General features: G+C 30.2%; 1 pseudogene; it reads left to right on the plus strand.

The window, feature by feature from the left end:
* Positions 1-35802: 35802 nt before the first annotated feature.
* Positions 35803-37649, plus strand: LOC122510561 (annotated as a pseudogene).
* Positions 37650-60948: the final 23299 nt, after the last annotated feature.

The following is a 60948-nucleotide window of genomic DNA, read 5'->3' on the forward strand; positions in this document are numbered from 1 at the left end:
TTTCTACCCAAAAAAAGTTTTCTTATTTTATCAAAGTATAAAAGGATAAAATTACTAGATTATCACTAGACCGCCATTTCAATACCTGCGCATATTCTATAAAGCAAATCAAAGTTTAATTTTTTGCATTTTTTATTTATTTATTTGTAATATTCATTGGCGTTTAATGCTATGCATGACAGTAATTTGCTTTCAAAAGTGAATAAGCAGAACTGGGACATTTGAGGTTCTTTTATTTTAAAGCACTTGTTTCTGAACAGCATTAAATATTAATCACTTATTATTTTTAACGGTTTTAACATAATTTTCTAAATCAACAGTTTTATATGTACATTATTACTGCACATGGTCTGGCGCAAAGCCTTCAATTTCTCTCAACCAACGTAACTGAACGAATGAATCTCAAAATGTCGGACGCTATGATCAGCTGACAACGTTGACGTCAGTGATGCCAACTTTCATGCGCTTTATAATTCTGCTTTTAATATAGCATTTCAAATTTTTAAGATATTTTATTCAGATATGTAATAAAATAAATATAAATAATATTATTAGGAAATGGAATATATGCATATAATATATTTTTTTTAAAGGACAATAACAAATTATTTCTTAAATATTTGTTGTAATAATTTAGGTGAATTGAGTTGTCAAATACCGTTGAGTATTGTTATATAATGTAATTCAACCACATGGTTGAATTAATTGACTTATATAGAAATTAATTCACAGTTCAGAAAATTTTTCAATATTTTTATATAACTGATATAAATTTTAGTTTGCAAGTTATCTATGTTATTCGATTCATACCCCAGTAGCACATAATATTGGGAACATACCTGTAACATTGAGGCAACATTGGTTATGTTTAGGCAGTGTTCTCACTATTGCTGTAATATTACGTGCTACACGGAAAAAAAAGTTCCCAGATATTTCAGGAATTATTTCCTAACTCTTGGATACGTGGTAACAGCTCTGAACTAGCGTCGAACATTCAATGGTAATCAATGAATGTTTGAAAGAAATTCGGGAACTGTATTAGAAAACGCTGTAAATAGTCCAATAGTCTTTTTTTCATTTCTTTCTCATGTAAAGTCCATGGCACTGGCCGCAACTGTTTCTGAAATTTTCGGGAACTCGTCAAGGAATCTTGGTGCGCAGAAACTGTGCGTTTTATGCTGAGGTATTTAACGCTCCTGTTTAGCTCACGTGGATAAGACGCCGGACTTCTATTCCTCGGGTACGCGAGTTCTGTTCCAGCCGCCGTCGATTTTTCTCTCATATGGTTTTTTCTATTTCAGAAACTTAATAAAAAATAAAAATTGTATGTGATCTTCAAGGATAAATGTGTGTGTGTGTGTGTGCGGACGTGTCAAGGAGGGGAAGTGGGAGGGGGGAAGCAGAATCCATTTTTTCTTGCATTCGCCTAACTTTTCGATTTTCTTGAACAGTTCCCGACTTTTTCAAGAACAGTTTGCCGAGAAGTGGTGAAATAGTTATAATTTGTAGAGAAATAGTAAATGACATATTTAAACGAGGCAACCTTTAGTTCTCTGTGAACTACCCGCCGTATCCAAAAGTTAAGAACGAAGTTCCCGAATAATCTTCGAACTTTTTTTTTCCGTGTACTAGGGTAGTAAAATAAACCATTAGAAACAATCATAATAGATAGATTTAGATACCATAATGTTTGAAAGTCAAAGATATATTTAGTTCCACACTACTATAATTAAATAAAATTAGCCTATTTACAATAAGAAAATTGAAAATAAAAATTGAAATAAATTAACGTATAAAAAATAAGAAAGCATGAAAAAAATAGTTTGAGATTTATAATTCCAGAGATTTATATAGATATATAAAACTCTAATTAGATCATGAGATAGAAAATATTGAAGATTATTTAAAATAGATTATGTTTGATAAAAAATATGATTAAGAAAGATTGGTTTCCTCTTCGATTGAAACAGGTAAAGAAATTATAGATTAAGATAAAATTTAAGTGATTCGTGTGGATGTGAAATATAATGGATGGATGTAGGGTTTACAAGATATTAACAAAGAAAAACCAGAATAAATTTGGATAGAAAAGTTAAGATAAATAGTGATTGATTAAATTTTGAATTAAGAATGTATTAGATAGTGTTATGATTGGTTTGGATAACATTCTTGAGATTTATTTGTATACAAATTTATGTGGATGAAAAAAAGGATACATATGGATTGTCATGGATAACTATGGAATGAAACGAATAAAATAAGATAGAAATAATCTATCTTTATTAATCTTTTGGATTAAAAAATATTAAATCGGATAGAATTTGAATCCATAAACTTCCAACAGGGAAGGTATTAGTCGCGCAGCTGGCTCTGGCCAAAAGTTTACTGGGCCGCTTACTAGAGTGGGGCAGTGAGAGTGAGAGAAATAGTTTAACTCCCCACTCTATTCGTTCGTATGAAAATTCATATAATTTAGTTATTTTTTTAACTTTCTGTCAATATATTTATAGTTTGGCGCGGTCAAAAAATGTCATGTTTTTTTATTAATTTGTTTCATCTAATTGAATACTTTGGTAGTTTTATTTCAAAATCTGACGATTAGTTATCATATAAATAATTATTAAACAAAATCAATACATGCATTGGATGCTCCCTCCATGCAAAATGTATGAACTTTGAATTCATTTTTTAAAGCTTTGAAATGGTTAAAATTAATTAAATTTGTCTCATTCTGTTGATAAATACTTTAGGAATAAGTATGCAAAATTTGAAAAAATCTGACGAAAACCATTTTACGCGACTAATACCATAAAATTTTAGAAAGTTCGTTAAAATTCTATTGGAAAGAGTATTGTATAAAGATTCAATACCCGTTTCCAAATTTTGTGTGTATCAATTAGCAAAGAAGTAGTTGCACTTTTTCTAGCGGGCTAATAACAATTATTAGTATTTAAGTCTTTATTACATCAAAAATATTTATTGGAATCTGGTTTCGAATTTAAATACACAAGCGCTACTCATTTAACATAAGAATTAGTGAAGTCAGTACATTAGATTCCTGTTTTTCCATTGAAACTTTATGTTTTTTATTTATTCATATGGTAAATGCAGTCACGTCTGTCAAATTTTTCTCTTCACACTTTAATAATTTTTTACTGTTTCGTTTCGAAATCGGCATTTCTATATTCCAGGACAATTGTGCTTTCAATTTATTATGTGTAATCTGTTGATATGATTTTAATTTTAATGCTAAAAGAGAACCGTATTCGGAGAACGAAAGAAATATTGTTAGGTTACACATTGTGGTGCTTACCAGGTCTGTCAAATCTTTTGACGTAACTTACAAGGTTCAGGGTAATCCATATATGGGTAGTTCTACAAACGAGGGAATATATGATGTCCAAAGTTGTTTTATACATTAATTTTAGAAAAAATAAAATTATTTTCAATTGGAACTGAAGTGCTTAATGATTACTATTATGCCACAAAACGTTACCCGATTTCAAAAAATATTTTTTGCAAAAAATAAGCATTCAAGTGCTAAATTCTTAGTTTCCTGGCATGTCCCAATGTGAAAATGAAAGTTAATAAATTATATAAATATTATTTTTAAGCGATTAAATACAAATTTACACTTGGATAATAATTTCAAATAGTTGTACTTTACAAAGATTAAAATAATTGTTACATTACTTGATATTTTATTTAAAAAATATTATCTTGAATTTTGTCCATCGAATTAATTCTCAGTTTCCTGGCATCATAAAAAACGTTAAAAATATTAAGAATTTTCATTCCGATTAATTCACCATTTTTCACGGTGCTTAGTAAAGGTTAACTAAATATGATATCGCTTGCATCTTATTTAACTTGCAGTTCAATTAACTAAAATTGTGTACTTTGTGACCGAAATGGCCATTTGGTCAGACAAATTCTCAGTTTCCTGGCACGCATTTTTAAAAAAAATATTTTATGTTTTTATACTTTTGTTGCTCGAGGTGTCGTAGAACCTTATTCCCTGTTGACCAGTATGCTTTATTTTTTTATTAAGCATTATTTTTAAATTTTTTAGATGAAAAATGACCCAATTCTCAGTTTTCTGGTTCTCAGTTTCCTGGCACTTTCTGACAGAATACACATGTGCTTAAGATGTAAAATTTACAATTTTTATTTTTTTGACTGGCCACTTTTAGGTAACTTTGATAATACTTTTAACTTAAATTTAACCTACTTTTTAAAACCTGAACGTAAAAAAAATATTGTTCCAAAATTATTTTCATTTTCGTCTTTCGTTTGTAGAACTACCCATATATATCTTTCTTAAGCACATTTTATGGACGTTGCCAGGTTTGTTTCAATCATTTAACGTAACTTACAAGGTTCCCAACTAAAGTTATTATGTCATCCAGTTATTAAAAGTTTTATTATTTAAGAATATACATTTCAGATGAAAGTGAATTACTTAATTGATGAGAAAATCTTATAAAGACAACGAAAAGTTCATTTGTAGGTATTAAGTGCGTAATTGACTGTGTTATAAAGAAAATTTGTATAGTTTTCCAATTTTTATTCGTTATCTTGATATAAATAGCGACATAATTAAAGAGAACCTTTATATATCAAGATAAATGTAAATGTATAATGTATAATGTATAATGTAAATGTCTGTCTTAATTAACATTGGTCTTAACCCGCACTGAAAGAAATTTAGTTGTAGAAAATGCTAAATCTTGTGTCACATTTTAATATACTATTTTCTAATTTAGGAAAAAGTATCTTTTTTTTAAAATGCGGTAAAGGCTTTACTAATTTTTGTAATGTATAGCTTTCTGGTTTTTGATATATTTATAATAAAAATTCGAAATGACACAAAAAAAATTTCAGGGCCCTTCGTGCGTTTCCGTTAATTATCCAATATTGGGAAGGTATACTAAAGAATCTGAGGGGGAATAGAAGAACTGATATATTATATTATATATATATATATATATATATATATATATATATATATATATTTATATTACACATATAAACACTCATACACATATTGAATATACATTGACAAACACGCTCAACCTGACTTATACATACACTCTCGCTATAACTAATACTACGCAACTGTATACGCATATCAACCAACATCGCTGAAAGTATACACTGAAAAAAATTCTGTGTCGCTACCTTATCTACGAATGTCGCTACCACACAGATCAGATGGTAAGTACTATCCCGATTTCGGAAGGGAGATTAGCTCTCAAGGGAACACTACCTCACCGCGAGAGAATACCGCGTGCTCAATACAAGGTTGCACCAATCTCGAGATATCGGTATGACAGCCTCCCGTCTATTCGGGAAGGCTGCCTGCTCTCGAGATTCGTGACGCACCCGAAAACCGAAGGGCAGAGCACTCGAGGCAAGAGAATGTAGCACCATCACCACACATGTGGCAGCCACACCAAATTTTTTTCAGTGTACCTCTCCATTTCTTTATTTATGAACTATCGAAATTGTACACCACTTGTGGAAAGCGATTTACTTCAAATATCTTTATAACCAAAATCTCCTGAGATATGAATACCTATATATAAATAGTATAATTTCATATGGGTCAATTACTGAGTATGTAGAAATTTTGTTGTCAAAAGGTGTCCTTGAGGTGTCCAAATAATATACGTAAATGGAATATTACACTTTTCACAGCTCGCGCGAAGCATGAAGGTTACGCAAGGCAACTTCGGTTCAACTCGGAAGTGATCGGGGAAGTCCGCCATATTTTCGTATAAAGCTAACGAATATTCAGAAAAATACAACTCTTAGTCATTTCTATATGAGAATATGAAAATAACTGTAACAATTTATTGTATTCTGTATTTTCATATTGAAATACTCAATTTTTAAAATAAATATACTAATTTTTATTCCTTTAAATATTGTAGAATGATATATTCATAATATATTTTTTTAAATACTGAAATAATAATTAAGAAACTGACACATTTTCCTTAAATTGATATATTTTATTTTAAAAGTTCATATGAAGATATCAAATAACACTATAGATTTTCTTTGAGTGCGGTAAGAAGCAGTCAATTGAGAAGAATAAACGTTTAAGGTTTACGCGTCGATTATTCTATTCTTTTGAATTGACTTCCTAAAATCGTTAGCAGTCAAATCAAAAGAATAGAACTCAATATTTTTTTCAACAACTTTTAATACCATAATACTTTGCGTATTTAGAAAAAGCGTGGAAACCTAAATAAATCACGAAAAATGAGCACATTTTTAGGAATTTTTTTTGGCCCAATGAAATGTGTAATCAAAAATCTGTAAAACACGTTTTATTGTTATTACTATTCGCATTCACCCCTTTGCCAAGACCCTTCGTCGTCAAGACTAAAATCTCATAAGTGGGCTCAAAATGTCGACAATGTTTTAAAAGACTAAAATTTGCGCAAACGAGCATACTATTGTATTTGAATTCGCTGATTACGAATCCGATATCAGATTTTGAAAATTCAAAATGGCGGATCCAATATGGCGGACATGAAAATTAAAAAGCGACTGAATTCACTTGAAACTTGTTGCTCAGGGGTTTTCGGGGTCGCTGATTACAAATCTGATATCAGATTTTGAGAATTCAAAATAGCAGACCCAATATGACGAATGAAATTTTCTAAAATTTATCAGATTCATTTGAAACTCGTTACTAGAGGGTTTTCCCTAATTACAAAAAACTTTTGAAACGATAATAAATACAAAAATTTCCCCCGCAGTCAGCTGTTAAGTATACTACGTTACTTATGACCCAGAGTTTACCACGTGGAGGTATGCGGTCGGATTTTACATTCCTTTATTTATTTTGTTTTTTTATATTTTTTTTGTTTGTTCTTATATTGGATCCGCCATTTTCAAAACCGATATTACATTTTTAATCTACGACATCAATAAATCCCAAATCGATTCAAATTGAAAAGAAATTGATTCGAGTTGTGCAATTCGAAAGTCGAAACTTCGAATTGTACGATTCGAATCGAATTATCTCCGATTCGAATTTTCTGTTATCATCTGCCCAGTGAGAAATTTCTCACCGGTCCAATATCGGTCCAATATTGGGAGCCAAGAGACCGATCATCGGTCCAATAAAGGCTCCCAATATTGGACCAATATGGGCTGATGCTTGGGATGTAACGGCATCGCCAATCATCGGTTGTCAATATTAGTCCAATATTGGCCGAATATTGGCAACCAAGAGAAAAAAATTTTTTTAAATAAATTTTTTTTAATTAAATAATAATAATAAAAAATTAATGTTTATAATTTTTGTTTAATATATTTATTTGTTTAATTATTTATTTTTAATAATTCATGTAAATAATAAATAATTTATTATTTATAAATTATAATTATTTAAAAATGCAGCAGCTATTAGAAAATAGCATTCTGCAAAAAAATTCTATCATTGAAAAATCAATGATAGGCGAGAGAAATCCGCGTCTTTAAATAGATTCGCAGATGATAGACAAGAGATATCCGCGTCATTAAACGGATTCGCAGATATACTCTGGTCTCGCGACGAATCTCTCGATACTTATATACACTGGAGTCGCCGTGTCAGTTGCGAGAACGGTTACAGCGTCCCTCTTTCGGCGGAGATAAGAATTGTCACGTAAACTGCTAAATCGCTTTACCGACGGCCTTATTATACCCGCAGTTTACGTGACAATTCTTATCTCCGCCGAAAGAGGGACGCTGTAACCGTTCTCGCAACTGACACGGCGACTCCAGTGTATATAAGTATCGAGAAATTCGTCGCGAGACCAGAGTATATCTGCGAATCCGTTTAATGACGCGGATATCTCTTGCCTATCATCTGCGAATCTATTTAATGACGCAGATATCTGTCGCCTATCATTGATTTTTCAATGATAGAATTTTTTTGCAGAATGCTATTTTCTAATAGCTGCTGCATTTTTAAATTATTATAATTTATAAATAATAAATTATTTATTATTTACATGAATTATTAAAAATAAATAATTAAACAAATAAATATATTAAACAAAAATTATAAACATTAATTTTTTATTATTATTATTTAATTAAAAAAAATTTATTTAAAAAAATTTTTTTCTCTTGGTTGCCAATATTCGGCCAATATTGGACTAATATTGACAACCGATGATTGGCGATGCCGTTACATCCCAAGCATCATCCCATATTGGTCCAATATTGGGAGTCAATCGGCGCCCAGCACGGCAACCAATATTGGACCGATATTGAACCGATTAAAGTCTATTGGCAATTTCTCACTGGGTGTATGTTTGGCTCAACCTCTAGCACGAGAAGTTGGACCGACTTTGTACAAGTTGGCCCAACTATGGGCCAATTATTAATTTTATGCTTTTTTAAGAAACAGATGGCCTTTGTACGCTTATATTACGAAAGAATGATTCCCAAAGCTAGTTATTAAATAAAATAATAAACTATATATATTCGATAATTTTTGTTTTTTTGGCGCTTTAAACCTTAAGTATCTCGTCTTGCCTCGCACTCTCCCCTAATTAAAAAGTTCATATCTCGTGATAAAATCAATGGATTTTAAAGAACTTTGTATTTTTGTAAACCTAAAATGTTATAGATTTATTTTAAAACATAAAAAAATTTATAGTTAAAAATGATTAATTGCTATTGCAAAATTAATTGTTTAATTACAAAGTAAACAATGTTAATATTTCAGAAAGTTCATTAAAATTCTTTTGGAAAGAGAATTGTATAAAGATTCAATACCTGTTTCCAAATTTTATGTATCTCAATTAGAATTAGTGAAGTAGGTACATTAGATTCCAGTTTTTCCATTTAAACTTTATGTTTTTTATTTATTCATATGGTAAATGCAGTCGCGTCTGTCAAATTTTGCTCTTTACTTTAATACTTTTTTACTGTTTCGTTTCGAAATCGGCATTTTAATATTCCAGGACAATTGTGCTTTCAATTTATTATGTGTAATCTGTTGATATGATTTTAATTTTAATGCTGAAAGAGGACCGTATTCGGAGAACGAAAAAAGATTGAGTCAATCGTCTCAAAAAAGTAGAATTAATTGAAAAAACTAGTAGTAGAATCATTATTATTAATTAAAAAGAATCTTTTAATCAACATATATGTATCACAAACATAAGCTATGATTCGGTGCTTGTTAGGTTACATATTGTGGAGCATACCAGGTCTGTTAAATCTTTTGTCGTAACTTACAAGGTTCAGGGTAATACACATATATCTTTCTTAAGCACATTTTATGGATATTACCAGGTTTGTTTGAATCATTTAACGTAACTTACAAGGTTCCCAACTAAAGTTATTATTTCATCCAGTTATTAAAAGGTTTATTATTTAAGAATGTACATTTTAGATGAAAGTGAATTACTTAATTGATAAGAAAATCTTCATAAATACAACAAAAAGTTCATTTTTAGGTATAAAGCGCGTAATTGACTGTGTTACAAAAAAATCTTTATAGTTTTCCAATTTTTATTCGTTATCTTGATATAAATAGCGTTATTATTTCTATTAGTTTTAAATTTATTTATTTATTTGCTAAATTATATAAAAAGTTGCCTAAGAAGCAGACAATTGTAGGTTATGTTTACAATTTATTAATTAAAAATACAGAAAGTGTTCAATTATAATAATTGCTATTTATTGATTTTTAAGTCCTTATTACATCTAAAATATTTAATAGAAACTGGTTTTAAATTCACATAATTAAAGAGAACCTTTATATGAAGAGTGGCATGACAAAAAGGGTCAAGCCACAATTTTTCGAAATTGAGATTTTTTTATAAAAAAATCAAGTAAATTTATTTACGCAGTTCTGTAAAAAGATTTTCTTGTAAATTTTCATAAAGCACAAAAATTAAAGCAATAAACAGATTTTGCAAAAAATCAATTTAAAAAAAATTCAAATTTGTTGTGTAAATTCGCTCAGGAAATAAGTCTACAAAAAAGATGTTTGGGCCTGGATATTTTAAGTATGTTAATTACTTGAATTTATAATTCAATTTTTTTAAATAATAGTACTCTAATAACTGAAAATTAAACGATTTAAAACGGTTTAAGCACTAAACTACTGTCAAACTTAACCTTGTTTTTTATGGTTATGAGTACGTTTGATTGAATGATTGAATCTAATTACTTATTGATAAAACAATATTAAATATTTATTCCAATAACTTTTAATATTGTTCTTAATTTTTTTCTTTATTGATTCTAAAGAATATTTAGTTTCATTTTTGCAGATTATAATATATTTTGCCAGAATAATAATGGTGAGCAAATTTACTCATCATTTAAAGGTAAAGTCGCTCACAAAAAAACGGCTTATAAATAATTTTCTGCAACATATTTCAATTTCTTTATGCAGTAATAGAAAAGATAAAGGGTTAAAGATTATATATTTTCAGTGCCAATGTTTATTTTCATCGTTTCCCGAAGTTATTTAAAAAAGAATTGAAAAATTGAGCGAATTTAGCCTCACTTACGGTATACGGTTTGTGAAAAAAAATTCAATAATGAGTTAAAACAAGTTGTTCATTTCATGATCATTAAGCTTCCTCAATATAATATATATACCAATCGTTTAATTTTTTATTTTAGAATAATTATTTTAAAGTGTTAAGATAAAATTTCAAAAAATACAAAATTTCAATTTTTTGTGAAAAATTAAAATATTTATTAATTCTACAAATTTGGATAAAAAATATACTTTATATACATAAATCGATTCGTTTTTATGTCAGGTATGCAATTTTGCCAAGAATTAATAAAAATTTTAATATAGAAAAAAGTTATTTCAAAAAATCCAAAAATTAATTTTTTCAAAAATTAAAAAATTGTTGAAAAAAATTTTTTTTTAGATATTTTTGAAAATCCTTCTGTCTGATTTTTGGTATTCGTGACCGTAATACACCTACAAAATTTTATCAAAATCCGTCAAGACGTGTAAGAGAAAATTTGTCCACAAGAATCGGTGACATACACACACACACACATACATACACACACAAATACACACATACATCCGGACACTTGTTCCTCTCGACGAATTATATATACTACACTTGAAAATTTGTAAAAATAATTGATTCTAAAAAATTCGGAAATCGACATCACTATAAGGCTTCCTTTAAGAGGAAGCAATAAATTGATCAACTTGGAAAAGCCATTTTCGACATTTTTTTAGAATCAGCCATTTTCACATTCACTAAAAAAACTTTCACTTCGAATTTCATGCAAAATATTTTCACTTTTACTTTCTATGAAAAAATTTCCCTTACAATTTCAACAAAAATTTTTTATTATTAAAATGTTTATCAAATTGGATTTAACAAACTGCCTTGGTTCTCCACATTTAGTGTATAGTTTTTTAATAAAGTGATTTATTGTAGAAAATGTACCTGTTGTGCAGTTGTTACAAGTGATGGTGAGAACGGATAATTTTTAAAAAATTCGAAACAATATTAGAGCTGCCATCTCTATGACACTGTCACGCACTATTACGTTGAGTCAAAAATTATGAATAATTAATAAAAGTTGTTATAAGAAATTATTTGTCTTCAATTTAGAAATGTTGTAGATGATTCTTGGTATTGTAACAACCGACATTCACTTTGTGCAGTTGTTACAATTTACACGCTGTCACTCAAATGCTTCTAGTTAATTAAATAATAGTTATAGAGCTAAATAAATTATGGCCTTTTAAAACTAGATAATATACCTTTGATTTAATCGTTTGATTAAACAAATTGGAGTTAAACCCTAATCACTGCAACTGATTTTATCAAAATTGTAACAACTGCACCTACTCTCCCCTACGGAAAAATTTATAAACATATACACTGCTTGAATCTTTAATAGATTTTCTATTAGGCTGCGTCTACAACAGAAGAAACAATGTGTAGAAAATTGTGTAATGTATAGTGTAATTGACCCTGACAGTTGGCAGTGCTAAAAACAATACACATATTACACTACAAATTACACATTTTTCTACACATTATTTTTTTCTATTGTAGACGCAGCCTTAAAAATGTCAAAAAGTCTATCATACTCAATATTTTGTTTTATTGAATCATTTTCTACGCGCACACAAGTAATTAAATAGAAAATTGAATTAAATTTTTAATAAGTTTATCAAACTGCTAAGGTAAATATTTCTACATATTATTTCAATCAAATTTTCAAAAATACTTTTAGATAAAATTTTGTTAGTTCAACAAAATCAACACAACAATATAGTAATATTATCAATACAATAAATCTACATTAATCTACATCTACACTCATGTTTTATGTTGTTTATACTCGCTATATATATTTATTAAGAGAACTTTCTGGTACACAACTGGTAAAAAAAACTTTTTGGGTAAATGATGAAATAACAAATTTTTCGAGTTAAATATTATTTTATTAAATTTTTAAATTAAATTAAATTTTTTATTTAATTTTTTTGCACTAAACTTCGTATTAACAAATTTTTACCGTCATTATTTCACTTGTACAAACTATTATTAGTCATTTGATAAAATAGAAAAAATAAAACAATCAAAAATAGCATAAATAAAACATAAAACGCCTGCCAAACTATCGAAATACCATTTACTGCAAGAGAGAGAACCTCGGAGAGAACCCTTAAGACTAAATACGTTTTCGTTCTGAAACCAAGATGATACTCAAATTCAAAGAAGTGACAACATTGGAAAAAAGAAAAATATTTGACAACATTGCTTTTTCAATTTTTCGAGGTTTAAAAAAATTCATTGATTCAAAGAACCCTTGCAAAAAAAATTTCTTATATTTCATCTTCGACGAGCCAGGTAGTCCCAAGCGAGTCCAGGTCTGCGTTAAATTACTTCCATATAATATCGGCCCAATGTCAACCATTGTAATTGTAAAGAGCCATAAAACTTTCTAACTTATTTACTTAGAAGGATAGTGATGCTAACCGATAGAAAAAGATTGTTTGTATAAAAATATAAATTTAATTTCTAAAACATTTTGTTGCTATTGATACAAAGTCATTCATTCACCAGTAAATAAACGTTAGTTAGAATAAATGGTTATCTCTTATAGGTGGAAAATCAGTTGTTTACGAGGATTGAAATTTAGAAATTATTGTTAACTTTTTATATTATTTAAAAAATATTACTTTTTAATAATATCACTCAGTAATAATTATTTCTCAAAATTTGAAATAGCAGTATTTTTACTAATAAAATAACTAGAATTTTTATTGAACAGACTATCATTTTCAAAAATTTTTAATATGCATAAAAAACATTGAAAAGAATTCTTTATTTCTTTCTTAACCGAATTTTGATATCTTCGAAATATTATTTAAGAGAAATTTCATTAGAGCAATTTTTTAAATTACATAAATTCCACTTTACTAGAATTTAATTTAACAGGATTTCTGTTTAATACAATTTCTATTTGTTAGAATGTTTATATGCTAGAGATTTTAATTAGTACAACTTTTATTTGACCAAATTTTCATATAAGCAAATTTACACTTTCCTAACATTTGAAACTTAAATAAATATATTTAATAAATTTCTATCAAATTTTTAAACAATATAAAAATTGTATAAAATAGAAATTTTGTTCAATTAATTTTTGGCCAAGTGAAATTTATATAATATATACAAATTTCTTAAATAGAATTTCTTTTAAATAACACAGGCACCCAACAAAATAAAAATTCCGTGACCCAGAGGACAGACCTTCATATTCCTACGTTTTTGGTGTCTGAAAACTAATAAAAATAACAAAACTAATAACAAAATTGCAGTATAGAATAAATCTTTTGATAGGAATACATAATACTTTTTGAAGGATAGGATTTGATAGAATGTTAATAAAATCAACATGGAAGAACAGCATAAGAATCTTTAGTGAATATGTTTTGATTAATACTCTATACAAATTTGTTGATAGGATTGTATAAGAATTTTTAAAAGATAGGATTTGATAGAATATTAATAAACTCATTATCATAGAAAAGTATAAGAATTTCGAGTGAATAGCATTTGATTGACAATTTTTACAAATTTTTTGATAGGAATGAATAGGACTTTTTGATGGTTGAAATTTGATACAAAATTAATGAAACCAATATCATAGAAAAGTATAAGAATTTCGAAAGGATAGGATTTGACTAACATTCTATACTAATCTTCTGATAGGAATGTATAAAATTTTTTAAAGGATAAAATTGGATAGGATGATAATAAATTCAATACGAAAGAATAGTATAAGAATTTCAAGTGGATAGGATTTTATTGAACTTCTATCTATTTATTTGATTAAAATTTATTAGAATTCTAGTTTGATAGATTTTTATTGAATTTCAATCGGACGTTCTTGATAATAAAGTACAGTGAGTTCTCGCGAGTCGTTCAACTCACGAGTCGTTCAAACTCGCCAGTCGTTCAACAGCTTATCAGTGACCGATTCACGAGTCGTTCAATTTCTAGCATGCGCGCGCCGGTGCTCAGTGCTGTGTAATTTAAACGGACCAAAGTCATTAAATATTGTGTCTTTCGGGGCGATAAATATGTTTCACACATCCCTGAAATCGCCTTGGAGGCGTGGGTTATGCGTTGAACGACTCGTGAGTTTTATGATCTTGAAAATTTTCGAGAATTGAACGACTCGCGAGAACTCACTGTATTTAAATTTCATATAGTATTGTATTTGATTCTAATTTTATCCAAATGTTTGATTTAGTTTGATTAAAATTCGCACATAGTATTCAAAAAGATTGGAATTTTTGTATTTGATTAATTTTGATTAAAATTTCAATTCCTGTATTATAGAAATGTTATCAAATCCTATACATTTTAATAATTTTTTTAAGCAGGGAATACACGGCTTCTCTAAGACTCTTATACGTAGTGCCACCTATCTAAAGAATATAATACTAATTTAAATTGCTCTTTCAACAAAGATGTATACTTTCAGTGAAATTCGTTGTCGTGCGTGCAGTTGTGTATTAGTGTATTAATTAGCCGCGTCTATACATATGAGTTAAATAAACATGTGTGTGTCTTAAATATTTATCCTACAAATATATAAGTGTGTGTGTGTCTACGTATGTAAAAATCCTTCCAGTTTATCTCCATTAGTCAAGAACTGACGGGAAACCGGCGATAAAAATCCGTATTTTTTCTTTCACTCTTTCTTTCTGCATTTACAAACGACAATAGTAATTTTACGTACACAATACTTCTGAGTTTACTACAGTTGTTTGGAACTATTGGACGAAATATATAAATAAAACGAAATAGTATAATAGACGAAATGTATAATATAATACAATATTTCTGAGTTTACTACAGTTGTTTGGAACTATTGGACGAAATAGTAAGAAACTTTACTAATTTGGTGAACATTTGTCGGATTAGTGACTTAGTGTAGAAAATAGTGAAAAATACAAAAAGTCCCCTTACACGGAGAGACCGAGATTATTAATTTTTGTATAAAATCGCACTAGAATTTACTATTTTTACATTGCAACCACCGGAAATAAGGGGACTTTTTGTATTTTTTTTACTATATTTCTACACTAAGTCATTAATCCGACAAATTTTCACCAAATTAGTAAAGTTTCTTACTATTTCGTCCAATAGTTCCAAACAACTGTAGTAAATTCAGAAATATTGTGTACGTAAAATTACTATAGTCGTTTGTAAATGGAGAAAGAAAGAGTGAAAGAAGAAATACGGATTGTTATCGCCGGTTTTCCGTCAATTCTTGACTAATGGAGATAAACTGGAAGGATTTTTACATACGCACACGGAAAAGTTCTTGGGCGAGTCGCTGTACCTGTTGTGGTGGCGCTGAGTGACCAGTACCTATGGTAAAGTGACAGCCCCATTTTGGTAGCTCATTTCACCCACAGAGACTGCTGCTTTCCTACTGTGGGGCGTCAGAGCTCTCTTGTGGGGCATCAGAGCTCTCTTTAGAGAGAAAGCAGAAAACCTTTTCTGTGGGAAGCGAGTGAGAGACGTCTGCTCGCCCAAAAACTTTTCCGTGCACACACTTATATATTTGTTGGATAAATATTTTAAGACGCACACATGTTTATTTCACTTCTATATATAGACTAAAATGTATACTAAAAGTATACATCTTTGTTTCCTTATATATTGAATGATGAAAATTTACAGCACTTACGAGAAAGCAGTTTACTTTTAACAACTTATTATAAGACATTATTCTTGGGACAGGAATAAATGCAAAATTTATTAATTTATAATGGTCAATTTCTGAGATAACGAACGACCTACGTTTCACTTTATATTTATTTATTATAGATAATTTCCGAAATTTACTTTACATACGCGAAACATAGTCACTGTCAATGATCGGATGGCATCGGCTCATTTACGGAGATTGACGAAGTTAGCAACCAATAGAAATGCAGGCGCCATATGACTGCACTCGCTGGCTACACTTGCTTACCAAAAATTACTACAGTGGGTAGTAGGTTTTAGTGGAAAATGTTTTCATTTGTCAGATTTTGTCTAATGAAATTAGATAAAACTATAATCAATTTTCGCTACATTTACAACTCTTACACAAAATATTAAAACTTGCTATTTAAATGTAGCAAATTTATCTATTTATGTAGTAAATTATGATAAAAGTCCCCTTATTTCCGGTCATTGCAACCATTTTTAGTAATTTTTACAGATGTGGGTCTCTCCGTGTATTTACGGTGGTTGCAATGTGAAAATAGTAAATTCTAGTGTGATTTTATACAACAATTACACATCTCGGTCTCTCCGTGTAATATTTTATTTCAAATCATTTATCAATTTTAAAGTACTACGTGTTAAATGAAATTTGACATCAAGAGAATGACGCAGGTACACGGAAAAAAATAGTGTGCTAAAAACACATGAGCGAAACTGTTTGCATGATACTTTTATTTTTTTTCTGTTTGCACTTGCACGCACGTCGGGTATATTCACGCACACTACCATGCGTGATTTGCTTGGAATCCATCCTACTTTCGCATGGTGCCTTAGCGAAAGCCACATGAGCCATGGCTTTTACTACAACACCATGCACGGAGAAAAATGGTGCTGAGTTTCTAGTAAAAGTTCCTATGGAATAGTAATAATTCTACTTTTATATTAAAAATTACTATTCATAGTAAAATATACTTCGCATGAAGTAAAAATTACTATTTCTGGTAGTAAAAATTACAAATAGTAATTATTACAGTAGTCACGTTTAAAAATTGCTTTAAGAATTTTAATTTTTACATCGTCATTATAAATTGTATTAAATTTTGTATTACTTTTTACATTCGATATGTTGTAAATATTACTGGTAGAAATTCTAATAATTAATACTGCGGAAAATAAAGATTGCTTCTGCAAGAAGCAACTTTTACTATTGCAGAACAAACTTTTTACTCGTAAAAGTAGTAATCCGTACCACTACTGTTACACACCTATGTGTGTAATCACGTCACTACTGTCATGCGCAGCGACCGTAACCTGACGTCAAAGTGATCCAACATTTCTAGGTTACAAGAAGCACGTGAGCAATTCCACGCCAAGTGATCATAAGAATTTTCGATGATTTTAGCAATATTAAAAATACTTTCAGAATTTGTTCCTTCTTATACATGGAATAAAAGTGTATAAAAGTTTTTTTTAAAGAAAAAGCGTTTTGGTAAAGAATTGTGACCTATTAGAGTGATTTGAAACGAAACTTTCGCCGCCATAAGCACAAGTCCCGGCACGCCGCGCTGCACACTTTATTTTTTTTCGCGTAAAGTTATTTTTGTCCCATAATTAAATTTACAGGAAGTATTCTTTACTTAATTGACAATATTTACCAAAAAAAAATTTTCAAATCAAAGATATATTTTTTTCAAAATTTGAATTCAAAAAATTTTTTTAAATTTTTTTCGGGCAAAAAAAAAATTTTTATTAAATTTTATTTTTTTTCTTTAAAGTACTTCTTATTATGAGTATTTTCCAAAAAAAATTATCTTAATCGGTTAACAAGAAAAAAAGTTATGTGCATTTTTTGAAAAACCGACCAAAATTTTGAGTAAGAGGTAACTCAAAAAATTTTGAAAATTTTAAAAAAACTTTTATACACTTTTATTCCATGTATAAAAAGGAAGAAATTCTGAAAGTATTTTTAATATTGCTAAAATCATCGAAAATTCTTATGATCACTTGGCGTGGAATTGCTCTTTGGACAATTTTGTTTATATCAGTGGTGCGATCATTAATTCCTATATGCATTTTAATTATTTATCAATTTCCAAAGTATGCAATTCATGTATAATCACTTAATAATTAGTTAATTAATTTTTAATGAATTACTAATTAATTAATAAAAAATATATAAATAAATAAAATCATTAACATTATAATCTAATAATTTAATAATTAAAATAAGTAATTTTAAATTAATAATACTGTTTATTATTATTATTATTATTATTATTATTATTATTATTATTATTATAAATGTTTATATTTTAATGCAGTAACTTATCTAAATAAATATAATTTATGATTCACTTTATCGAAAAGAGATATATGCGGGTAACATGAAATTTTCTCCACAGCGATTGCGTAGCCGAGAGGCTTAGTATAAATGCGTGCGATTTTAGGTTGCGTTAGATATAAGTTAGGTAGGGTTCGAAACTGTATAGATGTTAAGATTTTCCGATATGTTAAGTTGTTAATTGTAAGTAAGAATGTGAAAAGAAAGTAAAACTTATGAATAATGAATAATAATACACATGCAGAGTGTTAATTACTTGAAAAAATATTTTTTGAACGCACTGATTATTTTATTTTAATTTATTAAAATAAAACGAGACAATATAGCTCTCTACACCAGCATTTTTTTTCGTCACGGCGTGGACAGACGCGCAGGCGCGCCGGCATTCGTTTCGCCCGTCGTTGTGAGGCGCGTCATTGTGTGGGTACGGATTACTACTTTTACGAGTAAAAATCTTTACCGAAATAGTAATAATTGCTCTGATTCGTAATAAAAGTCGCTTCGCTCAGAGTATTAATTGCTCGGGACATTTTAAATATTACTCGGCTTTTAATAAAATTTAGATTCCTTGAAGTAAATTATACTTTTTCAAAAAAGTAAAAATCGTTTGAATGCGAAGCAAAAGTTGCTATTTTTCGAGCAGTTTCAAAATTACTACTTAAAAGTAGTAATTTTTCATCGAAAATAGTATAATTATTACTATTTATTTTTCTCCGTGTGCGAAAATAGGATGGATTCCAAGCAAATCACACATGGAAGTGTGCGTGCAATATACGCAACAGTTCGCTATGTGTGTTTTTAGCACCCCGTGTAGAAAAATTTCGGGTCAGTCTGGAGTCCAGTGATTGCCCCAACTAGACGCATCTGGACGGTCCCCTATTGAAAATCCCCATATGGGAAACCACATGGGAAACCACATGGGATCCTATGTCAAAAACCATGTAAAACCCTACTTCCATGAAGGAAACCACGTGGTTTACCATGTGGTTTCCCATGTCAAACCATATGGGAAATTGAGACAGGATTTTAGTTAGGAATAGACATGGGGTATTTGAACGGTTTATCTATGCATAAAACCATATCAAATCCCACATGTTTTTCCCAGTCAAATCCTAAACAGAATCCCATGTGAAAAACAGTATCATTTATTTATAATTATTTTCCCAAGTCAATCCCCAAGTGAAAAACAGTATCATTTATTTATAATTATTTTCCCATGTCAAATCCTAAACCAAATCCCATGTGAAAAACATTATCCGCCTTATTGAATATCCCTACATGGGAATCCACTTGGAATTTTACAAGGGATTTCACATAGGATTTTATATGGGAATTGACATAGGATTTCATGCAAGATTTCACCTAGGATTTAATGAGACATCACAAAGTATTTTATTAAAGATCCAATGAAGAAATTTTCAAAGGATTAAAAATTATTTAATAAAAAATTAAATAATAAATAGTATTAGTGTTACAAGTCATCAAAAAAGTAAAAAAACGATCATTTGAAACACGTCCTCTCTGCTACAGGTTCTCAGCTTTTATATACTTCCAGAGTCGTCTCAACAGCGAGAGAAGTCACTTTCGCCACCTAGCGGTGAAAGTATAGGAGCGACAGTAATCTTTATCATTACTAAGGAAACCATGTGGAATACCACGTAGGATTCCATGTGGTTTCCTACGTGGGGATTTACATGGGATTTTACTTAGGAATTCATTTGGGAATTTATTTCTACTTAAATTCCTAAGTAAAATCCCATGTAAATCCCCACGTAGGAAACCACATGGAATCCTACGTGGTATTCCACATGGTTTCCTTAGTAATGATAAAGATTACTGTCGCTCCTATACTTTCACCGCTAGGTGGCGAAAGTGACTTCTCTCGCTGTTGAGACGACTCTGGAAGTATATAAAAGCTGAGAACCTGTAGCAGAGAGGACGTGTTTCAAATGATCGTTTTTTTACTTTTTTGATGACTTGTAACACTAATACTATTTATTATTTAATTTTTTATTAAATAATTTTTAATCCTTTGAAAATTTCTTCATTGGATCTTTAATAAAATACTTTGTGATGTCTCATTAAATCCTAGGTGAAATCTTGCATGAAATCCTATGTCAATTCCCATATAAAATCCTATGTGAAATCCCTTGTAAAATTCCAAGTGGATTCCCATGTAGGGATATTCAATAAGGCGGATAATGTTTTTCACATGGGATTTGGTTTAGGATTTGACATGGGAAAATCATTATAAATAAATGATACTGTTTTTCACTTGGGGATTGACTTGGGAAAATAATTATAAATAAATGATACTGTTTTTCACATGGGATTCGGTTTAGGATTTGACTGGGAAAAACATGTGGGATTTGATATGGTTTTATGCATAGATGAACTGTTCAAATTTCCCATGTCTATTCCTAACTAAAATCCTGTCTCAATTTCCCATATGGTTTGACATGGGAAACCACATGGTAAACCACGTGGTTTCCTTCATGGAAGTAGGGTTTTACATGGTTTTTGACATAGGATCCCATGTGGTTTCCCATATGGGGATTTTCAATAGGGTCTAATCTGGACGGTCTAACTGTATGCTATATGGGACTTCATTGGCATCACTAGAATTCAAAATTTTTAAAGTACAAATCAAAGTACAATCAAGACTTTAGTGCCCGATTTGTCGGTCTTCTTTAAATTTATACCTGGATTGTCACTTCAAAATTAGATTTAATTCAAATTAGATAAATTTTTTAACATATTGTATTTGATTAATTTTTAAAAATAATTTATCTGTAGAAGAATTTTAGTTAAAAACACTATAAACAATTGAGTGTTGGAGAAGTTACAAATTATTGTAGAAATTTAATTATTTTCAAAAGTAACAAAATTCTACAAAGAAATTCAATTATGTTCAAAAATTTTTTTAAATTCTTATCAAAAATTCAATTATCTTTATAAATAATAAAATCGTTCTCTGAAATTCAATTATTTTCCAAATTTTTAACAAGATTCTTGGCAAAATAAAATGTAAGCAAAAATTTAATTACTTTCATAAATAAAAAACCTTTCACAAAAATTCAATAAGTATTTACAAATTTTTTATAAGTTTCATCTCAATAATTTAATTATTTTTATAAATAATAAAATTCTCAGAATTTTTTTATTGTTAAAAATTTCTTAGTTAATCTCAGAATTTCTTAATTATTTTTAATACAATTTTAATCGAATTCTTCGAAAAGTGTATAATTGTACTTAAGAATTCTATTGAAATTCGTCATAAGAATTCAATTATTTAAAAAATTTTTGATAAAACTGAAAGTAATACTTTAAAATATTGTTTAATGATTATAATTGTAGTAAGAATTATTTATTTAAATATTCATATATAATAATTAAAATAATTCGGGATTATTATGTGTAATAATTTTAGTCATAGTTTTTACTTCGTCCTTATAAGCAACAGAAGATATGACACTGGCATTGATATAGTAAATTAGGAGAGTTCACACCCAGACTTCAGTGGCCGTGCGGTTTAAATGCTTTGAGTCGGGTCGTCAAGGGTAGGGGGCGTGAGTTCGATCCCACATGCGAGCGGATATTTTTCATTGTAAGTGTTATATAAAATAATAAAATTACTATATTTAATCTGTATAAGTGTTATAAATTAAAATTGTAAACATGTTTGTAAATAATGTTAAAGGCCTGTTAAAGAATGAATTTAAAAAATGTACCAATTAACGCAAATTGTTTTTTTATTAAAATTATTTTTTAATATTAGGTGAGAGGGCCCCAAGATGGACATTTCCTATAAAATTTTTGTTTAAAGTGACAGCATCTTCTCAATTTTTTTATTTTTGTTGTTTGTATAGACGAAGATTTTTATGCATATTTGAAAAATAAAACCAGTTTTTTTTTCTACTGCGCATATCGCCTGAATTTTTTGTCAAAAAAAGTTTTATTTACGATTTTTCTCAAGTCGATAAAGTTATTTAAATTTTTGATTTTAGATAGGTATTTATCGTTATAATATTATTTATTTATCATATAATAATATTCTAAAATGATTTTATTAATATTTTGTTTGTATACAATTTTCTTCTGGGTTTCAAAAGATGGTGTCATTTACCCTAAGATGGACACTTTCGAGACCCTAAGATGGACACCACATTTCAATGTATTTATTTTCATGCTTTCGATTACACATTTTTTTAATAACTTTGTAATCGATATATCGATATATCTTAACTTGTCAAATTAAAGTTAAATATGTTATTTTTTTTCTCAAGTTATAAAATTAAGATTTTTAATAATGTTATTCCTAGTAAATAGAATAAAATGATTAAACATTAGTTTAAAAATTAATACAGGATGTTTATCTTTAATTTACCACACTTTAAAGTGATTTTTAAGAAGGTATCCATCTTGGGGCCACTTTTTTTTTGGTCAAAAATTTTAACAATTAGAAAAAATGCTATAAAAAATGTTTAAGTTCAAAATAAAATTTTATCTCAGTGGCCATAAGTTACCTAATAAATTGTACTTTCATTTAGTATAAAACATTTTAACATATCTTATTCGGTTTGGATTTTAGAGCCATCAATCGAAGAGGTGTCCATCTTGAGGCCCTCTCCCCTACTATTTTAAATGATATTTACTGCTAGTGCAGTAGGGTCATTTGGGGTAAATGTAAACAAGGGGTAAATGTAAACAGTAGATGTTTCAGCTAAATTTAGACATTTAAAAATAAGTACGACGTCAATATTTTTACCTCAGCTCACCTACAAGATGTTCTGAGTATTGCCAATATTTTATTTTGACAATTGGCAATGCCATAGTGTAAGTTATTTTTTAATGCAAAAAAGATTGAAAATCAAAGTTTTACTGTTTCAGTATTTTGTCTCGCATTTGCATAAAAATAAATTTAAAAATCAACCAAAAATATGTAATTATTCCTTATTAATGCACTAACAAAAATTGACTTTGATTTTTGATTTTCGTCAATTTAGTTAATAAATAATTAAGTGTTTACATTTACCCCGAGAATTCAAAAACTCGGGGTAAATGTAAACAGAACTTCAACTACATTTTAAAAGAAAATAATTGAATAAATTTGCTTCTATTTCACAATTTCATTAATTTGTCAATGTAAAATTACATAGAAAAGGAAATTAGGTCCTCTTTAAAAAAAAATTTGAAAAAAAAAATTTTTTTTTGAAAATTTGATCAATTTTTAAAAATATTTTTAGGTTCATCCGTGATTTTGAAAATTTGAAATTTGATTTTAAATTCGTATTCAGCGACCTCAAAAACTCCCGAGTAGCCAGATTCAAGCAAATTTGATCAATTTTTAACAATATTTTATGTTTGACCGCCATATTGGATCCACCATTTTAAAATTTTAAAATTCGATTTTAGATTCTTATTCATAAAAATAAAAAAAACTTCTTTTTACCAAGTTGAATGAAAATTTATTAAAATTTGTTCAAGTTATTCAAGTTTTTACATTACTAATTTTGTAATGGTTGATTGTTTATTTTATATGATACATTATCAGTCAACTGGTTGATTTACTATACATCTACGAAGAATTTTTTTCAGTTTTTCCATCCCTTAAAACAGTAGTATACTTGAAATAACTTGTTTCTTAAACCTCGCTTAACTACAGTGGTATTTACATTTACCCCGAATTTTATGAAAGTTTCAAAATCTCGGGGTAAATGTAAACAGTCAGTTTTAGGCGATTCAGGTGCATCAATATTTTTTGTACCTCATAAAATTTTTCTAGGGAAGTAAAGTAACAAGTTCATGCAAAAGAAATCTGTCCGTTTTACCTTTTAACAAAAAAAACTAATGTTTTTGGTCAAAAATAGATATTCCGTTTACATTTACCCCAATTGACCCTATATTATTTATTTGAAAATAATATAATTATTATAATAAGTTACTAGAATCAAAAAGGGCGCGCAACGTGAAAAAGAAAAAAGCGTTTTCATGACACGAGACCAAACGATTAGTTTCTTTTTTCTTTGCTTATAGCCAATAACGTTATAGTGTTCCAAATTTAGTATAAATTTAAAATGCCTTATTTTTCGTAAACTGACCAAGAAAAATGAAAATAACGTTGATTTCTTTATTTTGTTTTTTATAAAAATTTTCTTGACAAAATTACAAATTTTTTCTTTCTCATTAACACGTATATAGTTGACAATACACGTATAAAGAGGAAAAATAATACAAGACATAAAATTGATTTTTCAGAAGAATATTGAGAGATGTTTTTTTAAAGAAATATTTAAAAAAACCTTCTCTCTACAAAAAAGAAACATAATTTTTTCCTGAATCATTATTATCGCCATTTCTTTGGTTAGAATTTTAAATTTATAATATTTAGTTATTATTATTGTTATTTTATGTTCTTTTTATTCCTTCTAAGAAAAATGGAATTTGTGAGGGTTATTTTTAAAAATTGTCTCCTAAGTTTAACTTTTGATTATTCCTTTGGTATTTCGCTTGTAAACTTGTGTATTCTTCATTTGTAAATAGTCCGATGGTCACATGCTGCCATATTATATGTGTAAGTTAGCCGCAAAAGTTCAATAAGTACCGCAAACATGTTAAGTGTGTGTGAACGCGAATAATTGAAAAATAAGTATCACGTGAGTGTGACACGAAAGATGAGAAAGAGATAGAGAGACACAGCAGCTCAAAGATTATGCTGATTTATATTTTCAATTTATCATCCCCTTCAACATGGTTCCGCATTTTCAAAACAAACCATTTGTGCTTGCAAATTATAAAAATGTTTCTGGTGTAAATAACAATTTTATTTTTTCTTTAACATTTTGAGAAGAAAATTGAATTTTCAATTTGTTCAGTTATTTTTTATTACTGTAAGTTGTGACAAAGTCGATTTATAAAATTATTTTCATTTAATTTAACTTTTTAATTTAGTTTCTATTTAATTAATTTTTGTTATTTAACTTTTAATAAGTGGAAATATTTCCACAAATAAGTGGAAAGTATTTTATTTTTAACCAAATATAATTTGTTTGAGCCAAATAAAAATATATTTGTCAAAGAGCCTGCTAAATGAGTTATTTCCTTTAACCCTTAAAGCGCATACTTACGAATCCATCCTTAAACCGCACACTAGATGTGCGTCTGTGCGACACCCGGGGACTTTAAAGTGTGTTCTTCAAGCTGGAATAGGATATTATCTTTTAGAAAAATTATCTTATGTAGCTCAATACAACTATTTTGAAGGAAAATAGGTTTTATAATTACTTATTTAATCTTAATAATTAAAAAAAAGTTTTTTAAAACTACTGAAATTACCTTAAACTGTAAACTGGGTGTCATACACCCAGAAATTTTTCGCCTTCAACTTTATAAAGTTATCAAATAAACAAAGACACTTGGGAGACTAATGTCACTCACGGAACATAAAGTTATGTACAAAATGTAGCGTCCAATAGCGACACATGTTTAATTTTTACAAATTTAAGCGAGCTATTAGCTAGAATATGGGTGTCACACACCCGAGGGGGTAATTACTGGTTAAAATGCACTGCAAAAACTGGTATCTCACTCGTGTCTTTAAATGAGTTATTTCAAGTGTTTAAACTATTGAGATACAAAATCTGTCTTATATTGAGACATTTAATTTCATCTCGTGTCTCATTTTAAGACATTAAAGGTGACTCAATGCGTATAAGACACATGAAACGTCTTCTTACTGTAAGACGGATACTCGAAACACATAACGTCCCGAGATGAAATTTTCAACTTACATTGGCCCATAAGAACCTAGTTTAAAACTGATTCAAACCTTTTAACGATTGTTTGACCCTTATGGCATTACTTTAACCTTTAATCAACCTTCGATTGTACATTTCCAACCCTAAAAGGAACCTTATGAACCTCAAAAGAACTTCTTAATTTTATGATTCTGAAATAGTCAACCTTACTAACCTTCCTTTAACCCTAACATACACTATACTTTCTTCCTCACCGACTTCGTTTGAACCTAAAAAATTGATTTTCGAATCTCCTTTGTCCCAAAAATATCCTTTTTCGTTTCCGGAAACAGACCATAAAAGTGTAGGCAATCATAAAAATGGGACAAAAAATTACTATTTTAATTGATTTTAAAAAATCACATCATTTGAAATGCAATTTGCAAGCTTACTAATGTAAGAAATATAAAAGAAATTGAACAGGAGATGGCTAGAGATGATGAATTATCCTGCAAAATTCAAGAAAATTTTGAAGTCGAATCTGTGGTTAAAGATAAAAATATGCTTGCTCTGAAAAATGAGGAAATTCAATAACAGAATGTATTTAATGAAAAACATGAGTTTTTTGCACCATTTGAAGTAAATAACATCCATATTCTTCACGTTCGGATCTGTATATATTATTAAAGTAATTAAATTAACAGATGTTTATATTAAATTGAATATCTAAACAATAATGGATTGCTTTTATTTTAATTAAATATAAATAGCACTTTAATAAATTAAACAATAGCAGATAGAAAAATATATTTTTATTAACTTAGAGGTTATGTTACTTTATTTTGATTTTGTTTTTTTCAAATGATTGTTTTTACTGTATGGTGAGATGAATACATAAATACTTTTTAAAAACAATAGAAATTAAAGATATCTTATTCAGGGTGGCCACATGTCAGTAAAGTCAGGGAAATTTCAGAGAAAAAAAATTTGGTCAGTAAAGTCAGGGAAATGTCAGGGAAAAAGAATGTTTGTCAGTAAAGTCAGGGAAATGCTAGGAAAAAATTTTTTGGCAGGGAAATTAAGAAAATTGAGACTTTCATTTTTTATATAAAAAGAATTATTTTAGGGAAAGTAATTTTTATGTCAGTAAATTGTCAGGGAAATTGATAAACTGAAACTTGTGACCACCCTGTTATTAAAATAAATTATTATTAAATAAATAAATTATTGAATAATAATTTAGTCACTTTGGGCAAATTATCCTGATCCAGCTTATATATATTCAGTCGTCATATTTTAATCAATAATTATTTTTATTTAAAAAACATCAAAATGTAGAACGAACTTAATGTTGTGACAGTTTGCAGCCAACTTGTGACGTTATACCCGCATCAGCCAATAAGAAGCCGTACAAAATCACGTGACTTTTACATTGTTATTTATACTTCTTTTTTTATTAGGGTAGAGTGGGGTAAAAAAGCCACATTTTTACTTTTGATGTTGTAAAATCTGTATTTAAAATTTTTTTCTCAAATTTCCAATTGTTATTGAAAGTTTAGTTATTAAGCTTGAAAATTCTTGACGGAAATATTTTTTATCTCATGAAAGGACTAAGTTATAAGAGTTTTACGAAAGCACTGTAAGTGGCTTTTTTGCACCACCTGGTGGGGTGAAAAAGCCACCCTACGATTTTAGCAAAACATGTTATCAATTTAGGTATTTTTATAGTTTCCCTTTATTTATATGACAAATAGTCTTATTTGAAAAATATTCTAATAATTATGAAAGAGTTTTTAGCAAGCAAAATTGAAAATTATATTAAGTTTACCTGTTTTCCATTTGCACTGCCAATTTTTCGTACCTTTTTTAGAAGTTCTCTTTAAGTTTTACCACAGATAACATATTTCGTTGCAACCGTTTATTCATTGTTTATTTTTTAAATGCACTTTGAACTACTTTTTCGTCGTGTTTAATTTATTTTATTAAATAAACACGAGAAATTTTATAAAATAAGAAGGTTAGTTTAAATAGAAAACAAGTGAATTTCACAAAATATTCAATGGATTTTTTGCCCTGGCTTTTTTACACCCAAGACCAGTTATTAAAAAAAGCAAAAATAAATTGTTAATTCAGTTCAATTTCCAAAAATTAACATTGTATACGTTTTCGGTATACTTTTCTCCTTATGTACAAACATTTACTTTTATTATTCGTTCACTTAATCAAATTGTAATATGTTTGAAAAGTTCACCAAAATGTTTTCAAAAAAGCAACAAAAAATTAAAATTACAATAAAAACAATATTAATCTAGGTACAACATTCAAATTAGATTCAAAAGTTGCGTATTACCTAATAGTATTTATATTCTAAACAGCTGATAAATCGGCTTAATAGTTTTTAAATAAAACTCAAATGGCTTTTTTACACCATGGCTTTTTTACCCTACTCTACCCTAATTATAATTAATTCAATGAACAAAATATATTTTAAACTATTTAATTTAAATCTACATTAATCAAAGTTTATTATAAAAAATTAATTTCAAAAAAAAAATTTAGAAATGGTCTCTATTTAAAGCTTAGATTACAAGGAATAGTCTGTGAAAGTAGCAATTTTTTGTGTTTACACAAATGAAAATAGTGTAATTTCATTGGAAATTTAATAAGCTTTCCAATGCAGTTTATAAAAAGCATCTAGCTTCATTTTTGACGGAGTTATCACTGTTTCTGTGCGGGTGTGATTTTTAATAGCTCGAGGTGTTAGCGGTCGCACAATTTCCGCCAGCAGTGTATGTACTTATTTTATAAGTTAATATAATTTAATTATTTCATGTGTGAATATTCACTTATTCTACGTGGAAGAGTTTTGAAACATGGAATAAGTGAAATTTCACTTATTCAGATTTATAGAGTAGAGTAAGAAAATTTAAAAGATCAATATAAATCAAATGAAACCAAATTTTGTATATGAAAGAGCAACTCGAAAAATATTTTATTAATATTTTTTTACTTTCGAAATAATGTGAAAGTGATTTACACGAAAATTTGTAAAATTCTAAGTACTTTTAAAGCCTCAATAAAAAACAATATACTTTAGCAAAAATCCAAACAGTAGGTATCTATTCGATCAAGTACAAATTTGCGTAAACCTAGTTGAATTGAAACAGCCTGTTACAACTCGCCTAGGTGCGAAAAACTGTGCATCGGTTCGAATAATTATTTTAAATTTCGAGACTGACACAAAAAAACAAAACCATTTCATGAAACTAGGATATCCAACAGTTATTAACCCCTTGACTGCCGCTGGCAAAGATCTTTGTCATTTCGGACTTTGCTCTGACTGCCGGAAAACTGACAAACTTTGCCACGATAAAAATTGAAGCAAAAATGTCAAAAATTGCTGAAAATTAAAAACAAAATGGGTTTCTAAAAAGTCATAGCTATGCTGAATGCGACGCACGTTCCCGTTTTTAAATTAAATAAATAATGAAAAAGTTAAAAATTATTAAAAACAACACTTTTAGCAAATTTTTCAAAATCTTTGCCATGGACAATAACAATGCATTTTTATTTTTAAAATGTCTAAAATCGATTGAAATTTGTTACTCGAAGGTTTTCGGGGTCGCTGATTACGAATCTAATGTCGGTTTTTCAAAATTTTAAAAGGCGGATCAAATATGGCGGACGAATTTATTAAAAATCGATTCAATTTACCTGAAATTTGTTACTCGGGGGTTTTGTTGTTGCTGATTACAAATCTGATGACAGTTTTTCAAAATTCAAAATGGCGGATCCAATATGTCGGACGACTTTTTTAAAAGTCGATCAAATTTACCTGAAATTTTTTACTCGGGGTTTTTGGGGTTGCTGATTACAAATCTGATGTCGATTATTCAAAATTCAAAATGGCGGATCTAATATGGCAGACGACTTTTTTTAAAAATCGACCCAATTCACCTAAATTTGTTACTTAGGGGTTTTCGGGGTCGCTGATTACGAATCTGATTTCGGTTTTTCAAAATTCAAAATGGTGGATCCAATATGGCGGACGGCTTTTTTAAAAATCGATTCAAATTACTTGAAATCTATTACGACTTTTTTAAAATCGATCAATATAAATTAAAAATATTTATTATTTTTATAAGATGACATAATATTGAAAACTAGTGATATTTGAAATAGATAAATGTGTACGTGATTTTTAAGTTTCGCAGTTTATCTTTTTTATGAACATCTTATAACATTTGTCATCAGCTAGTATATTGATAGGGGAGAGTCGGCAGTGGCGAGACACGCTTTATTTTTTAGTATATTACCCATATTTTCATGAATATTTAGTCCGCATCTATGAAGGCAGAAAAGTCAAACTATCTTTTGCAAATTTACATAATATAGATAACATATGTCTTCAAAAATAAATAGCTGTAACCGTAGTACAATAATGTCCCGCGACTACCGACATTAAAAAGCGTCGGTAGTGGCGGGATATTACTTTAAATCGCAAATTTTTCAATTACAATGTCTTTTACGGCTTTCAATTTCAAAGCATTTGGGTTCCTTTGTGTCCCTTTTAAATTGTTTACGTTTTTTACCATTTAAAAAAAGAGTTAAGACTATTATTTTTATTGTTACAGATTATTTGAAAATACATTCGCAACTTTAAGATTAGGTTATTGTTATGAAAAATATTGCCAACAAAACTTAAAAAAAATAATACCGAAGTCATTTAGAAATGTACTATTTTATTAGATTTAAACAAGCAGTGTCCGGACACTGCCGACAATAAGTGTCCCGCCATTGCCGAAACAGTGATTTACGGTAATAACGATCTACAATTGTGTCTATCGCACTATTATGCATAATGTTCTAAGAATTTTGAAGGAATCTTACATACTAATAACTTAAAATATTTGCCGTTCACCAAATTTTGAAAAGTTTAATTTTATAAACACTTTTTCTTACGAAGAATAAAACTTTACTTTTACACCAAAAAAAGCAACACTGACAACACAGCTGTTTGAAATATCACAGTGTCTCGCTATACCCGCTGTCCCGCCACTACCGACAACGCCCTATGTATTAAAACAATTTATAAAAGATAAAAAGTGCACATTGTCAATGAATAATGGATAACTATAAAAGTAAAATTTATGATAAATTTCAAGACAATCATTGTCAACGTTCTCTAACCCAATTTGACATCTGTTTGGGGGTGCATCCTGGAGACTTATGTTATTTATAAATATACTAGCCATTTTGAATTTTGAAAAACTAACAACAGATTCGTAGTCAGCGACCTCGAAAACCACCAAGGAACAAATTTTAGGTAAATTGGATCAATTTTTAAAAAAAGTCGTCCGCCATTTTAGATCCGCCATTTTGAATTGAAATTTTTTTTAATCTGGCATCGGTTTCGTAATCAGTGACCTCGAAAACCCCTGAGTAACTAATTTCAGGTACATTAGATCAATTTTAAAAAATTCGTCCGCCATATTGTATCCGCCATATTGAATTTTGAAAAACCGCCATCAGATTCATCATCAGCAACCCCGAAAACTACCGAGTAACAAATTACAGGTAAATTTGATTCGTAATCAGCGCCCCCGAAAACCCCCGAGTAACAAGTTTTAGACAAATTAAATGATTTTTTATTTTTGGCATTCTAAGCATATTTAGTATTTTTCAGCCGGCAGTTAAGGGGTTAAGGTAAACATTAGAATAAAAAAAAATAATATGTGTTGAATAATAAAGTATCAAAATTTCGGCCGAAAACTTGCTTTTGAGGCATTTCACGTCAGAAATATCACGATTTGCAAAGGGTATGCCGATTTTCGCAAAAGTTCGTGGGATTATAGTTCTATATAAGAGACTTCTTTCCCCCAAATTTTTTCAAAAAAAATTCAAAATTGTTGAAGATACGCCATTTTAAATTTTAATATTAATTTTATAAAATTTTGAATATCTCGGAATATTGTTTATGGATTTTTATGAAATTTACACATTTTTCAGGTAAAAGTATGTACTTTAAAATGCAAATAAAGTTAATAAAAAAAAATTAATTTTTAAATAAAAAAATTAAAAAAAAATTTTTTTAAACAATTTTTTGTTTATTTACTCCTCTATGAGAAAAATGTTATTAACATATTTGGATTCCTTATGAATTCACCTTTAATTTCATAAAAAAAAATTGATGGAGACTCAACTGGTTCCGGAGATATTGAGTTTTTTGTAAAAAAAAAGCGTCGCCGCGCCATAGCACCATATTGCACAAGTCGCGTAGTACGTTACCGCAGTCGTGCATTGCTGCTGTAACTATGACTATTTTTTACAAAAAACTCAATATCTCCGGAACCAGTTGAGTCTCCATCAATTTTTTTTTATGAAATTAAAGGTGAATTCATAAGGAATCCAAATATGTTAATAACATTTTTCTCATAGAGGAGTAAATAAACAAAAAATTGTTTAAAAAAATTTTTTTAAATTTTTTTATTTAAAAATTAATTTTTTTTATTAACTTTATTTGCATTTTAAAGTACATACTTTTACCTGAAAAATGTGTAAATTTCATAAAAATCCATAAACAATATTCCGAGATATTCAAAATTTTATAAAATTAATATTAAAATTCAAAATGGCGTATCTTCAACAATTTTGAATTTATTTTGAAAAAATTTGGGGGAAAGAAGTCTCTTATATAGAACTATAATCCCACGAACTTTTGCGAAAATCGGCATACCCTTTGCAAATCGTGATATTTCTGACGTGAAATGCCTCTTTTAGCAATTTTTTTGCACTCATATTAAATTCATCTTAAAAACTTTTCTCAGGTAGTCAAGTAAATTTTCATCAAATAGTGAATCAAAAATGTAAATAAATTCACGCTTTTCAAAATTTTTAAAAGGTCATCATAGCTTTCGAGAAATTGGCTTTGTTACAAGTCACCTCTGTTATAACTCACCTCGGTCTCCATTAAAAAACCTCAGCTTTCACTTAAAAAAAATAATCGTATCCTTCCCCCATAAAAAGTCAAATTTATTTGTAATCTTGATTTTTAGGTCAAAATTTTTTTTTAAATGCTTACTGCCAATCGAAAGAGCATGAAAAAATCTATCGAAACTGTACCCTGACAAAGTTTTTTATTTAATTGTTTAAGAGTAAAAAATTATCAAAATAAGCATTGTACCGTAAAACCCCAAACTTTCACCCCCTCCCCCTCGGAAAATAGTGGACTAATTAAAAAAATATTTTCACAAAAAATTACTAGATATAGTATTACAAAAGCGGAAAAGTCCCAAGTTTATGCACGATTGGAGAAAAAATTTTCTCTACCTTGATTACTTGACATGGAATCGCTCATATATTTATATACGTTTAATATATTTATATACATTTTAACAAAATGTTAATAGTATATTAAGCAACAAGAGGATAAAGGCAGCCATTTCTTTACGGTGATTTTTGTGACACGACATAATAAATAAAATAAAATCATCGTAAACAAATTGGCTGCTTTATTCCCATGTTACTTACGATATTTTTTATTCCTAATGCACAAAAGTGGCGATTTCAGATAGCAGACGACAGAGAGTAAAAGTCATTTACTTGTTCGACTTGTATGAAAATGGCGGCCGTTTTCTCCCATGGGCAAGAAAAATACATGTGAACAGCTAATTTTCTTGCCCATGGGAGAACACGTCCGCTATTTTCATACGGTCGAAAAAATGAATGACTTTCCTCCCTGTCGTCTGCTATCAGAAAGCGCCATTTTTGTGCATGTGGGAGTTTCTAACCTCCTTTTCGCGATCACTCGTGTGAAAAATTCTGTTTTTATTCTTTAATGATATTATTTTTATTAATACGTCGAAGCACACGACTAGGTTTCGGGGGGCTTCGCCCCCCGACGCGTCCGGTGGCTTGAGGTATTATAAAATGCGATTCTTTGAAATGTCGAATATTATTATTATTCTTTTGAGTTGGATTTTTTGTAGTCGGGGGGGGGGGGGGCTTCGCCTCCCGAACCCCATGACCGGGGCTCCGCCCGTGGACCCCGTCGGGGGGAGACCCCCTGAACCCCCCGCGCGATCAGCTTGTAAGTACGCCAGACAGTAATTCTGTGTTCCGAATCTTATGTAACCACGTTAAAGTCCACAACGTTTATCAACGAAAAAAATTGTTTACTTAGTAAATTAATAAAATATATCGCAGCAATAACACAAAAATATTTAGAAAAAATAGATTGATGTTTATGTTCTGATAATAACTGTTATACAATTAAATATTAAATTAAAAATAATATTCGAATAGATTAAACAAATTTTTTTCGTTGATCAACGTTGTGGACTTCAACATCGTCTTATGTACGCGTTTCTCAACATTCTTTTCAATGTCAACGCCTTTTTATGATTTTGTTATGAAAAGTATCGTGCGCAACACGTGTGGCGGCATTTTGGAACTCGCGCTTCTTTTTCGTAACTCGTCTCCGGTGAGGCCTTCTTCCTTTTTTTTTATTGTATTTTTATTTATTTTTTTATTTTTATTTATTTTTTATTTCGACTCGTTACGAAAACTTAGCGCTCGTTCCAAAAAGGCCGCTAGTTCACACTTGTTACGCAATGTACAATATTATAGGTCAGTCCACTGACTTTCGTCTTTAGCTAATGACTTCGGAAACTGAGTGCCCCACATCTTATTAATATACGCGATTGCAGTGGTGGAATATACCCCAGACAGAATTTGACGCATCGGAAAAAATTTCTATGACTGGTTTAAAATTAGCAATTGGCCTTTTAGCAATTTTAATCTTTTCTAACCACCACTGAAAATCAGCTGCTAAACTTTTTGATAATATTATTGGACTATCAAAATCCTCCTTACTATTTTGCAAAGCTAAATATTTTTCTCTTTCGAATTCCTTCATATAAACCCAACCGATCTTGTTGCTGTACAACAAGATCCAAGAGTGCCTATAAAGGCTGCAAATTCTCTTATTTTAAATCTGTGCCTTCGGCTTGACCTTTCGGAGATTACCTACCGTATCTTTCACTTGCATTTGTCCACTACAAATTTTATCTTTTTTGGTTCCCTTTTGGAACTCGAGGGGGCTTACCCCTACTTTGCGGAAGTCTATGTACCGGCTAGAGCGAAGGGTCGCTAATTTCTCTTCAGTACGCTGTCGTTTTTCGAGTAGCTTGTATAGTCCAAACGTTGTTGTAACGTTCGTTATAAATTAAGTTTAAGTGGAAGGTGCAGCCATAACTGTTGATCATTTGGAATATCTAGTCAGAAGGTAAGTTTTAGTTTCCATTCCCGATTAAAGACTTGCTTTCAGATTCGACCCATTCGACGGCTCAAGAGCCGCAGCCGCAGCCATATCCGTGGCAATAGCACAACCACTGTTGCAGTGATACCGTAGCCGCAGCCGTGACAATAGTGTAGACGCAGCCATAGCAATAGCGCAGCCGCAGCCGTGGCAAAGGCGCATGAGTTGACCGCGCCATGGGTACTTGTGTCAACTGACCTCAGAGATTTCTCTGAAAAAATTAACTCGCAGGCATTCCACCTCGAGTAAAATGATTCGCAGATTCTTTATCTCGAACCAAATACGCTTGCAGATATTCATCTCAAGCAAGCTAAAGTTTTAAAGAACTAATGGGATTTTCTTTTCGCAGATGGCAGATGGGTCACACTTCGTCACCATGAACGATCTTCTGGAGGAGTCTGCTGACTCAGAGGACATGGACAAGATTTTAGAACGGTTGAAGTTAGTAGCGCAGGAGACACTGCCTGTAGGATGGCTCAACTGGAAAACAATTAATCACTCTATAGAGTACCTATTTGGAAGTGATGAAGGTATTGATCCCCAGATCTTAAACAAAATAAGATTCGCCTTGCCTATAGTGCAAATCGCGCGGGCATTTCACCCAGCAATTGTAAGTCTGCCAGAAAAACAGTTTCGTTATTTTAAAGTACAAATGCTCGAATGGGATTTTTGTAGAGCCTTAATTATAAGTCCACCGTCGATCGTTAATAAAACAAAAGGATCCGTGGGACAAGCACAAATATTCTTGGAGTCAATTAAACCTTTTAAGAACCTTTTCATTTCCCGTTAACAAGCAGCACGTGATTTAAAAAAAGACTTAAGTGGCTCGGAATCCGATGACAATCAGAAAGAGGAAAGCGATTCAAGGAAACGTCAAGGATCATCTACGGACCACGCAACACCAAGAAAACGATCTAGAATAGCGATTCTCGAGGATCGTATGGAAAGCATATTTCAAATACTGTGCGACAAAATCCATGAATTAAAACAACCTAATACAGAAATTGATTGTAACAGATCGGCAGAATCGGATTTCGACTCCGAGTTTAGTGAACTAGATTATTCATTATTATTATTATTCAGATTATCGATCTCAAAGATCTTCAATTTGGAAAAATCTTGAACTCGGAAAAATCCCAGTACCTGAAAAGGGAAAAGAATCCCAAATAAACTTGGAATCATTGTCGTTGGCTCCTCAGGTCAAAGAAAGCGAACCACTTATACCTGCACCAACATCGGAGATAAAAGCACAGGGTTTAGAGTGTCAAAAGCTAGGAACGACAAACTGGAATAAAATTCGTTATAAGGATGTTCAGAAAAAACTTCATGCTTCACCTGTGTTTAATTCCCTAAAAGTAAACTGTCAACTAGAAGGATTGCTACAAAAATCCTACAATCAGACGTTATTGACAAGGGTCGACGAATTAAATGGTACAATAATTCACGGCTTGTTAAAACAGAGAGAAAAAATCTCAGATGGAATAAGAAAATTAGCGCAGAAATATCCGGATGCGTTCAACGATATTAAAGAAACTTTTGCGGGTGAATCATCAATGAAGGAGACTTTAGACGATCTTCTTCACTTTGTTTGCGCCAGAAGAGCGGAAATCATTGAGACAAGGAGAAAGGCTTTTATGCTAAAGGAACCACACCATGCTGCAGGATTAGCAGAGATTCCACCTTCAGAGTCTCATTTATTCGACGAAGAAGCATTGTCAAAATTTTTGGATCAACGAGGAGGTGTCAATAAAGTATTCCAGCAAAAAAGTTTTCCTCAAAAAACGTATAAAGAAAAAGATTCTTCCGGTCTAAAGTTCAGACCTAACAATGCAACAAATTCCTGTGGAAGTTTACGGAATCAAAAATCAAAATTCCCTTCAAGGGAGGCCAACCCTACAACGAGTAACTCCTTTCGAAAAACAAATTACAAGGATTCAAGAAAAGAATCGAAACGTGGAAGTTTTGACAGGAAGAATTACCGTCAAAGAAGATCATGACTCATTTCAGGGAGGCCAACTGAATCGTTTCCTTTATTATTGGCGCCAAAAAGGAGCACCGGATCACATCCTGAAAACCCTAGAAGGATACAACATTCCCTTTCTAACGAAGCCCCTTGCAGTACCTTTCTCTGTAGAAAACAAGAAAAAATTCAGAACAAAAGAATCATCCCAGATGACCCTGGAAATAAAAAATTTTCTAAAATTAAAAATACTCAGAAGAGCACAATGGAAAGCTGGGTTCCTTTCTCCAATGTTTCTTGTATCAAGACCAAACGGCCAGTTCCGACCAATTTTCAACCTACGTCAACTGAATCGATATCTTCTTCCAAAAAAATTCCGTTTAGTAAATCATCAAAAGGTCCCACGATTTCATCAAGAGTTCGACTTTATGGCGAAAATCGATTTTTCACAAGCATATCTTCACATTCCAGTGAAGGAGAGTCATCAGAGGTACCTCTGCTTGTCATACAAGAATCAGATTTACAACTGGACATGTCTTCCATTTGGCCTGGCAACAGCACCTCTAACCTTCTCGAGAATATCAAACTGGATGGCAAGCGTGTTGAGGAAGAGAGGAATAAGAGTCCTAGTTTATCTGGACGACTTTCTGCTGGTCCATCAACACAAAACAACACTAAGAGAACAGTTAAAATGGACGATAACATTCTTTCGCGAGTTGGGTTGGATTATAAATCTGGAAAAATCAGTTCTAACTCCAACGAGAGAAATCGAGTTCTTGGGAATAATCTGGAATACAGAGTCCAACCTAAAACTATTACCGAGGGACAAAAGAAATCGAATTTTGACCGACCTTCGACCGATAATATCGACAAGTCATTGGAATTGGTCAAAAGCCACATCGTTGCTGGGGAGGCTAAATTTCGCAGCAACAGTGAATCCACTGGGACGCCTGTTTACTCGACATCTGCAAAGAGCGTGTCGCAGTCTTCCTCAGGAAAAACCAAATAAACTATTCTCATTACCAACGTCAGCTTTGGAAGATTGTCAGTGGTGGATAAAAAATCTTCATCTGACGAGTCCCATCTTCGAAAAGAGTCCAACAGAATTTTTGACAACGGACGCGTCGGAATACGGATGGGGATTCCAAATGGGCAACTTGATGCAGGCGGGAACCTGGTCCCTGTCCCAGTCGTAATGGCATGTGAATCGCAAGGAAATGTACGTGATTTGGTTAACACTGTCGAGCTGCAAGAGTCAGATGCTAGGAAGAACGATCATGGTTCTATCCTACAACAAAACGGTGGTAGCATACGTACGCAAACAGGGAGGAACGAGATCTCAAATTCTAAACAACCTAGTCAAGAAAATATTATTGCTAGCATATCAATATCAAATCCGCCTAGTCTCATTTTACCTACCAGGGCAATACAATTGTCTAGCAGACAGACTGTCGAGAGGATTGCCTCTAACGGATTGGCATCTTTTGAATCCCTTAACAAAGATAGTCTTTCAAAAATGGGGAACTCCGCAAATAGACTTATTTGCCACGAACCAATCCAGAGTAGTTCAGAAATATGTCTCGATAGATGCCAACGATCCAGAAGCGTATTTTGTAGATGCTTTCAGCAAAACATGGGAAGTACAACTAGCCTGGGTGTTTCCTCCCCCTTCCTTAATACCAAGAGTTCTTCAACACTTGAAGACGGCAAAAGGAATATTTCTAGTTGTTGCACCTCGGTGGGAGAAGACATTTTGGAAAGCAGATCTAAAGAACAGGAGCCTGTCAGCTCCATTTCAGCTGAGGAACCTGGACAAATTTCTGGTCGACATAGCGACAGGATACCCACCACCAGGAGTGAAGGACTTGCGTTTGGAGGTTTGGAAGGTACGAGGTGGAGCGAATTAATAGCCGGATTAAGCGAAGGAGACATTGATCTGCTGTGTTCGGCATGGAGAGATTCCACTTGGAAAACTTATTCATCTGCCTGGAAACAATGGGTGGATTGGTGCAGCAATAACGACACGATCTCATATAAACCCACAGCTCAACAACTTACATCTTACCTAGGCTTTCTATGTCAGGTAAAGAAGCAAGCATATAGAACCATCCTAGTAAAGAAATCTGTCATTAGCTCATTCGCAGATCCGGAGGACGAAGGAAAACTGAGTTCTCACCCTTTAGTAAAATCCATGTTAAAGGCAATCAGTATTCGTGAAGCAAAGAAGAAAAACGCAAGGTTAGAAGTTTGGAATATAGAAGTGCTTCTTCAATGGCTAAAAGAGCACCCTCCAAATACAGAAAGCATTTTCCAAGTGTCCCGATATACAGCTGCCTTACTTCTGCTGGCTTCGGGAAGAAGACTACACGACCTTTCTATTAATCCAGAAAATTGCATTTTGGAAGAGGAGACCACCGTGACTAATGATAGAAGAAAAGCACGCCCTGGGTTATCTAGTCTTTTTATCACAACCAGAGGGAAAGTGAAAGAAGCTTCGAGAACGGTAATAGCTGGTTGGGTAAAAACCATCTTCTCAGACTTGGGAATCAATGCAAGCCCAGGCTCAGTTCGATCAGCAGTCGCATCATACAATTACGAGAACGAGGTCCCACTCGATACAGTATTAAAAAGAGGAAATTGGAAAGGTGCAGAGAATTTCTTTAAGTATTATTGTAAATCAGTCCAGAAACCTAAGGTTTCTTCCAGTAATCCAGCAGTATTCAACAGCTTCGAACCTGTTTAAAAGTGTCTCAGTTTACGTTAGTTTTGTGAATGTTAATTCAATGTTCTCTTTAATGACAATAAGTTCAATTAAATCGTCACACAATTTATATGTTAAATACACATGTTCGTTTCGCTAAGAAAATTCCTATAATTTATAGTTACAATTCTTTTGAATCATTTCGTATTTGAATTAAAACAACTTATTTGGGGTTGAAAATAAATAGTTAAATAAATTTTTGTTTTTTCATTTTTCCTTCTAAATAGATTAGGTTATTCTAGATCACAGTACGCTGTAAACGCCGGCAGAATCCAAACATCTCTCCGAAAGGTCAAGCCGAAGGCACAGATTTGAAATATAATCCGTTTTCTACCCCGAAGGGAGGAAAACGGGTATTTCAGATCTTGCCGAGGCTTGACCTGAGCAAGGCCTTGCCGACTCTTTCAGAATATGTACTGAAGAGAAATTAGCTACCCTTCGCTCTAGCCGGCACATAGACTTCCGCAAAGTGGGGGTAAGCCCCCTCGAGTTCCAAAAGGGAACCAAAAAAGGTAAAATTTGGACAAATGTAAGTGAAAGATACGGTAGGTAATCTCCGAAAGGTCAAGCCCCTGCAAGATCTGAAATACCCGTTTTCCTCCCTTCGGGGTAGAAAACGAATTATATACTGCTCCTTTTTAACTTTGAAAATTTTAATATTTGATCCTTAACTCTTTCTTTTTTCTCTTGCGATAACTCAATTGTCATATTTATAGAATTATAAATAAACCCTAAATATTTACATGATCTAGACGGAATCAAATTACTTTTCTTTACATTTATCACAAAACCCAACTTTTGTAACAAACAAGATGCTTTTCGTATATTGTCCTGGCAATGTAAAAAGGAACTTCCAAATAGTAAAATGTTATCTAAATAAATAACCATCACGATACCTGATTCCCTAAGTTTAGTTATGACTGGCTTCATCAATTTAGTGAATACAAACGGGGCTGTACACAGCCCAAATGGCATACAAGTGTACTGATACAGATTCCCTTCGAATTCAAACCGTAAGTATAATCTATCTCTTTTGTCAACTGAAACCAGATGGTAAGCGTCCTTAAGGTCAATAGAAGCCAAAAAATCACCAGGATTTAATAACTGCCTTACAGTCCGGCCGTCTTTTAATTTAAAATGGACCGTCTGAATAAACTTATTTAAATTTTTTAAATTTAAGATTACTCTATCTGACCCATCTGGCCTTAGAATAATGAAAATTCGAGATAAAAATTGTTTGGGATCTGGTTCGCATTTTTCAATCGCACCTATACCCAAAAGTTTTTCAATTTGGCCTGCAACTTTTAACCTTTTATCCTTTGACCAATTTTGTTCAGTCGGAGGAACATGATGTACCACTTTGTCAAAAAAAGAAATTCTATATCCGGAGACCCAATTTAAAATGGTTATTTTCGAAGTTAATTCGGTCCATTCTTTCCTAACAAAAGTTAAACGACCTGCGTATAATTTTACCTTTAATTGTTCTTCTTGAAGTTCGCTTGATCCTGACTCCAATTCGATGGCTTCTCTCGATACGGTCTCTGATCTCGACGATACTTCTGCCCGTTGCCCCTCGAATAGTATTTCTTCTTGGGTGGAACTCGTGAGGACGGGTTCTTGAAGTTTTTTGAATTAACTTTCTTGTCACCATAAGTTTTTGATAAAGGCTTGAGATCATTGGATGAAACCCGCATTGTTTTGGCTGCCTTAATTTGATCAGGTAAATCTTTGGAAAATAACCATTCATCAAAAGACAAATCTTTCAGAGTCTCTCTCAACGGAGCTGCAATATTTTTCAAAATCAAGCTTCTGCAAATCATTGTCTCATCATGTTGTAGGTCTGCTATAATTTTTGATACAATAGTGAGATATTCCAAAATCTCTTTCTTTTCCGGAACGTTCATTTTAAAAACTATTCCTATTGTCTTGCTAATACCTGCAAACGACGCCGAGATTTTTTCTTGTTTCTCTACTATTCGTTCGTCTCTTTTTTGAATCGTGTTATCTACTGCAGCTTTTACTTCCAAATTCAATTTCGACGGATCCATTCTTACACAGTTCTCCGGAGGTGTAAATACTTTTAACATATTCTTCATTTTATCCTTTGACAAACCTTTATGTAAAATATCATTCCAAACGTCAGCTAAACGATCAGGGACAGCTGGAGCAAGATCTCTTTTTGGAAATAACCTGTTTCCAAATATATAAAGATCTTTTTTATTAATTGATTGCCTCGAGAAATCACCTTCTTTTTTAGTTTGTTTGTCATCTGTAGAAGAATTTTTAGAAGTTTCATTATTTTCCTTATTTCGCGTTTGATCATTAATTACCCCGCTGTTATTATTCGCACTTTGATTTGACATGTTATCTACTTTCTTGTATCATAATAGCGAAGTCCAATTCGATCTTCTTCTTCTTAAAAACTGGCATAAGAACGATCTCTAGAATGCCTCCATAAAGGACTTCGTGAACGTCTCCTAGAAAGACTTTTTGAACATCTCCTAGAAGGACTTCGTGAACGCCTCTTAGAGCGACTTCGAGAACGACTCTGAGAACGAGTCTGGGATCGACTATACGATCTTCTTGAATTAGAACTTGAATCCGTAGATGAAGAGCTGCTGGAACTCGGTATATGACCTGTCAATTATGTTTATAATTAAATTATTTTGTTTATATTCTAAATTTTTTTAACACAAATATTGGTTGAACCAAAATTTGTTTAAAACTTAAAATATTGAGGTGTCGAACACCTCAATATTAATTAAAGATTCTCATTATTTACTTCTAAACTGTTGGACGGTAGAGAAGGTTAAAACGAAATTTCTTGATTATGTACTATCACTAGGTGTTGAACACATCGAGATTTAATAGGTTAATTGGTGGGACCAAAGAACCTTTTCGTAATTATGCTTACCAGTTACTTTCAGTATTCTTTCGTAATTATTTTTCAACTCCTTCATTCCCTTTTTTAATTTTTTTTGCATATTTTTCAAAAATACTTTAAAAACTGATGTGGCTTTATTGGCATAAAGTAAAAGAATGAAAACGGAAGTCGGAATTGACGATGCGCATAGTACTAGATGCGCGGCGGTAGAAATTTTTTTCTTTTTACTGTAAAGATTGTGGCGACATCGGTATAGAGTAGGGGTACTACATGTTGATCTAGAAGAAGAGGCGCGAAATACAATTAAAAAATTAATATTTCAAAAACGAAGCAAAACATATACGTCAAATTTTAAGATTAAGTTAATTGTCATTATTCAACTATACAAAGAAGACTATGATTTTAGGAGCATTGAGAAAAAAATTATAATCTTAAGAAAATCGGAATATTCTTTTGTGAAAAAAATTTTCGATTTCGCTTTATTAATTAAAAATTATAAATTTTCATAGTAATTGCTTTGATTTCTGATTCACCATCAAATTATTTATGCTTTTTAGAGGTGTGCAAAAAGCTCGAAACCCAAAGCTCGAGCGGGTATTTTCGAGCTTTTCATTTTTCGAGCCGAGCCGAGCCTATTCAGTTCGAGCTCGAGCCGAGCTTTATAAAAAGCTCGAATAATTTTGGGTACTCGAATTTTTCGGGTACCCGAAACTTTCGGGTACTCGAAATTTTCGAGTACTCGATTTGATTCGAGCCCTTGAGAAAATCTAAAATTTTCTACATTAATTTTTAATTAAATTTTTTTTTGTAAAAAAAAAAAAATTTTTTAATTTAAAAGCTCGAATTAAATCGAGTACTCGAAAATTTCGGGTACTCGAAAATTTCGGGTACCCGATACATCGAGCCCGGCTCGGGCTCGGCTCGGCTCGGCTCGGCTTTTCGAGCTTTTTGCACACCTCTAATGCTTTTGGTAAGTTCTAATGTATTACATAAAATAGTTATTGAATATAAACGATTTTAAAAAAGTGCAAAATTTAAGGTTACAAAATAACACTCTGAGAGTCCAACTTTTGATTAATAATAAAATTTTAAAAAACAAAATTTTCGGAATAATGTTATGCTTAATGGAATCAGGAAGTCTTCTAGTTTTACATATTTATATGGAAACCAGATTTTTTCAAAATATAGCCGCAACAACCCCCAGACGAAAGTCAGTGGACTGACCCTTATTAATAATACATAATAGTAAAAATAATTAATAAATAATAATTCATTATTATTATGATATACCTATTTAATTAATAATAATTAATAAATTAATTAATTAATTAATATATGGGCAGTTCCATAATAAAAGCAAATAGTGGATCACTGATTTTTCTTAAAGTTTGTAATTTTGTAGTACTTGGGGTACTAAATAACTGTTCCAAACAGTTTTGCAAAAAATTTTTTTTGCAAGATATTTAGATTTGAAAAATCGGAAACTGAAAAAAATGACTTTTTTTGAGAATTTTTATTTCGAAAACTATTGATTCTACAAGAAAAAGTCATTTATTCAAAATTGTAGAAAAAATGTCAATTTTTTATAATATTAAAAAAAAGTTAAGAAAAATTAATTTTTCAATAATTTGTTTAAACAATAATTTTTTATTGTTAAAAAAAAGAGCAAAGGACATCATGGAATTTTCTAGAAAAATTATTTTCTTAAAATTTGAACCTTCCTTAATAAGTGGTTAAATTTTTAAAGAAGTGATTTTTGATGTTTTTGAGAAAAAAATTTTTGAAGTTTGCGCTACGAGTTTTTGTGCGTTGCGCTAACTAAGCAGCGCCTATATCAGTATATTTTAAAAGATGATATGACCTTTACTGTTCGCCCCTAATACATTTATTAATTACATACGTATATATTATTATTATAAATAATTTAACAATATATTTTTAACTTTTTTATAAACATTATTTTCCTTTTTTAACCTATTAATGGTCATGAGCACAGGAACGCATAATATAAAAAGTAACTATTGGGATCCTGGCATAGGATCATAATAATAATTTTTGACGTTAAAAATTAAAAAAAAAAATTTTTAAACAATTTGTTATAAACAAATGAAGAAAAATTGATTTTCATTAAAAACTGATAGCGCTATTCGATTCGATGCAAAAAACAAAATTTTTTTCTCAAAAACATCAAAAATCACTTCTTTAAAAATTTAACCACTTATTAAGGAAGGTTCAAATTTTGAGAAAATAATTTTTCTAGAAAATTCCATGATGTCCTTCACTCTTTTTTTAACAATAAAAAATTATTGTTTAAACAAATTATTGAAAAATTAATTTTTCTTAACTTTTTTTTTATATTATAAAAAATTGACATTTTCTCATTGGAAAGTACTGTAATTTTTCATTATGGAAATCTTTATTTTATTCTCATTGTCAATTATATGTAGCTTTATCTAGATGCAAAAATCCTAATGATTTGTTTATTGAGTGTAACAACGAAAACGATGAAAACTCAAAATATATAAGTAACATTGTAATGGAATCAAATTTTTGAGTAGTAAAGGTATAAATACATGTGTTAGTATCGATTAAGAGACATTACTATAATTTTGTATAATTTTTTACAATTTTTATGGATTTTATATAATCTTTACATAAGACATGACTAATTCATTTTTATTTAGATTTTGAGATAAGAAATTTGTTACTTCCCCGTAGTGTATCTTGGAAAGAAATAATTTCAATAAATACTGATTTAAATGAATTTGGCTAAAAATCAATATTGATAATAATTAATATTATAAATTATTAGGTATTACTTAATTTTTAATTTAAAACTTAATTTTAAATTAAATATAGGGGGTTGGCGCGCGAAGCGCGCAGGGGGGCGAATCCTCCCTAGTAATATAAAAAATTGCTAACGTCGTAGCAGACGTTAACTATTAACATTATCATTTAAGATAATAGTGAAGAGCCTGTTCAGGCCCAAGTATAAATGTCCGGAGCTATGACGGAGTTAAACACCGGCATGGTACAGACTCAGTACTGACCGTCAGTACTAACTCTCGGAACCCGATCAGTACTGGGAGTATACTGACTCCAAAACTGAATCAGTACTACATCGGAGTTAAAAAAGTATTAAAATCAGTACTGGTAGAAAACTGGCATAACACCAAATCAGTACTGCGAAGGAGTTAAAAAACAATCAAAATTTGTTATAATGGCATTTTCATGGGTTTTCGAATGGCACAGTCTATTTTTAAAAATTTTTTTATTTTGCCACAAATTTTGAAAAAATAAAAATAAATTTTCACTTTACGCATCTTTGGGTCCATTTTTTCTTTTTCCTTTTATTTTTGAAAGAAAGCTGAGCTTTTTTCTGATGAAATACTTGTTTTCCAAAAAACCGTTTTTTTTGTTTTCAAGAAATGAATTTTTGAATATTGTGCATCACGACATCGCGCCGCAATTTAATTTATAAAACATTACATTGAACTATTTTCTGCATTTTACAGGGTCGAGACTGACATTAGAATAATATGATGCCTGTATTATAGTTTTTTTTTATTTTTTTTAATTAAAAAAAAATTTAATTTTTTAAAATTTTTAACAAAATTTAAAAAAAAAATTTGTTTAGACTTTTATTTCTAATTTAATGCCTACATTTTTTTTATTTTCATTTCTTCCCATTTTTTTTTATTTTTTGATGTTGAAAAATTTTCTCCAATTTTTAAATATTTCAAAATACCTACTGATTTCGTTACATTTTCGAAACTGGTATTTTATTTTTTCTTTTTGTTGGCTTTTTTACTTTAGCTGTTCTCGACTTTGTCTCTGTACTTTTTGTTTTAGTGCCCTTATTTTTCTAATCTTTTGACTCGACAGGATATTCCTACAAATGACGAAAAATTGTTCCTTAAAATAACTTCGTTGGCTTTAAATTATGTGGAGTTTCCAGCATCAAAAGATTCAAAAAGTATGGGCACTAAAACAAAAAATGCAGAGACAAAGTTGAGAACAGCTAATGTAAAAAAAGCCAACAAAAAAATAAAATACAGGCATTAAATTAAAAATAAAATTGCAAAAAAATTTTGATAAAAATTTTAAAAAATTAAATTTTTTTTCATTTAAAAAAATAAAAAAAACTATAATGCAGGCATTATATTGTTCTAATGTCAGTCTCGACCCTGTAAAATGCAGAAAATAGTTCAATGTAATGTTTTATAAATTAAATTGCGGCGCGATGTCGTGATGCACAATATTCAAAAATTCATTTCTTGAAAACAAAAAAAAACGGTTTTTTGGAAAACAAGTATTTCATCAGAAAAAAGCTCAGCTTTCTTTCAAAAATAAAAGGAAAAAAAAAATGGACCCAAAGATGCGTAAAGTGAAAATTTATTTTTATTTTTTCAAAATATGTGTCAAAATAAAAAATTTTTTGAAAATAGACTGTGCCATTCGAAAACCCATGAAAAAATCTAAAAAACCCATATCCTAATTTTTTAAAAAAATTTTTCCTCTAATTATAAGAAATAATCGAAGTGGAGCGTGTCACGCAAAAGTTCAGAACTTTTACCCCCTCCCCCTCGGACAATTTTTTATAAAATTCAAAAATATTTATCCGACAAGTTACTAACCTATAGGGCATATCATAAAAAAAATTTGGGAATAATTGGACAACATTTTTTTTAGGTGGACTTTTGACGTGATATCCACCATATATATACATATATATGTTTGATGTTATAATATAATTCATTGTTGATGAATAATGTTTTTAAAAATCTTGGATACAATAGTTAGTATATAAAACGATGTTCTTATTAATAGTGGCCGGTTTAATGCCATTATAACAAATTTTGATTGTTTTTTAACTCCTTCGCAGTACTGATTTGGTGTTATGCCAGTTTTCTACCAGTACTGATTTTAATACTTTTTTAACTCCGATGTAGTACTGATTCAGTTTTGGAGTCAGTATACTCCCAGTACTGATCGGGTTCCGAGAGTTAGTACTGACGGTCAGTACTGAGTCTGTACCATGCCGGTGTTTAACTCCGTCATAGCTCCGGACATTTATACTTGGGCCTGAACAGGCTCTTCACTATTATCTTAAATGATAATGTTAATAGTTAACGTCTGCTACGACGTTAACAATTTTTTATATTACTAGGGAGGATTCACCCCCCTGCGCGCTTCGCGCGCCAACCCCCTATATTTAATTTAAAATTAAGTTTTAAATTAAAAATTAAGTAATACCTAATAATTTATAATATTAATTATTATCAATATTGATTTTTAGCCAAATTCATTTAAATCAGTATTTATTGAAATTATTTCTTTCAAAGATACACTACGGGGAAGTAACAAATTTCTTATCTCAAAATCTAAATAAAAATGAATTAGTCATGTCTTATGTAAAGATTATATAAAATCCATAAAAATTGTAAAAAATTATACAAAATTATAGTAATGTCTCTTAATCGATACTAAAACATGTATAGTTATACCTTTACTACTCAAAAATTTGATTCCATTACAATGTTACTTATATATTTTGAGTTTTCATCGTTTTCGTTGTTACACTCAATAAACAAATCATTAGGATTTTTGCATCTAGATAAAGCTACATATAATTGACAATGAGAATAAAATAAAGATTTCCATAATGAAAAATTACAGTACTTTCCAATGAGCCAATGAGAAAGAAAGGAGTAGAATTAATTTTGATGACAAATGATTTTTAGTTTATGAGACATTATTATTTTTCAAAAATTTTCCCGAACAATTTTTTAAGATAAAATAATTTATTTTGTACAATTAATTGATTTATAAATTTTACATATTAAAAATTTTAGAATTAGGATTCAGATTCAAAATGAGAAATTACAGTACTTTCCAATAAGCCAATGAGAAATTTGCGCCTACAGAGCGATTTGAAAATTAGGAGTACTCGCATTTGCCTGGACCATCCGTCTAATGAGTTTTCTCGCCAGTGGAGTGCCAGTGGCCAGTGGTGTGTACTGGACAATAGTTGACGGTGAAGTTTATATTGTATATGTATAAATTTATAGAATTAAACCTAATTTTAGACAAAGAGTTTACACTTTTAAAAAATTCATTTTTGCTTAGAAAGTATGATGCTGTACAATAAAATGTCATTATTTATTTAAAAATAAATCAAAAATTTTATTCTTTGCGTCAAGACGAATCGATTGATGTATATAAAGTAAAGAAGACTAGGTGCAGTTGTTACAATTTTGATAAAATCAGTCACAGTGGTTAGAGTATAACTCCAATTTGTTTGGTCATACAGTTAAATCAAAGGTATATTATCTAGTTTTAAAAGACCATAATTGATTTAGCTCTATATCTATTATTTAATTAACTAGAAGCATTTGAGTGACAACGTGTAAATTGTAACAACTGCACAAAATGAATGTCGCTTGTTACAATATCAAGAATCATCTATAACATTTCTAAATTGAAGACAAATAATTTTTTATAACAATTTTTATTAATTAATTATAATTTTTGGCTCAACGTAATAGTACGTAACAGTTCCATAGAGATGGCAGCACTAATATTGTTTCGAAATGAAAAAACTTAAAAAAGTTTTTTTTCATTAATTTTTAAGTCCTATTTAGAAAAAATATGAGATTTTTCATAAAAAATAAGTTTGATTACATTTTTGATAAATATTTTACATTTCAAACGAATCTGCTGAATTTTGGAAAAAATATCTGTTCTCATCGTGACTTGTAACAACTGCAAATAAGGTACAATTTTTACAATAAATCACTTTATTAAAAAAGTATACTCTAAGTGTCGACAATCAAGGCAGTTTGTTAAATCTCAATTCTCATAGAATTTATATTAAAAAATTTACTTTGTTAAGTATAAAGGTCTACACGCATAGAAAGGGTTTGCTGTGGCACACTTGAAGAAATAATTAGACATTTTCAACAATAAAAGTTTGGTTAGGAAATTCTTACTAACTTGAAAATAAGGTTCTTTTATTTGAGCCAAACGCATCATAATAACAATAAACACAATTTTGAAAAACATAAGTACTACTTTGGCTGACAAAGTTATTTAGAAGAAATAATAGTAGTATAATAATAATAATATGGTATAATAATAATATAGTATTTTATCTATTTTAAGTTAAAAATATTATTAATATACAGTGCGGCTCAATAACTTTTGCCCACCCTACAGCGATTAAACACTTTACAAAAAGTTTTGTATTTTGTTTATTATTAAAGATAAAAAGCTTAAAAAGGTCTCTTTTTAAAGCTCTTTTTCTAAGCTTTAACACTGTATAAAACAAAATTCAAAAAATTAATTTGTTAATGTTTAAAAAATGTTATTGCAACATAAAATTTTTCAATTTTTTTTTGTTTTTTTAAAACGATACAGTTGTTTAGAAAATCATCGCATGTAAATCACACTTATATCATTTTATAGCTAGTTTTGTCACCTTTAAAACGCATTTTTAAAAATTTATTTTCGATAATTATTAAAAATAATATGATTATTTGTTTAAATAATTAGTCACTTTTTTTAATTGTTAATAACTCAAAACCAGTTCGTTTAAAAAAAATTTTTTAAGAACATAAATTATTTTCAATAATTTTAACTCAGCAACCATTTAAATAACTTTTGATAATATAATTAAGTTTATTGTTTGTAAACTAATCAAAAGTTTTTTAAATAATTGCTTAGTTGAAAATAATTACATACATACAACAATAAATTTATTTGTTTGTTGTGGTGAGTAAACGTTGCGAATTTATAGAAATTAAAACTTAAAAAAATATAAAAAATGCAAAAAAAAATTTTTTTAAAAAAAATTTTGTATATTTCTTTTCTAATTCTACATGAAAAATGAACAATTTATGTTCTTAAAATTTTTTTTAAACGAACCGTTTTTGAGTAATCAACAATTGAAAAAAATAGCTAATTATTTAAAGAAATGATCATATTATTTTTAGAAATTATCAAAAATAAATTTAAAAAATGCGTTTTAAAGGTGATAAAACTAGCTTTAAAATGATATAAGTGTGATTTACATGCGATGATTTTCTAAACAATTGTATCGCTTAAAAAAAACCAAAAAAGTTTTTAAATTTTATGTTGCAATAACATTTTTTAAACATTAACAAATTAATTTTTTTAATTTTTGTTTTATAAAGTGTTAAAGCTCAGGAAAGGAGCTTTAAAAAGAGACCTTTTTGAGATTTTTATCTTTAGTAATAAACAAAATATACAACTTTCTGTAAAGTGTTTAATCGCTGTAGGGTGGGCAAAAGTTATTAAGCGGTACTGTTTGTATCCTTAATATGAAACGAGTACATATGCAAATTAGGTAAAGAGAGACATTCTTATTTATACTAGTCACTATTTTTGCGCGCTACGCACGCCCCTTTTCTTTCTGCTATTAAAAATGGAAATGTTTTTACACCGAAAAGTTTCTAATATTACTCTAAAGATACACACATACCCAATGGGAAGTAAACGATTGGTTCAATAATGGACCATGCTTGGCGAACTCCGTTCCATTATTGGAACATTAATGGCAACCATCATTGGACCACCATTGGTTTTAGCTTGGGATGATCACGCTACTGCCAATGATCGGTAGCCAAGCATCGGGCCAATATTAGTTGCCAAAGAATTGCCAAGGAAACAAAATCGATTTTCAAAAGCTTGATTTTTTATTGGCAGCCAAAAAAAAACCAAGGGTTTAAAAATTTATTTTTTCAAATATTAATTAAAATTTATTTTAAAAAAATATATTTTTCAAAAATATATATTTTTAAAAAATATTTTTTTAAATTAATAGAACATATTAATTTAATTATTCACCTCTGGTAAAACAAAGGTGAAAGACTGATAAAAATTCCCTCACCGTATATCTCACAGTGGAGGGATGCCTGTGAATGTCTTTGCGGGAGAGGAGCAGGTACTTATAGAGTCAGTGGTAACAAGCAAGAAGAAATCACTAGCATGCACTCTGGCGGCGCTTGTCGGAATTGGCGCAACGTTGGTTGCCAAGCGCTGTGCCGATAATGTCAGGATATGCATGCGCGTTAGAAAACAGTTCCGACAAGCGCCGCCAGAGTGCATGCTAGTGATTTCTTCTCGCCTGTGACCTGTTACACTGACTCTATAACTACCTGCTCCTCTCCCGCAAAGACATTCACAGGCATCCCTCCACTATGAGATATACGGTGAGGGAATTTTTATCAGTCTTTCACCTTTGTTTTACCAGAAGTGAAAAATTAAATTAATATGTTCTATTAATTTAAAAAAAATATATTTTTTTAAAATAAATTTTTGAAAAATATATTTCTTTAAAATAAATTTTAATTAATAGTTAAAAAAATCAATTTTCAAAACCTTGGTTTTTTGTTGGCTGCCATTAAAAAATCAAGCTTTTGAAAATCGATTTTGTTTCTCTGACAATTCCTTGGCAAATAATATTGGCCCGATGCTTAGCAGTAGCGTGATCATCCCAAAACCAATGGTGGTCCAATGATGGTTGCCAATTGTTTTGCCAAGAAAAAACCATTGGGCACCAAGCATGGCCCATTATTGAACCAATCGTTACCATTGGCAACATCCCGTTGGGTAGTAATTAAAAACATTTTATCTTTAACGGATTAAATTTTATTTTAAATTTTGTGTACCTATTCCCTTTTTGAATAATATGTTCTGGTAATATAACATTATCATCTGCATCATTTAATTCACCATTGACAACTTTAAGTAAAAAATCTACAAATTCTGTTTGTTGTGGTAAAGCTCTCATATTATATGTTAATGTGTATTTTTTGAAATATTTCTATAGTTTACTATTTTTTATTGATAAATTTACTATTTCTGATTTAGTACCCCGTTCTTTAATTGGTAAAGTTTGTCGAAAATTTCCGCCTATAATTACAATTTCACCACCAAAAGGTTCGTTGGAATAAATAATCCATAATTTGTAAAGCATATTTTGGAGCCATTGGTGCTTCATCCCAAATAAAAACATCTATATTTTTTAAAAAGAGGCCTTCTAAAGATTGAACTTTAATGTTTAAAGATGAATCACTGTATAATGGAACGGGTAAGCCTAAAACTTTATGAACAGTTTTTCCATTAGGAAGCAGAGTCGCAGCTATACCTGTAAATGCCATGTTGCATACATTTATTCCTTTACTTCTTAACAATTGCCATAGAACCATCAAAAGAAGAATCCTTTAGGGCATCAAGTACATAATCAACTACAAATTTTTGTTTTAGATTTAATTCAGCATAATTCTGTTCTCCTATGTTAATATGTTCTGCAATCTTTATATCATTAACTTGTTCAGTAAAAATTTCATCTTGTATATCTAATAACCCCTGAAAGTCAGTTAAATTATATCCTTCGTTAAATAACATTGTTTTAATATTTCTACAAGCCCTTTGTTCAGCTTCAATGTCGTTTATTTTTTAATAATTTTCTGACATTTGAACCTTAAATTTTTCCCATATATAGTTTATCCGGATGTACAGGATGACATTGAATTAAAATTCTTGTGAATAATTGGCGAAGTGAACGAGGCATCATCCATAATGCAGCTTCTTCGATTGTCCTAATCCACTCACTATCATCTTCTACAAGTCCTAATGCCAAACAAGCAGTTGTAAAAGATTCATAAACAACTCCATTAACTGTTCTCAAACTTTTAAAAGAAGTTGCTCCTTTTACTGTAAGCTACAATAATCTAAGATGAAATAACTCCAATTGATGTGGATTAACTGAATACATTCTTCCCTATACTTTTACTTTACGAATTCTTTGTTTCCATTCAAGAAATTTTGTTACCCATGTATAATGCTCTGGTATATCTGAATAATAATACTTTTGAGCATTACTATCTCGTTGGTTAAGTTTAAAATAATCCAAAGTTTTGTATTTAAATTGAAAGAAATGCCGTTACTATCTTTTTCTTCTCGAATAATAACATTCTGTTAATTTGGCAAATGTATGGGTAAGCGATTAACGCTATGACTCTTTTTCTCTAAAGGTTTACTTAGAATTCGCTAAACTGCCTTAACTGGACCAACATATCTATTTTCTTCATAATGATGTATTTCATTATGATTAACAGTTACCTCACCATTCGCATTTGTGATAACAATAGATGCATCAACAATAAATCCATTTGGTCGTTCATACGCTTTATTATTATTTCTTCGACGATAATGTAAAAATATAACTATTTTTACATCATTTTCAACCACCCATTGTTGAAACAATCTACCTCCATATAAAAATTGATTAAATTCTTTATCTCTTACAGCAATTTTGTATTTAATGTAGGCAGCCCTAGAAATAGTATGATTTCTAATTCTCTAATCACTATCACTACTAATTATATTAATATTATAACCCTTATTTCCAAGTGGATAAAATATGGGATAAATCCATGGTTCAACATTCGGATCTAAATTACTAACCAATTTTAATTCCTTCGTAGATTTATTATAAATTGTTTTATAAGATTCTGGTATTTCTTCTTCAGAGTTTTGTATTAAAAATTGCAGCAACTTCTTTAAAACTTTGAGAATTGTATCTATTTTTATTAAAGCTTTTTTTCAACGTGAACAATAATTGTAACTCAGGAATTTCTTCATTATTTGTCTTCCTAATTCAGCTTCTATGTAAATTAGATCTGACATCATCATATGAGATTTTGTGTATGCATTAGAATTTCTCATAATATTTTCTATAGATTTTAAACCGTCTTCATCCAAATTTTCGCTACTGGTGGATTCCACGTCAGTTCAACACACTTATATTCATGACTTGTTGGGATTTGGCTGTAATTTTGTAAATTTATTACTTTTATAGTGATAAACAACTCCACCAAATATTTGTTCAAAATTTTGAACATTACCAAAAATATGGCATTTTCAAAATTTTTGTCTTTTTTTTGAAAGTTTGGTTATAATTAACCGATTTTTGATTTAAAAAAAAGGATTTCTTTGTCTTTAAGTATATTTTAAGTTAAAATTAATATAAAAAAAATTCAAAAAATTTTTTTTTGAAATTTTGAAAAATTAAAAATCCGTTTTTGAAAAAACATCATCTTCGATTTTTTTTAAATTTTACTAAATGTTAGGGCAAATGTGCTTTACATGTCCTATAAGTTTCATCTTGGGATCTCAAAGGGATTCAGAGTAAAAAAATTAAACGTAACCACAAATTACGAACATATGGGGCAAAATTCCTCAACTGTCCAGGTAAAAAAATGAATTTTCTCTAAACTTTGCTAAAATGTTACTATTATTAGTAGAAGTGTAAATATTATTTTTTTTTAATTTAATAAAATATTTTTTGAGTTATGGAGTTTCAAAATTTTGATTTTTTTGAAAATACCTTTTTTCGTTTTTATATATTGATAAGTAAAATTAATGAAATTTAAACTATGAATAGAATATATAGACAGGGCCGGTTCTGGACCAAGATCCCTGCACCGACATGTTACCGACACTTTTAGCCCAGACTTAAACCACTTAGCCAAGACTCAAACCCTTGGGGGGGGGGATATTCAGACTTTTATGCTGAGCCAGATATGACGTCATACTTCCTAGAATTTTCGGGGGGGGGATATTGAGATCATGATGCGAATGTGATTCTTGGAATTTATCTAATTTCTTGGAATTATAAAACAATCCTAGAATTTTCCATAGGGGTTAATGACTCAGAATTTTGGAATGTTTTATTGATGACTCATTATCATTGGTATTTCCTGTTTTTGTTTTTTACAGGGTGCATTCTTTAACGATGACACATAATTTCTTTGTTTTTCGCAAAATGGGGTTGATGACTCATTATCATTGGAATTTCCTGTTTTTGTTTTTTACAGGGTGCATTCTTTAACGATGACGCATAATTTCTTTGATTTTCGCAAAATGGGGTTGATGACTCATTATCATTGGTATTTCCTGTTTTCGTTTTTTACAGGGTGCATTCTTTGTTTTTCGCAAAGTGGGGTTGATGACTCAGAATTTTGGAATTTTTTATTGATGACTCATTATCATTGGTATTTCCTGTTTTTGTTTTTTACTTATTTTATTCTTGGAATTATTATTTTCGTCTAAATATTGCAAATCACTGTTTATTAGATTCTTATCTAAGAAATTTTTACAAACATTTTCGGTTCTTTTCATAAGAATGCTTTTGATCTTACCGAAATTCCAAGAAATCTATAATTAACTTGAAGGTCAAATAGGTCATATCTCATGTATATAAAGAGGGCAATTTTTATAAACGAAATCATTCCTGCAGTTTAAGTTGGTTAATGAACATATTAGCAGAACAACGTCGTGAAATTCAAGTGCGCTTGAACAAATTAATTCAAGAAATACATAAAGTTAAAAGTTTAATTGAAGCAAGGTCACAGTTAAATATTTTAATAAAAAAATTTGAAAATTTAAATTTAAGTGATAAAAATGAATTTCGATAAGTTAAACAAAGCAAGCAAAGTCTTTGTCACGAAAACAACAAAGGAGTTAATCATCGATGCATTCTATAAAGTAACAGACATTCGAAAAATTGATACGAAATTTGGTCCGAAAATTGTTGCTGAAATAAATAATGAATTTAACATTTTCCTACCACCAAGAATGCTAAAAATATTTGAAGAGGATGCAAATCTTTTTAACAGTCTAAAAGCTGAAGCTGTCAGAGGTGGTGTATATTTAAGAAATCGTGGAGGACCTTACAATCAGATAGAGTTTGTTCCTGAGGGAGTTGACCAGTAGAAGACATAAAATGTCATATTTACCATGCAGAGAAATGTTATTATCAAAAATTTACAACTTGAATCCATCATTTACAAAGCAAGTTGTCGTTGGAGCAGAACTAAACATAAATGGGAATATAATACCTAAAATTCAACTAAGAAGCAGCCATCCACGAGTATCATTGTCTTTGGAGCTTCAAAAATGGCGCCTATTGTGTGATGCAGTAAAACATATAATGCGATTTTTCAACGGAGATTGCGATGCATCAGTGCTGGATTGTGAAACGTTTACAATACGTTTTAGTGTTACATATCGTTTAATATCAATTGAGCGTTTAGATCAATCATTTACATTTAGTGAAACTTCATTTGCAATTTTTAATGAACTTATTCCTTGTGTTGAACAAAACTATGTAGAACTATCAAAATTCAATTTGCAGTATAGTAGAGATATAATTGTAAAGTTTATTGCAGAATTAATCTTTAAAAATAATGTAAAGTCTACAAAACATGCCACGGATTTTATTGAAAAATATTACAGTAGAATACTTCAAAAAGTGATGGGAAGAGCTAATGTTTTAAATTTAGAGACATTATTGCTGGAACTTGTCACATTTCACTGTAAACAAATATCAAATGAAGCTATTCAACAAATGTCAAATATTCAATATATAAATGGTAAATTATTGTAAAAAGAGGATAAATAAATACAAAAATTCATACAATTCAATTTATTTTTTATTTTAACCTTTCTTAAACACATTATAATTAAGATTCGTTTATCCAACTGTTATGTATCCAACTGTTACGCATTTACTAAATCACTTAATATATCTATCCATTTTTAATTACCGCGTAAACTAAATTGCATCCACATTTTATTCTTCAAAGTAGGATTAAATCGTTCACAAATTGACGCTTTCAAATTACTATGAGTAGTATACAAATTAATGTTATAATTTTTAATAAGATTTTCAAAATGTGAATTATAAAATTCTTTTCCTTTATCTACTTGCAAATTTTTAGGTATGCGTTTTTTAATTAAAATAGATTTCATTGCCGCAGTCACATCTTCACCTTTTTTGGACTTTACTGGAACAGCCCAGGCAAACTTTGAAAATGTATCAATGACGGTTAACAGGTACTTGTAACCTTTATTTTCTCTCGCATAAGGTTGCATTTCAACAAGATCAGCTTGCCAAGTCTCGACAAAACATCGAATGTCAACACTTCTTCGCTTATAATTTTTTCTCACTGGTTTATGTAACTCTTTCAGCAACTGTAGTTTTTGATCCTCCATTGCTAATTACCTTCAAGTGTGCGCAGTCTGCTGTATAATTGTAAAATAATGTCTTTGTTGGTAGACATCATCTCTATATTTCTTTCAATACTGATTCTTAGATTTTCAAAATATTTTTTTATCAAATCTTCTAAATCTAAAATCTTTACTACATTGTCATTTACATCATTTCTCACGGAACCGATTACATCATAGATGGCGTTTGCTTTAGATTCAATAACTTTATTTACAATATTCAAGTTTACTGCATCACCGTTGCTCTCGGCATCAGCTACGTTACAAAGTTTCTTATTTTCAATATTAAAATCTCCTTCAGCAGTCAACTTAAAACCAAGTCCTGGTGGACCTCGATTTGAAGTTTCTGTGCTTTTAAACTGACGTCCGAATATGTCGATACTCATCATGAAAATGATAAAAATTTCTACAAATGTTAATTAATAAACAATTCCAGCTTCTCTCAACTCTTCAATAATTGATATAATCTCATTATTATGACTGGGATTTCCAGCTGCTTGAGATGCCAACAGCAATCTTAAACGATCAACCAATTCATTAGGATCATCCCAATAAACATAATCAATTTTTGCATCTTCTTGTTGAGTCATATATTCTGGAATTAAACCTTCACCAGAATGTACTGCTATATAGTTTAGATATTTTAAACTCTTTTTATCTCTAACAGCGCCATCTGCTTTGTAATATTTTTTATGAGCATTAGTTGATATTACAATATTTTTATAATTTTCCCGATCAACTACACTTAAAACAGCTTCTTCTTAAACTTTTTTGAATAAAAGCTCAAGTAAACCTTTCGTTGCAGGATATGTTTTATTACCTACACTAATATTATTTTGTTCAAAATTTATTCCTGAATTACCAATCATTAATTGCCCTTTAGATAATTTACGAACTTCATATGAAGGATCTAAATCTTTTCCCTTTTCATCCAACATTTAAACATATAAAATAGCACCATCTTTCTCTGATTTATCTCCATCTCCATTATCATCTCCATCATCATCATCATCATCATCATCATAATCATCACCGTTATCGTCATCATCAGCAGCTGTTGCAAATGATAAGTCATCTCTTAAAAATGAATCATTCTCTCTCTTAACTTCTTGATCTTCTTCAAACTCTAAAGGAAGGTCTCCCTCTCTTTCAATTTTTACTGGTCGAATTTGTTTAACAATTTCAATGTCGTCAACTAATTTCTGAATTGGTGTCACTATAGGTTGAAAGGTATTATTTAAAGTCTGTTCAATTTCTTCCTTGCCCAATTTCATCAGTCTATGCTTTCGTCGAATAGCATCACTGGCTTTTGCAATTTGACCAAGAATATCTTTTTGTTTTCGCAAATGCTTCAAGTGTGTAGAAGACATGTTGATTGACCAATGTCTTGAATGAAACTGTTTATAAAGAATATCATTTCTCTAATTTTATAAAACAATCAAAACACTTTCTATATCTGCCTTCATTGATATCACGATCTTTATCAATCACTATAAAATCATCCTTATTTTTCCAACAAGAGTTGCAAAGTTTTTTAAATTCTATAAATGTCATATCAGTATTTACATGATCATCATAAATATGTCTAAGATTCATTTCATCTTGTTTGAATAAAACTAGTAAATTAACATTGTCACGTATTAAATGTTTTGGAATGCGCGCATATGTTTTACATAAATAAAAGCAATCCACAGCTTTGTGTCTTCCCATAGCAAAAAAAGCTTTAATATTATCTTGTTTTTCACATGCTACGTCATCAAATATAAATATTGAGTTTGGTAACGCATTGTTTGGTTCTACAACATCCGCATGTTCATTAAATGGAAAGTAGCCAACACCCTCTACTGGTTGCAAAATGTTTTCTAAGAATTTGTATTTTGGTTGATATAACGATTTTGAGTACACATAAACATTTTTAAATCGTAATCCATTGGGATGTATTAAAAGAGCAAGTAAAGCATTTGTCTTTCCACAATTTGACGGTCCACAAAATATTGCTCGCACACTATTTGGCAATAAATTTCCATGACGATTTTCTGTTTTCTTATTACAATCTTGAACAAGAGTGTCAAAATTGTAGACTGGCAATTTAATCGATTGTGCTTCAAACTCCATTCTTACGATAACTGAGGTTAAAACTATAAATACAAGGTTTTTAATAGTTTCAATGTCAGTTTACTGTAGTCGCTTTTAACATTCGCATGCAAATCTAATAATGACGTTTATGTGGATCTAGTTTCTTAGGAGAGGTTTGCGATTTTGTGTCTATAGTTAACTCCTTCATGCTGCTAGGTCTAGTTTCTTAGGAGATGTTTGAGATTTTGTGTCAATAGTTAACTCTTTCATGCTTTGGGTAAGGTCTACGTTAGGCCCTATTGTTGGAGGTAACTGGGATAATTGACTATTACTGTGATAATTGACTATTACTGTCATAATTTTTTTGTTAGATCATTAAAGTTTGTAGTCTGTTTGTAGTCAAATGGCAAAAAACTATAAATACATTGGTTATATAGATTTCCCCTTTAGTCTTGAAAAAGTTTTCTTACCGTAAAGAATATAAATATGGGTGTAAATAAAAAACAAATTAGTTTA

This window comes from Leptopilina heterotoma, unplaced genomic scaffold, assembly GCF_015476425.1.
Source record: "Leptopilina heterotoma isolate Lh14 unplaced genomic scaffold, ASM1547642v1 Lhet_70, whole genome shotgun sequence".
In the NCBI taxonomy this organism is placed as follows: Eukaryota; Metazoa; Arthropoda; class Insecta; order Hymenoptera; family Figitidae; genus Leptopilina; species Leptopilina heterotoma.